This window comes from Balaenoptera ricei, chromosome 13, assembly GCF_028023285.1.
Source record: "Balaenoptera ricei isolate mBalRic1 chromosome 13, mBalRic1.hap2, whole genome shotgun sequence".
In the NCBI taxonomy this organism is placed as follows: Eukaryota; Metazoa; Chordata; class Mammalia; order Artiodactyla; family Balaenopteridae; genus Balaenoptera; species Balaenoptera ricei.
Window position 1 is genome coordinate 90158047 of NC_082651.1, and position 72089 is coordinate 90230135.

General features: G+C 36.5%; 1 protein-coding gene across 1 annotated transcript; it reads left to right on the forward strand.

The window, feature by feature from the left end:
- Window positions 1–2911: 2911 nt before the first annotated feature.
- RAD51AP2 (RAD51 associated protein 2) lies at window positions 2912–37635 on the forward strand. Its single transcript, XM_059943498.1, has 4 exons — window positions 2912–6053; window positions 6409–6492; window positions 10373–10516; window positions 37503–37635. Exons 1-3 carry the CDS (start codon window positions 2912–2914, stop codon window positions 10489–10491), a joined length of 3345 nt encoding a protein of 1114 aa, XP_059799481.1. The 3' UTR covers window positions 10492–10516; window positions 37503–37635.
- The last annotated feature ends 34454 nt before the right edge of the window (window positions 37636–72089 follow it).

Below are 72089 nucleotides of genomic sequence, written 5' to 3' on the forward strand. Positions count from 1 at the left end.
ATGATCTCAAGCAAGTCTCCATTTTAACATATAAAATCAAAACCAAAACAAGAAGCTTAAAACACACTTAAGACACCACAAAATCCATTTGGATTGGTAAAGGTATAGTAACAGTAACACTATTACATTTTTTCTCATTAACTGAAGTTAACTGAGGCGCTGGGGATGTAAAAATGAATAGATCTTTGCCCCGATTAACACAGAGTCTGGTAGAGGGGATGTAAACAACTCAATACAATGTTGTAAGTGTTATAGTATAGTTGAAAATTAAGTTCTTCAGGAACACAGATGAGGATACAAATAATTTGGCTGCGGTTTGGATAGGGCAGGGATGAGGCAGAGCTTTCACAGCGGAGGTAGCTTTTGGGTAGAACCCTTGTAGGCTGAATAGGAATTTGTCAGATGGAGAAAGAGAAGGGCATTGAGAACATGCATGAAAAGACAAGAAAATAACATGAAAGAGAAGGACATTGAGAACATGGATGAAAAGACAAGAAAATAACAAACAGTCTCGTGTAGGCAGCACAGGGCAAATTGTAAAAAGAGATGAAGCCAAAAAAGTTAAGGTAGGATCTAGTTGTGAAGATCTGCCATACCGTGCTAAGGATATTGGACTTCAGGCATCCTGTGGTACTGAGTGAATTTCTGACTTAACTCTAACAGGAGCTTTTGTCATATTTTAAGTATGAGGTTTATCTCATTCTTTCATTCCTTCAGAGCTGAACTGTAATAGGACACCAAGCTGAAAGGAATGACAGGTGCTGGCCTTAAAGCTCAGTTTACTGTTTTTTAAGGAGGTAGGAGTTTTCTAAGGAAGGGCAGGTAAAGTGCTATAGAAAAATGTGACATTTGAAATGGGCCTTGAAGAGTAGGGAAGATTTGGACGTCTCATTTATATTTTGATTAAGATGAGTTGAAGATACAATTTCTTGCATTTCTCGTAACTATTTGCAAGGTAGCATTTTAAAAATAAAGGAAAAACACGTAGTAGTTTCAATAGGCATTGATTAAAATGACAGTGGTCATTAATGTGGTGTTGAAATAAGTAAGTGCAAGAAAAGACTTCTTTTCCAGTCTTCATTGCTATGTTTCTTCAGGAAAAAAAAAAAAAACCCATACATTTCTGTACACTTAAGAGCATCTTAGACATAGTTCTCAAACAATTGTTGAATTAAACTGAAAACTTCTGGGTTTATTTGAATTCTAGTCCTTAAACAACACATAATTTTAAAATAATGGTGTAATATAGAGATTTAAAAAATAGTGTGTTCTGGGGAAAACTAGCAAGATGAGAAACAAACACCGAGTTACAGATCAATCTAGAATCACAAAGCTATGGCATTTCCTATACAGATAGAAAGCTTATTTCTAATGTTGTGTTAATGTACCAGTTACATCCACCTTGGCTATGCAAGTCAGTCTAGAGGCTGATTAAAGCATAGAACAGAGTGCATTCGAATGGAATGTAGAACTGCGGAAAATCTGGGATAAAAAAACAATGGAACTAAAGATATATAGAAGCAGCACTTCGAGAACTCCCTGAGGTATAATCTGAGCCACTGCCACATTCTTATTTACAGCATTGATGAAGTGCTTATACTGTAAGGCTTTCAACAAATTTAAGTAAACATTTCTCTGGAGGAATTCACAGCCAAAGTAATGCCTAGAATTGGAATCACAGCATCTCTAAGTATTTACAAGACAGGAGGCTGATGAACAGTTTATGACCTAAAGTATTATGCCAGTCATATTTTGCCATTTATACGCCTATGGGTTATGAAATTAGGATTCCTGCTGCACATTATTGCAGTCCTTATAATTTTTTTTTTTTTTTAACCAGGGAACATGCAACTTATCAACTTTGAAACAATCATCAAGGGGACTGATGTTTTTGATTACTGAGCAGTAATTGCAAGTTTCTTAATAAACATTGTGAAAATCATTTTCTTCTTTAGAAGTACAACATTCACAAAACTCAGAATTGACTGAAGATAATAAATAAATTGTTCTCAAAGCAGAGGAAAAAGAAAAACAACATTTACAAAATTTATTATGTGTGACTCAGAACTGTATGATTATTCATGCCTACAATAAACAGAATAGCTGAAACATATAATTTTTATCTTTAAGTAGTGGCAGTCACAATATTGGGAAAGACAACTCCACAGCGCATATGAAAACTTTGTTTTTCTACAGTCTTAAAATGAAGATTAATAATTTATCTGGATAATAGTTTCTACACACTTTTTTTTCCTGAAATATTCAGATCATTAAGTACCAGTGCCGTCCTTTCCCAAAACACACTTCATGAGTGAAGTGGAAACCTGATTTTTCAATGCCACTGGGGTCATTAAGAGCATTTTGGGAAGTTTTTCCGCACACGGAGAGCTTTGGTTTGGTGTTTACAGAACTACACGGTTTTACTGGACAAGACGCTCGGGAGAAACTGTGGAGAAGTCGCTTCTGAGGAAAACACAGAGTTTTAGAATTAAAAAAATAAAGTTGTTTCCGTTCACAAATTTAAAAAAAGAGATTCTGACTTTTCTCATTAATTCTACCACAGGGAAGACAAAGTTTCGATCAGCTGCAACACTGGCAATAGCAAAGGGCGCTAAAAAGAGACAAAGTAACGGTCCCAGGCGCTCGGTGCTTTGAGGGAGAGCGACTACTTGGGACTCGCGGGAGTGCGGTGGCTGGGGGCGTGGCCTAGGCCTGGGCCATGGGGGCGGGAGCGGGGCGTGGTCTAGGTGGGCTAGCCCTGAGGCTAGGGCCGAGGCCAGGCCTCAAGGGGCGTGTCAGGGGCGTGACCGAGGCGGGCTCGGGGGGGGCGCGGTGGGGCGGAGCCACCTTGCGCCTGCTAAGAGACCCGAGTCTGGCCGGAGCCTCTGACAGATTCCCTCAGATCGCTGTCATGTCGTTCACGCAGCGCGCGCCTCAGGTTGTGGAGCTCGGGGAGCCTGCTTCCCCTTTACCGCCTCCTGACGACCCTGATTCCCCACCACCCCGTAGTAAGCGGCCCCGTCTTGAGGAGCCCGGTGGTGTTTCTGAGGCGGGGTGGAGGCTGCCTTTGGTGCCTCGCTTGTCTGAGGCGGAAAAAGTCTGGGAGTCGTCGGCCAGACCCTTCAAGGCGCTCCTGGTTTCAGCTAAGGAGATTTTTGATAACTCCACAGACTCGCGTGTGGAGAAGTCTGTCGGTGAGAGGCAGATGTGTAATCTGGGATGCCGAAATAGCAGGTTTGAGATGAAGAGTTGTTCGCGGTCTCTCCCCTCACAAAGTTTAGATTGTGGTTTGAAGGCTTCTGGAACGTCTTGTGAACCAGGGCTGTATGACAGAGAGTCCTTCGGTGTGCATTGCAGTGATAGATCTGCAACAGAGGCTGGTCAGCTGCCCAACGCCTCTATACATGATGGACAGGCAATTAAAAACGAGGATGGAAAACGATATTTACTCCAGGGGAGAGACAATAGCCAGGAGGACAACAATTGCGCAAAACAGACAGAAAATTCATTTTTAGATGTTACCTTTTACAAGGAAACCAAATCAACGTTTCATGATATTAAGAGCAGATGTAAAGCTGACAGCGTTATGCCATCAAATAAAAAAGAAAATAGCATTTCAGCATCCACACTAAAAATATCAAAATCTCAAACCCAGCCCAGCATGGAAATTGGCAAACCCAGCTATTTTAGAGATTGCAGCACGATAAGTATCCCTGAGTTTCCAACTGATTTAAATAGCAAAATGTCTTCTGTCTATTTAAAGGAAATAATGAAGAAAAATGACAAAAATGAGGCATGTGTGAGGGATTTCACAAACATTCACTGGTCTCAAAATAGACCTGATGTTAAGAAGCAAAAGTTACAGGATGATAAAAAAACTGTGGATGCAGAAAATATTTTTTCTGAATGTTATGGAAGTAACCACCAGTCACTCAGCAACCGAAGTGTTTGTGTGAGAAAAAAAGACTTGATCAGTTTACACTACTATAATCACTGTAGTATCAAGTCTGATGCAATGGACTCTGCAAAGAATTTCACTATAAAACTAGAAAATGCAAATTGGGAAGAGGCAGAAAAATGCCTGGACAGCTACATATCTACCAGATTGGAAAAATTGAAAAGCTGGGACCGTAACATTATTTTGAGAAAAAATAGGAAAAATTGTTGGATTATGGATAGTTACAAAACTAAATGTGAAAATATGAAAACAACTGGAGAAATATTGAATTTGCAACAATTATTAGAAACAGATCTTTTAAGCAAAGAAAATTATCACAATACAGAAGTCATGAAAACACATGAAGGAAAATCAGAGCCTCTCATGATAGAAACACTGGGTAGTCAAAAAGCTTTAATAAAAATTTTTTGGTTAAAAGGTAAAGGAGAAAACGATAATATGCTACAGTTGAGATGTTACACTACACAAAAAGACTTTCATTTAAGCAGTATTTTTGAAAATTTCATTACAGGAATTTTTTATTTCCTTAAAAGTATTTCAGGAAATCAAAAAGATAATAATATCTTAACCTGGTATGGAATTTTGAAGTGTAAAAATCAAATTGATGTTCAAAATCTAATAACTAGGAATATGAATGTCAATAGAAATAATGATATTTTAAGCATATATTTACAAACCAGTGTTTTAGACCTTCTAAATACTATATTGAAAACCAACATAACATCTTTGCTCAATAACTTTGACTCTTTAACAATAATTGAAAATGATTCTAAATTAGAAGAGGGATGCATTTTCAAATGGGTAATATATTTGAATTATCCAAAAAACGTTACAGTGAAAAAACTTATCAGTTCCTCCAGTATGACGATTAAAAACACACACTTTCCAATTTTTGAAACATATGAAAAAATTCCCCTTTTAATGGACTTTGATGACATCAATGAAATTTTTTTGACAAAAGAAATTAGTTACAAGAATAGGAGTTGTCCTGAACGACTCATGAGTGTGGGAAACTGGGTGCACTGTAGTCCTAAAACTGTTAAAACACATGTTAAGTCTTGTCCTCAATTTATACAGATCCAGAAATATATTAATAAAAAAACTTATGAAATAAATATGCAGAACCAAGATTTATATTCTGAAGGAAAACAAAAGCATAATAAGATCAACAGATTTAATTTTAAATGCATATTTGAAGATTTCTTCAATATTAGGCAACAGGCTATACAGGCAAGCCACGACAAAAAACACAATGAACAAACCGATCTGACGACTATAACCCCGGTGCTAACTTTTGGGGACTTGATAAGTGAAGTTGAAGAAAAAAAATATGACTTAATTTTGAAGGAGGAAGTAAAAGTCACAGCACAAAGTTTAACAAACAGTTGCCAAGTTCATGAAGATATTAAGATAGAAAAGGAAGAGAAAAAGAGTTTTTATTCAAAGGAAGGCATATTTTTTGTGCAACCAGTTTCATTAATGAGTAAGAAAGTAGGTGTGGAAGAAACTAAATATGTTAATCGAAATAATGTAGCTGACAGAAATGAATCTGAGAATATTTTTCAAGAAAGTGAGTTAGCTAAATCAAAGCATTTTCATCCAAAGAATGACTCTTCAGAATGTTTTAATCTTCAATTTGAAACTCATTTGAGTGTAGGGAACAATGAATGTTTTCAGGACTTATCTGCCAAGTGTTTATCAAGAGATGCTCTGACAATAGTAAATGATTTTGAGATGAAGAGTAAATTTGATTTAGTACTTGAAGAACTTCATATGTTTCATGAAATTAGTACGGAAAATGAAATTCTAAGCACTGTGGAAACCAACAATGGGCAAGAAAATTACTTTGTAGAAAATAATGATGTTGAGGAGGTAAAAACGGAGATTAAAAAAGGTTTGAAAATGGGTACAGAAAACAAAATATGTTCATCTTCTTTGCTCTGTGATACGATAGCAGGTCCTAATACGCATAAAAAACACCAAAATTTGTTTAAATGGAAAAAAGTACCCAAAAATGGAGAACAGGAAGTTCCTAATGAATATTGCTGTCTAAGAACATCAGAGGAAGAATTACTCTATTCTACTTCTAAGGAAGGTATGAAATTAGTTTTAAAATATACTTTCTGAGTTAAAAGAAAATGCTTTTTTTTTTTTTTTTCTGTGTGGGCCAAATATAGAATTTTGGCAAAAAAGAAGATAAGGTATAAGACAATGTTTATTGATGCATTATTATTTTTCTATAAAGGGTTGTTCAAACATTAAATAATATACTGAAGTTGATGGGAACAAGTGATGAAATTTTTAAAAGGAGCTTTGAAATATCCTGTTTTACTTACCTAAATATTCGGAGCCAATGGGAGGAAATATTCCTGAAAAAGTAATTTTTTTATAGTATTAACATTTTATATAAAAGTTACTTTTTGCTATAACACATTGATCTTTATTTTTAGGTTGTGAAAAACCTTCACCTGAAAGACCAGCTTTTTTCTCTGATGAATTTAAGGAAGAAAAATGTAATTATTTAGTGAAGGGAGGTAAGATTTTTAGTTATTTTCTATAATACTTTCTAAGATGACTATTGCGTTTTTGTACTTTTAGCCTGAGGAAAATATACTTAGGGTGTTAACAAATAAATACAAAGATTTAATACTTTTGTAAACATTAATAATTTACTGATGCAAATTCCTATAGTTAAAAATTGGCTAAAAATTAAAATATCATTTAGAATGTAATTAGAAAATGCACTCTAAAACTGTTTAAATATTTGCAGTGATGCATTGCAATAACTATATGATAAGATAGGTGTTTTATATATACCTAATATACACATCTAATGTATGTAACATTAATTAGCAAAAATGAAAAAGGCATTTATCTAAGTTGGATTTATGTTGATGTTACTCCCAATTATAAATTTATTATCATTGTTTTCTATTCTTGAAAGATTATGAAGCTCTTTATATGTACATTTTATGTAGTGATTTTGAAAGAAATTAGCATCATTTACATATATTAACATGATTTAGGACTATGGCATTTAAACTTTTGCTTACTATAAAAAATCAAACTGAAGAAAAGTTAAACAACTAACCTTATCCTTTGCCTAAGAGGTGTTTAATAACAGAATAAGACACACTAAGTCTAACACCTGTTCTAACTTGTAGTACCAATGGGGGTGAGGTAAGAGTTGGATTAAAATTAGGGAATTATTTTCTGAATAACTACGTTTTCATTTGGTCAGAAATTGCTGGTATTACACAATAAGACTAGATCTAGAAATAATAATCATGTAGGTGAAGTATATTTACCAAAATACCTTCAGTCATGCATCATTTCTCAAAGCATTTCTCCTGGCTTCTCATCAGTAGAATTGCTGTCCCTGGTACTTTTATTCAGTCACTTCAGAATTGCATAATTTCCTCTTTTCTTAGCTTACAATGAAATACTCTTAAAAATTAATCCAAGTCCTTGGAAGATCAAAAGCCCATGGGAAATTTCTTCTCCCACGAATAAAGGAAATAATTAAAGGAACAATACTCTCTAAGACTAAAAGCGGGATGGTGGAATTGGCCTGAAAAGGATAGGGGTTGTTTCTTCTAGGACAGGAAGAAAGGAAGAAATTGGGTTTAGGAACATATTCTCTGATAGAATAAAGGAAGATTAGGGAGCACAAACCCATATTGTCATCATGATGTTAATTGTGATAATAAAAAGGATATTTGAGGCAGATTAAAGTATGTGCCTAAATGGGGAAAGAAATGTTACACTTGTTGGAAATATCTGAACCCATGATACTCTATTGTGGCTTCACAAGGAAAAGTTCCTCCTTGTCATGAAATATGAAAAATAACGTGTGAGGTCAGCCAGAGTTATTTAATACTATGTTAGGATCGTTGTCTTGCATCCACTTTCAAAGTGCATAAAAATGGAATGATCTTCCTGAGGCTTGTTAAAATCCATAATGTAAGGGAAAAGTTGGGAGATACTGTGAAGTGGGGATAATGATGGACTAACTGCCTAGGGAGAGTGGGTGCCTGCTTATGTAGGGTGATTTTAAAGGTATTGGAAAACTTCTGATTGTACAGAAATGTTATTGATACCTACCCACTTGTCATCATGATGCCTCCAATTAAAGTTTCTACTACTAATATTTCCAGGGTATCCTATCTCCCCTTGTCTCTCTCTTCTCTCTTTGTGGTATGGAGAAGGCAAGTACTTTGAGCGTGTTAAATGCCAGCTAGCCAGTGTGCCAGGTGCTTTATATATCATTTAGCACCAATACTTCTCTAATGTTAATGTGGATATATGTCAGGCAAAGAATGTCACTAGTCACCCAACTCTACAAGGATTGAGTCATTAGCCACCGCACTTGCTGACCTGTAGCGCACCCTGAAAAGAGTTCAGGGCAGAGATCAGGAATGAGGCATTCTGTGCTCTGGAAAAACTGGCAGAACAGGCCTTCAGATAGATATTTTCAGGAGAAAATTGTGTGAATCCAATTTCTTGCATCTTCCCATACTTAGAAAAGCACTAAAATAATTAACTAAGATATCTGTTCCTCCTGACTAGCAGTAACCTTCTACCAAGATGTGTGTCTGATTGCAGGTACCTCTTCTCCAAAATCACATATATGCTGACCTCCTCCCTTACCTCTTCAGAGCTATCTGAGAGGCTGTATCTTGGGGTATGGGCCACAGTAAGTCCCCAGATAAAACTGAAACTCACAGCTCTCAACTGAGTTTTTATTTCATCTGACATACGAATCACCTGGGTGTCTTATTAAATGATTCTGATTTTGTTGTGTGGTAGGCTCTAAGATTCTGCATTCCTGTCAAGCTCCTAGCAGATGGAGATGCTGCTAGACTTTGAGTTGAGCTGGAACTTTGAGTTACAAGGATTTAGAAAACAACTGACTTGGCATTATTTCTAAAAGACCACTAACAACCTTCATGACTTTTTTCTTTAACTTTGCTTTCTAAAATGAGCAATTTCTGGTATTATGCTTGGATGTTTAGAATTGTTACACAATACAAAGCAGTAAGTTAATCTAGTATATAGCAATAATAAAAGGGATCATTATTTATTTTTTAAAAATGGTAGGAAATCCAAGGAGACAAAGAAGCATATTCTTATAGCCACAATTTAATGACTGTTTAAGGTCATGTGCTTTGCAAAAGACCTGCTGTTGATACGAATTGGTTCAGTGATTTCCCATTTCCCATCCATTGCAAAATTACCAGAAGTATCTATTGTATTAGAATGTGAAAGAGGAAAGCTATACTTTGAAAAAGTAATCAAATAGACTAATCATAGCTTTTTTCTGAAACAATAATTTCATAATAAAGAAGTACACTTAGCATAAATTGCTGAAATTACCTAATTTATAACCAAATCTAGTGTATCAGACATGGTCCAACAATTTTATTTTAGACCATCCTTTTTCATTTAAAAACATGCAAAAATCTAGCAATACATTTTTCCTCTTATTTTTATAATTAACTTTATAATTTTAATGTTGAATAAAATATCATAAACTGATTTATAACTATTTTTGTGTTTTCTCTCTATTTACATATAGCTAAATTTTGTATTTTATTTCATTACTGTTTACATAGATACACAGATTCTATTTGATTCAGCTTAGTAGAAATCATGCTGTTTACCTTTAATCATATTTAACGTTAGGTTGATTACACTGTTTTTAGCATAATGTGCTGTTATGTTAAGGTCACACTAATTCATTAAAGCTTGATACATTTTTAGCTTTACATATGTACCCTACTGTTTATTTTTTAAAAAGTACTCAAAGTAAGAGGTATTTTGTTAATGAGAGATACTCATTATCAAGAGTAATTGATTCTACTTGTTTGGTTAACTGATTTAGTAACATATATACCTCCATGAAATGTTTTGAGCTTTTTAGAAAATGTTAGTGTGATGTTAAATAAAAACTTCAAAATTAGAGCCCTCCATTGATACATAACAGATGAAATACATTTGTGCTCTATTATTGATAATAATCTCTATTAGAAGCCAAATGTAATTATTAACAGTATAGTCTAGTAACTTCTAATAGAAAAACAACATGGTCTTTACAACCACTACATCAAGTTAACTTTAAAACCTATATAGTTGTTTTTTTGTTGTTAAGTCAGATTTCCTGACTGGAACGCTGATTTTATTTAGCTGCTATTTTATTGTATGTTTGGCAAGTTACTTAAATTTTTTGTGCTGAGTTTTCCACTTTTAAAAAATGGAGATTGGAGTAAGTAAAGTAATGCATTCAAAGCACTTAGCTCAGTGACTCAGTAAATGTTGCTAGTATCATGATTAGAAGTTAGTAAAAAATTTTAAGCATAGAAACTATGAGTGATTTTTACTCCCTTATGTACTTTTATTGTCTTATACTTTTAGGTGGCAACTTTTCATATGGAATTTCAAGAGTACTACCTCTTAAGACATGCAGTCGACCAATCAGAATTGGTTTGTCAAGAAAAGCTAAGCTTAAACGACTTCATCCCTATCTGCAATAAATATGTTACGAGAACTTAGAAGAAGGTATTGGACTTTAATACTTCAAAACATTTCACATCTATAAATCTTCTGTTTCTTTCTTTGGATAAATGCTTCCTTCCAGCTTAGGAGTTTTGGGCTTTCTTTATTATAAAATATGGAGAGGGTTTTGTGTGTATGTATCTAATGTGTGTATCTACCTTTAAATGTTATAAAATATTTCTTTAGTGTTTCATATTGCATTAACAATATTCACATTAAAAAAGCAATGTTCACATTAAAGGCTTTTCATAATCTTATAAAATATGTCAACTTATTTTTCATGATACATGTATATAAAGCTTTTGTGGAGAACATTGCTAGTGTTTATTGGTTTCTCAAGAGGATCTATGACTCACAAAAAGGTAACGAACCACTGTTCAAATCCACTCTCCCTATTTTTAAAGTGAAAAAAAAAAACAGAAGTGCAAAGAGGATGGGTAAGTTTTTCAAGATCACTTAGTCAGGATTGGGATAGAGGCACTCTCCTCTGTAGCAATTTTTTCACCTTTCTTTGTATTCACTTTCTAGTTTTAGTTTCTCCCTCCAGAGTCTATCTTTGGCCCCAGAGCAGAATTATGATCATGTAGTTAATACCTACTATTAATTTGTTTATTCATAAAACAAAAATATTTTGATACTCCTGCTACTGTATTAGGCTCAGTAATAGCATACGTAAGAAGACATGTATAAGACTGGCCTTGTGGAGCTTAGTTTCTGTACATAGAGGAAATAAATGATATACATAATTTAAAGGTAACCATTAGTAGAGTAATACTTTTCAAAACACTTGGCAGAGAAATAACAATAAAGTGGGCTACTTAGCAAAAAGTAAGGAAAGAAGGAAGCATCAAAAAAGATAAAAATCAGAAAGCATACATTGACAGAAGGAACACTGACGTATCAATTCACAAAATAAATATGACTGGATTAAATTATCGTATTACAAGCCAAGGTTCTCAGACACATTAAAAACCATTTCAGACTCAGCTCTATACATTAACTTTGATCCCCCACCAGGTACTTTCTAACTTCAATATCCTGCTCTAATTTCTTGTTTTCCACCCCCCAGAACTCAGCACCTTCTCACACACTATATAATTTATATCTTGCTGGAATACAAGCTCCTTGAAGGCAGGTTTCTTTCCCCTCCCCCCACTAATATATCCCAAGTGCCTAGAATAGTACCTGCCCCTTGTAAGTACCCATAAAATATTATTTGAGTATACGAATGAATAAATTTCTACACCTGCTCATAATAGCTATGTCTTTTTGAATTCTTAATAGCTTTATGATCTTGGGAAAGTCTTTATATCTAAAAAGGGGATAATAACATCTCATGGGATCATTGTGATGATTAAATGAGCTAATACATGTGATATCTTTATAACAGCTCTGACAGAACTCCTCAGTAATGAATAACAATATACTGATACATAGTAAATACTCAATAATTAATAACTATTTAGAACGTTTGACTTGTTCTTTAATTTTTTTCCTGTATCCTGAATTAGGTTATCTTTAGGAGTATGCCTATTCCTTTGAGTCTGATGAAGATATTCCTTTAACATTTTTTCTACATGGGTCCTCATCTTCCTTTTCCTTCTTTTTATTATTATTATAAGTCCCATGTTGGATTTTTCTTTTATCTTTATACAAGGCAGATCTCATCACAATCAAGGTTTGTCTTCACAAACCAAGGTTTGTCCTTTTCCCTATTCCTTGTTGCTGTGTGTGAACACTGAATTTTGTTCTCATATAAGTTTCTCTAGGGCAAATTTTTGTGCTTCCAGTCTTATTCCTAATTTTAGGAGGTTTTATATATGCTTTCATTCTTTCTCTAATAAATAGTATATAAATTTACAACCACTATTGGTTCTTTCACACTCTGAACTACGTGATAAGTTTAAATTCCTAGCACATACTGCTGCTGTGGTTTTCCATGCCACTACCCCACTACTACTTTGGTTTGTAGAGCTTTTCTCATTAAAATTTTGAGGAAGATTACACCTCCTCAAATGGGAAATTTGCTCGTGCTAGTGTCATTACTCAAGTACACCTTCCCCCAGTACCACCTACCCAAACACACATATGCACACAGAAACAGACCCCACCTTCCCTCTTCTCCCTAGTTCTGTGAATTCTTGTCTCTGGAATTAGAAAGTTGGAGGATAGGAGAGAGGTAACATTTTGGCTCTTTTGCTTTTGTCTTCATAGCCAGGTTTGAAGAGTCTGCATTGAGGGCTATGGTAGAAGACATTTAAAATTGAAATCCACCCTCTCTCCACATTGTTCTTTTTATGTTTGTTCCTAAAATGTAAAAGTTGAATGCTTTCAGATCAGAAGAAAAATATTCAAAGGATGAAAGCCACTTCAAAAAATACTTGCTTTTATTCAACCTTAGAATAAATCTCTGTGTTACTTCAGTTTAAAGTAACAAGCTTTTGGATGCATTAACAGTGAGCATGAGAAGAGAAGCAGAGCCTTCCACTAAATCAACTTGAAAAAGTTATGTTGATAGTCAGTGCCTTAAGTATGCAAACCTCCGAGTTAATGTCATCCATTTAACATTATTTAGTTAATCAAAATAGAAAACAAAATACGTAGTAAAGTTGATCTTTAGTTCCATCTAAATGGCCACATGAAAGGATATTTGTAGAGTTAGCCATAGTTTGGGAAATTTTTCTAATAACACAGACATTATACATATTTACATAGAAATACAGTAGTTTGTGACAGAATTTATACTACTAAAAATTATCTTTTGTGCTACGGGGACTAGGATATAAAGATATCAGAAGGGTTCTAAATTATATTTTTTCCATATAGTTGTAAAATATATCACTGAAGCTATCCTTCAAATATTCACATTTCATGTTTTTGTTGCTGTTGTTTTTGTTTGTAAGCACGGGCACATGCTATAACAGCAAACTGAGAAGAAATAGTCATTAAACTATTTTACCTATTGGGGGTACGGGCAAAAGAATAAACTCATAATCTAAAAGTCTCTACAATTATGTTTCTGTAATTTAATTTTATAATTTTGAGCACATGTAATTAAAAAAAAAAAAAGAAGAAGAAGAAGAAACCTTGGGCTTCCCTGGTGGCGCAGTGGTTAAGGATCCGCCTGCCAATGCAGGGAACACGGGTTCAAACCCTGGTCCGGGAAGATCCCACATGCCGCAGAGCAGCTGAGCCCGCGAGCCACAACTACTGAAGCCTGTGCGCTTAGAGCCTGTGCTCCACGACGGGAGAAGCCACCACAATGAGAAGCCTGCACACCTCAACGAAGAGTAGCCCCTGCTCTCTGCAAGTACAGAAAGCCCGCGCGCAGCAACGAAGACCCAATGCAGCCAAAAATAATAAATAAATAAATAAATAAAAATTAAAAAAAAAAAAGAAGAAGAAGCCTTGAGGACCTCCTCCCTTAACTTCACTCATAACTCTTTACTCAGCATCTCTACTGTGATGTCTAATAGGCATCTCAAACCTAACATGTCCTGAACTGAGCTCCTGATATTTCCCCGCAAACCCCTCCTCTCACAGGCTTTCTCATTTCAGTGGGTGGTAACTTCATTCTTTCAGTTACTCAGGTTAGAGATCTTGGAGTCATTTTTGACACTTTTTTCTCACTACGCACAGCTGGCCCACTGCCAAATCCTCTTGGCTTTAGCTTTTCTTGCCAGGATGATTGCAGTAGAGTCCCAGTTGGTCTCCTTGCTTTTAGTATTTGCTCCCCTTCAATCTATTCTGAACACATTAGCCAGAATGATTCTTTAAGATATGTCATAGCACATCACAACTCTGCTCAAAACTTTCCGAAGGCTTTCCGACTGACTCAGAGAAAACGCCGAAATTCTTACTTTCATGTACAAGGGTATGTGATGATTTGACGCTCTCAATTCCCTAAACTCCTCTCTACTATTTTCCCCTTCTTCATTCTACTGAAACCACACTGACCTTGTTCGTTGGATACACTAGGAGTGTCGCTGCCTCAGGGCTTCTTCACTTGCTTTCTTTTCCTGGAATGCTTGTTCCTAAAATAGCTGTATAGCTTGCCTTGCACTCCCTTCCTTAGAACTTCATTCAAATGTCACTTTCTCAATGTGGCTTTTTCTTTCTGTTAACATTCATATGTCCCTTCCGTGCTTTTATTTTTTCCTCCTTAATACTTTGCCATCAACAGACTATGTATTTTACTTATTTATCTTGTTTATTGTCAGCCTTTCTCACTAAATTTTAAACTCTGGGAGGGCAAAAGTTTTTCTTACTTATCACTGTGTTTCCAGTGCCTAGGAACGGTGCTTGACACAATAAGTATTCAGTAAGTGTTAGCTGAATGCAAGAATCAACAAAGTAAACAAGAATAGTTATGTCTTAAATGTATCACTTTGAGTAAACTTTTCTTCTCTAGGCACATAGTTCTGCAAGTCCTGGCATTTAAAGTTCTCTTCCCTCTTCTTTGCTATTCTTTGTTGCATTTTCTCCTTGAGCCAAAGATGTCAAAACAAAGCTTGAATCTAGATCGCTTACTGTGTATCTTTCTTCAGAAATTATCTTTCTTCAGCTGCTTAGCTTGTCAGAATTTTAAATGTCTTCCACTTTTTTTTATGAAGAGAAAAATAAGGTAGAACAAAGTAAAAGCATATATAATTTCTAAATAATTTTGAAAACTAAATTATAAAAATACTTCTCAAAATTCAATGTCCTATCTCTTATCCCATTTAAAATTTTTATAAAATCAGTTTAATACATTTAAATTTTCTAATTACGTATTCCCTTTGCATTAGTAAACAAAAAACCCAGCTATTAGAACAAGTTTTTATTTATTTTTGCCTTTTTACTTTTATGTTTTCCTTTAAATAGTCTTTTAAATTTTATTTGTTTTTGAAATGTTAATATCTAGACATGGTACAAAATGCAAAGGATAGAGAAAAAAAAGAAACAGTGAATATAAGTCCTTCTCTTACTTTTTGACATTCAGCGATCCGATTTTTCTTGATGGAGGAAACAACTGTTAACAGTTCCTTGCCCCTACATATTTCTATGAAACAATAACTTTTTATTATTAATAAGCACATAAAGTATTTTTAGTAGTTATCTGTTCTGTAACTATACTTTTTTTTACAGAATACTTAATAAATTCAATAATGTATGTATTTCAACATGTTAAAAATTTGAGGTTAAGAGGAGAAAAAACTTAATGCTAAAGAAACTGAAACATAAAAAGTCAAATGGGTTTAGTGTATCTGACATTTTGACTAAAATAAAAATTTTTAAAGCAACTATAGTAATTCTGATTTAACTTTTAAAAATAGCCTTAATACCACTTTAACATTATATTCATATTTCAATAAACATAATTTTATTGACATACTTAATTACATAATCCATATGTCTCCTTCTTCTTAAAAAATCTTTGTGATTGATTCTGCTGCCTGGCTAATTGCCATTGCATTTTCTTTCCCTTATGTCATTGCTCTACATTCAGTAGCTCTAATTCCTACTCATTTATTTTGTAATCTTCCATATATATATATACATATCCCTTCTCTTCTCAGAGTTTTTATTTCTCTTTGCCCTTCCCTGCCTCCTTTCACTAGAAAAAACACTCTTAAGAGTCACTGAGGACTTTGGCCATTTTTCAGTGTGCCTTTTCTCTTATTTCTTTGCATTGCTAGCTGCCTAGCACCTATGATACCTTTGCTTTGTGATAATACACTACCTCTTATTTTCCTGACCATACTATTTTTTTTAATTCTCTGATTTTTAGATATAAGCAAACTCCAAAGTTTAGCCCATGGACTTTTGCTTTTTACTTCTGTATTGTATTCCTTAGAAATTTCCTCAATTTGATGGGATCATTTACCATACCAAATTTATGGTTTAGGTGCCAAATTATATCTTTCTCAAATTCTAATTTCAATTGTATAACAATAATAAAGAAACCTAATATCCATTAGATGTATGCTATGAGTCAGGAGCTATTCTAAATCTTTCCATATATTAAATCATTTAATCCTTAAATAACCTCACAGATTTCTATCTCTGTTTTACATTGTGAGTTTAAATAACTGGTCTAAGTTCAAAAAGTGTTAACTGGCAAAATTAGAATTTAAACCCAGGCAGCCTGCTTCAGGGCCAAGGTGCCTAACTGCTACCGTATACTGCTCTAATTTCCACATTGCTACAGGTCAATAACTTCAACTCATATCTAAAATCCTATCAGTCATCATTCACTCTTCCACCTGACATTTATATCGTGCTATCAAATCCTGTTGCTTTCTTTTCCTAAGGAGTTCTCTGACCTATTCATCCTTTTCCATTCTTTTTATAATGTGACTTGACCTAATGTAACTTTCTGGGTGATCACCCCACAGCTTCCCTATAACTAACTAGTCTGTTAACGCTTCACTTTCTCCAACTAATATTTTCCCATTTTACTAATGTTCTTTCCGCTCTTAAAGTGCTCTCCTCTCTTACCTATTTAAATCTTATCCAGCCTCACATTACAATCTCTATAATGCTGTCTCCAGCTATTTGAATGTGTTATAATTACTATGAACCATAAATAACATTAGTGCTTTCTTTAAAAATTCACTCATAAAACATTTATTACACCTGTCATACGATTTATCTCTTCACCTATCTAAGCTTGTGCATAGGCATCATATTAGGAACTTCTTTTTAGTCTCTAAAGCACTTTATCAGTGTCTTGTATTCAAAAACGTTTATTGATTATATGCTGAATATTAATATAGCATTTATTTCATGATTTTGTATGCTTGGCTTTGTATATTTATTGATAAATCTACTAAGTTTGTAGCCTTTTTAGTTTGCAGAAGAGAATATAGCTAAATCCAATGGGGCTTTTTGACATTTTTGTCTTTGGCTCTTTCTTGCTTACTCTGTCTCTCTCAGAATTTAGGCCAGCTTCAAAGCAGAACCCAACTTTTTCCTCACAAGGCTTGTATAAATGCCTTTAAAAACAAACAACACCTACTTAAATTGATTTACACACTTGTTGTTTATTTTTTTTCATTAATTAATTTATTTATTTTTGGCTGCATTGGGTCTTCGTTGCTGCACGCCGGCTTTCTCTAGTTGCGGCGAGTACGGGGCTACTCTTTGTTGCGGTGCGCGGGCTTCTCATTGCGGTGGCTTCTCTTGTTGTGGAGCACGGGCTCTAGGCACATGGGCTTCAGTAATTGTGGCACGCGGGCTCAGTAGTTGTGGTGCATGGCTTAGTTGCTCCGCAGAATGTGGGATCTTCCCGGACCAGGACTCGAACCTGCGTCCCCTGCATTGGCAGGCGGATTCTTAACCACTGCGTCACCAGGGAAGCCCCTTATTGTTTATCCTTGATAACACTGATTTTCAACAAAACTTTATGAAATTTTTATGTACTTTCACCTATAGGCAAAAATCAATGTTTTATAAAATTATATTTTGTGTCTTTTAAAGTTTGTTTCACAAAACAATACCACACAAATCGACCACTATTCTAAATGCTGCACGTGGAATGATTATCCTCAGCATTACTGTTATTGTCATTATCAGCCATCAAGTACCTTTATGAGTAGGACAACTTGCTATAGGACAAATGGACTTCGTGTGAATAACCAAAATTTAGAGGCAGCTTATTGTAATGGGGCAGAACAAAGGGTTCTTTCATCGCCTGCTGGGTGGATCAGAGTCTTCAGCTGCTACTTCATTTTCTAATCACTTTAGTAGCATTTTGTTCAAACATTTTATATACTTTCACAAAATTTCTCTACACGTCTAAATCTCCTCCTTTTTTGGGAGTGACAAACTTATGGATAGAAAATTTTAATTTGCATGTTGCAGAGTGGTATAGAAATTAGCTCAATGTATACTTCTGTGTACATACTGATTTATTTCTCTAAAACAGACTTAAATCACATATATTTTTTAAACTTTTATTTAATAATTAAAACTTTTTTTTGACAGGAAAGAAATTTCTTTAAGTGAACATATTTTGATTAGAATGCCACAAAGTTGGACTTGCATCTAGGAATATTTTCGAAACTGCTGTATACACAGAAAGTGTAATAGCACCCACGATTCATAAATATACAATGTTATAAAGTTGTATGGAGCTGAACATGTGTTTATCTGAAGAGATATAACACTCTCGTGCTAGATTAAAACTCTTGTTAAGAAATGAGAGAGTGTAGTTTTATAACCATTAACATTTTTATAATACTAACTTAAAAAATTAATAGACTTATTTCTTAAAGTAGTTTTAGATTTACAGAAAAATTAAATAGAAAGTACAGAGTTTTTGTATACTACTACCCACTCCTCCTCCCCAGTTTCCCTGTAACATTTTGTGTTGCTGTGGTACATATGTTATAATTGTTGAACCAAAATTGATACATTAGTATTAACTAAAATTTACAATTTGCATTAGAGTTCATACTTTGTGTTGTACAGTTCTGTGAGTTTTGTCAAATGCATAAAACCATGTATTCACTGTTACAATACCATACAGAATAGGTTCACTGCCCTAAAAATCCTCTCTGCTCCACTTATTCATCCCTCTTCACTCCCCCACGCCCACAACTTCTGACAGCCACTCATCTTTTTACTGTATTTATAGGTTTGCCTTTTCGATAATATCATATAGTTGGAGTCATGTTTTACATATTTGCACCCTGACTTCTTTCACTTAGCAGTATTTATTTAAGATTCCTATAATCTTAGTTTTTCTAGCCAGGGATCTTATATGAGAAGACTTAGGTTTCAAATATTTTAGGCCCTCACCTTCTATCAATACAGTTTCTTTTAGGGAAAAAGGGACTAATTATAGTTCATTTTAAATTGTGGCTGTGTCTACCTATAAACTTCTGAAAGTGTTTCTCTCATAGATTTTCTTTTTGGGGATTCTTTAAAGGAATTACACTATCAACATTAACAAAAGCTTTTCTTTTTGAACAGAGACATTTCAAAGCATTTTAAGCCATGATAAAATTGCTCCAAAGGAAGTTTTATCTTCTATTTTGTTAGCAAGAGTTGCACTTAGGAGCCAAAATGCACCAGAGACTAAATGGTCAACATTAAGATGGAGCTGTAAAAGTCTATGCTAGGCCTGGAAAGTTTCTACTAAGTGGAAATCAAAACCACTAACCAATATAAGGGAATATTTTAATGTGTTATTTTTGTGATGTATAATGAATGAATGCCCTATGATGTGCTGCATGGACAACCAAATACTATTAGTAATTCCAGTTCTGTGACTATATGAATGTTAATAACCATCAAGTATGTATTTAGACCCAGTAAATGTCCAGCAGTTTGCCAACTACTGTGTGGAATATTCATGTATATATCATGGTTCCAGATTAAGAGAGTATACAAATTTAGCTAATAAAATCTAAGAGGCAGGTATAGCCATTATTTTGTAATAACTTTAAATGGAGTATAACCTATAAAAATATTGAATCCCTATGTTGTACACCTAAAACTAATATAATATTGTAAATCAATTATACTTCAATAAAAAAAATACACCCACCCCCCCAAAAAAAATCTAACAGGCAAAATCCATTAAACAACTAATATAATAGGATATTTGAGATTTCATTCTGACTCTCTCTGCATGACCTTGAATATGTCATGTAGCCTCATTTGGCTTTCAAATGTTTCTTCATTTGGTATATTGTAATCACTAAAATAACTTCTGTCATTCTGTTGTTCTGCAAATGAAACACCCTGTGGGTTACTAATTGAAAATAAAAGGAGAAATACCAAGAGGGAAAGATATTGAATGTAGATAACAAAGAATGTGTAATATTTTTAGGTACTTTAGCAACTTTTAATTGCTATTAAAGGATGATGGAAAAGAAAAAGAATAAAGATTTAGGGTAGTGATCATCATTATCTCTCATGTATCTCAAGTAGGAAGTATATGATCTGTTTCCTAACTCATTCATTTATTCCTGCTCTCAACAAACATTTACTGAGGGCATATGATGAGTTTGGAACTGAATAAATGACCTCATTTCTATAAATCCTCTCATTTGTAAAACTCAGATCGTATTACTCATCATTCTTTCTATACGGGAACCATCCTTTTAAGGGAACCTACCCATGGAATGGTTTGGGCCTGACTTGTAAGGAACTCCCTCTTAAATTAATTCCTATTCTATATCATAAGAATGATTGCTTGGATTTTCTGACGTCTTTTATAAAGACAATACTATGGAAGTGATCTGTTTTCCACACCTGAAAAAAGAAGTTTCAGTAGCTCTAAAGTTTGTGATTATGGGGACTAGTGGAGTGAAGTAAGGGTTATGTGATCGATTTTCAGGGACTAACATTAGAGATAATATACATGAAATGTCTAGCACAGCTCCTGGTACACAGCAAGCATGTAATTACTAATAGTTATTATTATTAATATTTTAGAAAGGAGTTTTATCATCACTTATAGGTTATAAATAAAAAGTTACTAATAGGGTATCCTGCCTTAAAGGATTCCACATATGAAGCATAGGCTGAGGAATATTTACCCTTATGCTTTGAAGTCTGCTGTTTGTTTTGAATATTTACTTTCCAGGACACTTTCTTTATTAAGGCACAATTCAACCATTATACATGTTTGGCCAATTTACTTTAACATGTGTAATGTTCTGTGCCAGGTCCCATGGAAATCCTTTTACTATAAAACAAATTTAAAAAGGATATAGCAGTTTTTTTATTGCAGTAAAATATGCATAATACAAATTTACCATTTTAATCATTTTTAGGTATACATTTCAGTGACATTAAGTACATTCATGGAGTTATATATAGCACTTTTGAACTTCTCTTTATTTAAAAATATTTTGCTTAGTTTTCCTTTCTTATCACATGAGTGACATAATAATTTCATAACAACAGAAGGGAAAAAACTCTCATTTTTACAACTCTTTCTAGTTTTTGACTCAAACTGATTTTATGGTAGAATTCTTAGCTATGGCTAACACATTCCTATGTGTCTTTGAAAACTGCTTGGGAATTTGTTAGAACTTGGATGTAAAGTTCCTTTGCTTAACAGCTTTTTCTTACAAAGACAGTACATCAAGGTGATAAGTTTTAAATTGAGATAGAATTATGAAAGTAATTGAGATTATACTTGAAATTAAATTAGCAAAATACTTAGTAATTTTTAGGCATAAAAATACTGCATATTGGTAAATTTGAAAGAAAGCATGAAACATTATTAGATTAAAATAGATAAAACACATTATTTAGTTGAATAAACATTCCTTGAGTATTTGATGTATACAAAACACTTGGCAAGTACTGTGGTATTTATAGAGATAGACAAGGTATGGAGTTTTAATCTAATTGAAGGGAAAAACATATTGACAGATAATACAGAACAGAGTGAACAATCTTTGTGCTGTAGAGGTGTAGCAATCTGAAAGATTGAACCTGGCTGGGGAGTGAGAATTTATATGAAACATGTAGAATTTAAACTAAATCTTAAGATTTTAAAAAATTATACATTAGGGGTAGGACAGAGAAGATTCTATTCAGAATAGCCTGAAGATGAGCAATTTAGTTTAACTGGAGATTTATACATTTGTTAATGATATATTTTTCATTTTATGATTTTTATATAAAATCATGGGGATTATAGACTAAAAAGAAAATATATTGAAGGACTTAATCCTCTTCTTATAGTGAAAAATTGTTCCTTATTTTATTTTTTGAAATTCCTTTTAATTTGAGAAATTGATTTGTGTTCAATAAATCGGAAGATTAAAAGAGGTTTTCTGGGATAGGAAGCATGTACTGAAATTCCAGGATTTAGAACAAATTAATTTTTAATATTTCACACATTATACCTCCAATAAAGAATAATGAATGCTCTAATTTTCTAGTGATTCCTATGCCTTTGGAAAATTCTTTCTCTAAACCAGAAGTGCAGAATTGTAGCTAGTTTATCATTATCGTCCTTATGTGTATTTGTATAGTTTTTGAAAAGTTTATAGTGCATTCTATATTTTGCATCATTAAATCTTCTTACCAATCCATTTTCATCCCCATTCCAGCTAATGAAACTAATGTTTAGTTTAAGAGACTTTTTCAAGTAAGCAGATTATAAGACTTTAGATCCTAACACAGTACCTGTCACATAGTAAATGCTGTTGAACTGAAATGAAGGCTAATGCTCTTTCCATTAACTTTATAACTGCTATCTGCTTTAATGTTGCTTTTCTTCTTTTCTTCCTTTTATTCTCCTTTCTTTTGAGTGCTACAGTATGCAAGACATCAGGATAACTCCTGGATATACAATGAATATCAAACTTGGTTGCTCTCATGAGGCTGACAACCTAGTTGGGAAGATATAGGAGTCATACATTTAAAAGTTAAAAAAAAATAAAGTCAATTCTCTTTTTTTTCTTAAATCTCACAGACTAAGTAGAAAGGAAGAAATCCAAAAAAGTAGAGTTATGTATCTAATCATAGTGCATAGTATCTTAATCTTTAAATGTTAAAACATTTCTACATGTTTACAATTCTATTTATGAATATCTATTTTGAGTATTCATAATTTAGGGCATTGGCTAAAATTTAATGAAAATGTTAAATTTAATTTCCTCAATTAAAAAATATTTTTATATTAAACATTAAAGTCATGGCATGACATTAAATGATGGTAAGGTTTATGGGCTCTTGATGAATTCTGAATATCTTGTCTCCATTACTCATTAGTTAAATGTTAGCACCTTGCCAGTGCTGGGTTTTAAAAAGAAGATTGCAAATAAATGAGACATTAATAAATCTATCAATACATGAATATTTAACTCAGACATATAAGATTATGTAATAGTTTAAATGTTGCACAAAATAATCCATTTATGTTCATGTCCACATTTCTTATCACTTTAAACATATATGTATGTATTTTAACCATAGTTTTATTTATGCTGAAGCCTAGCTTGACAAACAGGTGGAAAAGCTTCTAAATTCATTACATTGAACATATAATTTAAAAAATTAAAACATGACCTTATTAAAATTTTTTTCAAGCTGTCATTGGACAAAATAGAATAATGTCATATTTGACAATGTTCTTATATGTGAGAAAGGATTTTATTTAACATTAGTTAGTCCCTAAAAATGAGTTTATGATGAATTGATTATTACCTCATCCCATTCCTAATTGCAGATTTATAAGAGGTAAAATTTATTTAGTGATAGGAGTTAAAAAAACATTTTAAAAGGATTGTTGAATAGATAGATTCAATATTCTTTAAGTTTTTAAATTTTTAACATTCCTCGACCTTCAGCCATGAAAGTCTTTTCAGTTTTGGAAATTCTGACAAAATATGCCTGCCTTAACTTTCTATTCTGAAGCAAAATGGAGAAAAAAAAATATTTCTCCAGATAACTATGTGCTAATTTTCAGTTTCACTGTTGTTTGAGTCTATGTTGAAAGTTCTTCTTTCTGATCTAATACTTAGTTCTTTAAATATTTCCCTCTGACTTGAGTACTATGGGAAACGTGGACCTCTTTCTCTGACATATGGAGACATAATCACCAGATTGGGTTTTGGTTTTTCGGTAGAAAAGGAGTCGGGCAAGAGATGAAAATAAATGCAACGTTATGACTTTTGGTTACATCATACCCTGCATTTCCAAAAAGGGTGTGAAACAAATAAACTGAAAGCAGAAGCAGCATATTGTAGCAGAAAGAAGCATGGGGTTTTGAAGATAGATAGATCTGGCTACAACCCATTATAATTTCTTAGATTCTCTGTTTCTTCATCTCCAAATTGTTGAGAGTAAGGCCTAACTTTCAAGGTTTTTATCAGAATTATAAAGTTTGTAAGCTGTCCAACAGAGTGCCTGGTACATGGTAGGCATTTAATAAATGATGACAATTAATATTTAACTAAGCACTGTCATGAACAGTTGCTCAAATACTTATTATTATTCATTAATATAAGAATAGAATTAACTTACTAATTCATCCAAAATATTTATTGGGTACTTGCTATGTATAAGGCACTGTTCTAGGCACTCAGAATATGTCAGTGAACAAAATAGACAGAATTTACTGCTCTTATAGATCCTAAATGCTAATCAAGGCAGACATAATATAAACAATAGACATTACAATTAAGTAAATTATATAATATGTTAGAAGATGTTAAATAAAAGCAGAATGGGGTAAGGGAGAGGGGCAATGTATGTGGAGGAGGAGGTTTTAATATTAAATAGGGTGGTCTGGGTAGGGGTCATTGAAAAATTAAGACTGAAACAAAGACTTGCAGGAAATGAGAGAGTAAGATCTGACTTGTGATTAAAAGGATCACTCTGATTGTTGGGAAATAGATGGTGGAGAGGAAAGAACAAGATAAAGATCTGTTAGGAGCTGAAATGGAACAGAAGCTTGGCCCAAGGTGGTAAGAGAGTTGGTGAGAACTGACTTTATTTTGGATACATTTTGAAGGTAGAAGCAAAAGAATTTTCTGACATTGGATGTGTGATGTGAGGAAAAAAAGTCAAGGATAACTCCAAGATGTTTGGCTCCAGTAACTTAAAGAATGCTGGTGCTATCAAATTAGGGGTAGTAGGCTGAGGATGGAGAAGGCTTGAGGGGTTGGTGCTGTAAGCTTAATTGTATCCCCCTGAATTCATGTAAAAGACTAACCCCCAGTGTGATGGTATTTGGAGCTGGGGCCTTGGGAGGTAATTAGGCTTAGATAAAGTTGTAAAAAAGTGAGGCCCTCATAATGGACTTAGTGTCCTTATAATAAAAGAAACCGGAGCGCTTGCTTCCTTTCTCTCCCCCACCGCCTTCTCTCGTTCTTCCTCTCCCTGCACACACTGAGGAAAGGCCATGTGAGGACACGCAGAAAAGGTGGCCATCTGCAACCCACGGAGAGACCTCTCACCAGACACTGACCCTGCTGGCACCCTTATCTTGGACTTCCATTCTCCAGAACTGTGAGAAATAAATTCCTGTTGTGTAAGCCCAGTCTGTGGTTTTTTATTATGGCAGCCTGAGCTGACTAACGTAGTTGGTATCAGGAGTTGGTTTTAGACATACTGAATCTGAGATGTTTATTAGATATCTAAGTGGAAATGTTAAGGGTAGGATAGGCTAGTCTGGAGTTTTGAAGCAACACCTGTTTTAGAGATTTAAATCTGGTAGTCAACAGTTTATTGAAGGTATTTAAAACTGTGGAAATGGATGTGATAACCAAGAGAATGAACATAGACAGAGGAGAGGACTAAAGATTTAACGTTGGGACACTCCAATATTAAAAGATCAATAAAAAGAAGAGAAAATATCAAAGGAGAAAAGAGAAATGAGTGAGCTAATAGAAAAAACAAGGGAGTGTGATATATGGAAAGCCAAGTGAAGAAAGTGTATCACTCCTTTCTTAATGAAGAAAACAGACGTGTGGACACAGTGGGGGAAGGGGGGGTGGGACGAACTGGGAGATTAGGATTGACATATATACACTACCATGTGTAAAATTAATAGCTAGTGGGAACCTGCTGTGTAGCACAGGGAGCTCGGCTCAGTGCTCTGTGATGACCTAGATGGGTGGGAGGGAGGTCCAAGAGGGAGGGGATATATGTATACATATAGCTGATTCACTTTGTTGTACAGCAGAAACTAACACACCATTGTAAAGCAACTACAGTCCAATAAAAAAATGTACTGCAAAAAAAAAAAAAAAAGATTGACAATTGAGCTTAGCAATGTGGAGATCACTGATGATGTTGAGTGGAATGGTTTCAGTGCAGCAATGGGGCAAAGCTTGATTGGCATGAGTTTAAGAAAGAGTGGGAGAGAAATAGGCCACAGTGAATACCAACGGCTTTTAAAGGAGTTTTGCTGGAAAGGGGAGCAGAGAAATGGGGGTAGTAGTTATAGGGAAAGAGTGAAAAGAGGATTTTTTTAAACATGGGAGAAATGATAGTTTCTTTGTATGCTGATGGAGAATAAGTAAAGAGCATAAAATTGATGTAGAAGAGAAAGGGAAGAATTGCTAGAAACTTGTCTACGAGTAGGCAAAAAGAGATGGTATCTAGTGAACTTGTGGAAGATTGGCTTTAGATAGGAGCTTGAAAGTTTATTACTTCTGCTAACAGGTGAGAAGGCAGGTGTGTGTAGATGTGATGGTGAAAGTCTCTGGATGTTCCCTTTTGATTATTTCAAATCCTTCATAATATAGGAAACTGATTATATGCTGAGACTGATGTTTATAAAGGAGGTGTTCGTAGGATTTCCAAAGAGAGAAGAACATCTGAAATAGTTGTCTAGGAGAGTAGGAGAATCAGTAGACCAAGATCTATGGTTTTTCTGTCTGGCAATATTAGGGTCCCATTTGAGGTTCATGGTTGAATTTTAAAGTGAGAGCAGTCATGTGTGGAATTGCATTTTTCTCCAGTCACGCTCAGCTTCATGTGTTCAGACTTAGAATTGGTAGAGGATTGGATATAACCAGTGGCATAAATTTCACCAAGCAAATTCAAATCAGTGAGAGAAGGGCAAGGAATATAACAAGGATTAATTATCAGGATTAACTATGTAATTTAAACTGGGTGAGGAGAAGAGTAAGGACATCAAAAGGAATGAGGGACAGTGAAAGAGTGGTAGCATTAATGGCTTGGAAGTCCCAGTGGAATCAAAGGATTATTGGGTTTGGAAGACTATAGGAAATGAGCTTGCAAGATAGGAGATTGTGGCAGGGAATAAGATGTATGAAATTGAGATTATGGAGAGATTGCTGTGTCTAGGTTCTGGCAATGGGAAAGAGTGACTGAGGTAGTATGAGAAGATTATTATTATAGGAAAACATTCAAGTAACTAACAGGTTGGAGTGCCAGGAGAATTTATTTAAATGTATACTGAAATTACCACAAATATGAAAGGAGTAGTATTAGAGAGTGACGGTGAGCCAGCCTAAAATTGTTCAGAAGTGAGGAGTATGACCTAGGGACTTCAGATGACAGCAATAATGATGGTTTAGAGGGTGAATTTGATAACCTGGTTCCAAAGCTATGGATTTTTAGGAAGGAGGTAGGGCAAATTCTTGAAAGCTGCAATGAAAACATGAAGGACATTTACCCTACTTCAGAATCAGTGGTAGAAGTGCCATGGGAGAAACACCAGCCTCCTTTTGAGAAGGCTACAGGGGAAGCAATGTTTTTAGGGGAGAGCCAAGTTTCCCTCAGTCCAGTAAGGTAGAGAAGGTTCAACAAGAGACTGACACGTTTGAGAAGAGATTCATGGAGCAGAAATAAAAAGACTGATGCTGGCTGGAAGTTGATTGGAGTTATTGGAGACTGTGAGATAACTGAGCATGCAGAGGAGGAAGAGTGGACGGGGGAGAAACTGAGGCCAGTTTACCTGTGCTTAGCACTCTCAACAGTTTCATGGAATGTGTCCCAGACTGTGCCTTCCATCTCATGTCTGCTCCTATTCTGTCTTGTACTTTAAGCCACCCAGTGAATTTATAAATAAATTAACTATCATTTTCCCACTAAAAATGACACGCTTAGAATAATGGACATTCTCAGAAAGACCTGCAATCCTTCCCGGTTTTCCTTGAGTGAAATTTGTGTCAGAGTCCCCTACCTATTCTTTCCATTAGCTTTAGGTGAAGAGCATCCATACCTTCCCCTTCCCCAGCAGGAGAGAGACCCTCCATGCTCAAGAGTTTCTTGTTCTGTCTCATATTTATCCCATATTCACATCCCCTTCTTTCAGATCACCCCATTATGATCAAGAATAAGGGGTCAGCGCCCTGGACTCCTTATGAAAGGCTAGAAGGGAGAATCCCCACAGCAGTGTTGCAGGTTGTTACTGAGTCTCCAAGCTTGGCAAGAGGTTAATGACATTCCTGTTTTGTTACTTTCTATATTTATTGCTTTATGGATAGACCATGTGGCCTATACTATTTCTACATTTTGTAGTGTATTGAGATTTTCTTCGTGGCCTAGTACATGATTAATTTTTATAAATATGCCATAAACATTTAAAAATAATGTATATATTTTAGATGTTAGGTACAAAGTTCAATATCGAAAAAGTCTAGCATTGTCATTATAGAATTACAATTCTTTTTTAGTGTGTGTACTTCTTTCAGCTTCTGAGAGGTGTATGTTAAAAGTTTTCATGATTTAATTTTTGTTGAATCTCCTTGGATCTAACTTTTTTTCCATTATATAATTTGTTATTGTGTTGTTTCGTGAATAAAAGTTTAAATTCTTTTGAGGTATTTTATATTTTCTCAATATAAAATTTCCCTTTTTGTCACATTGATTTTTGCCCTACCTCTGCTTAGATATTAACAATGCCATTCTTGATTTAAATTTGGTATCATTTGACAGGAATATCTTGATATTTCCATTCTTTTCAATTTCTTTGTGTCATTCCTTTAAAATATTAAAAAAATATTTTAAATATTAAAATAATATATTTTTTGATTAAAAATAAAATAAAACTGAATTTTGCATTTTGCTTTTTTTTAAAACCTCATGTGACAGCCTTCTTAGAATATGGGAATGCAATGCATTTCTACTTACTGTAATTACTTACATGTTTTCTCTTTTCTGCCATCTTCTTTTGTCTCTTCCTTTTATTATGCTTTCTTATTTGCCCATATTTAACTCACTTTGTGACTTGTCCTGGTTTGATAATTTTTCCCATGTTTTTCCCCTTCTAGTGCTTTAAAAATTTGAGAGCACTATTTTCGTGCTACCTTTAAAATTTCAACATATATGTATTTAAACATACGTTTTCCTATTAACATAGATAACTGAACAATACATATAAAACTTTCTCCCTCTTATCCATTTAAATAAGATGAGATTTTTAGGATACCTTTTCTTTGCTCTTGAGCACTTCCTTCCCCCTACACAATGATCTTGAATCATCTGCAATTTTTCAGTTTTTTAAATGCCTATTATGTTTTTATAACTCCTTTCTTAACAATTATATATGTAATGTATATAAAATACATAATTACCTAATAATATACATGTATATCTTAACTGTATTTTACTTCATAAGCATATTATCAACAATTATTTGGATAGAAATATACATTTTGCTTGTTTCTCTGCTTGCTCGTGCCTTTTTCTTTCTGTGAATTTTTATTCTTCTTTTCTTTTTGTTTGTTTGTTTTGCAGAATTATGATTTCCAGAATTTTTTTTCAGAAAGGATAAATAGGTGGCATAGTGCATTACTGCTGTTTTAGCTGCCTACTATGTCTCCTACCTTCTTATGGCAATAACATGCTTTTCTTTAGAAATTTGCTCCTCTAGCGCTAGCCATTTGATGTGACCCTTGTGGCGCTGTAAGTCACTATACTCTATGTCTGTGACCACAGACATGGGTATCAGGTCGATGTGTAGCCCATCATAGTACAAGATCACCTGGAGCACAGGGATTTTTTTTAAAGAGGTGGCTCAAGTCTGATCAGTCTTTCCAGGGGATTTATATATACTGATGCAGTTTTGATTTGTTTTTACTAGTGGGATGATGTAAAATCAGACTAGTTCCAACCATGTTTTCTTCTTTTCCCACAATTTGGAGGAGGGATATATTCAGTAGGAGAGAGAATGATGCCACAGACTGAAAAACAAACAAACAGATCGAGGAGAAAAAGAGAGAGAGAGGAAGAGTTGATAATAATAGTTGAGACTCTGGGCACAGTCAGACCTGCATGACCCCCTTTCTTCCCAGTTGTTTGAGCCAATAGAGTCCCTCTTCTTTTTTTAAGATTTATTTATTATTTATTTTTGGCTGCATTGGGTCTTAGTTGTGGCATGTGGGATCATTCGTTGCGGCGCGTGGGTTTTCTCTTCAGTTGTGGTGCGCAGGCTCCAGGGCGCGTGGGCTCTGTAGTTGTGGCACGTGGGTCCCAGAGCGCATGGACTCTGTAGTTTGTGGTGCGCAGGCTCTCTAGCTGAGGTGCCTGAGCTCAGTAGTTGGGGCGCGCAGGCTTAGTTGGCCCCCAGCATGTGGGATCTTAGTTCCCTGACCAGGGATCGAACCCGCATCCCCTGCATTGTAAGGCAGATTCTTTACCACTGGACTACCAGGGAAGTCCCCCTTTTTTTTTTTTTAATTTTATTTATTTATTTATTTAGGCTGCACTGGGTCTTAGTTGCAAATAGAGTCCCTCTTCTGTTTAAACTTATTTGAATTAGATTTATTTCATTTGCACCTGAAATAATCCTAACCAATGCAGGTAGAAAACTTTCTGAGTTCTTGCATGTTGAAAAATGTCTTTATTTTGTCCTCATACTTGAATGATAGTTAATCTGGGCAAAGAATTTTACCTTTTCCTTTAGCCCCCTGTAGACATTTCTCCATTCCTCTCCAGTTTTATTCTTCTCCAAAGACTTATTGCTATCTTAAAGATTATTGTGTTTAGTTACTTATTATGTATGTTGTTTCTAATGTTTAGCGAGGACAAACCAAATAAGCATCACCCTTTACAGATTTTTGCTTTAACAAAACATTTCTACCTGGCTATACATGAAATAGGTTCACTTATTTATTTTTCACCAGCTAAGGTGATTTAAAGTAAATATTTTCAAGCCTATATTCAGGTTTTAGTTCTGAATGCTTTATAAATATGTCACATATTTCTTGGATTTTGGGACTTCAGAATTAGATCCAGTGTTTGAGAATCTGACTGATCCTGAATATCATGGGAAGATTATTTTATAATTCTTAAATCCTATACTTATGAATATCAGTTGTGCTTCCTTTAAAAAACAACTGATATTTTGTTGATTCTTATTCAGCTTTTTATCTTCTGTGATTTCTTGGTCTTGTTCTATTATTCTCACACAGAGTGTCCTTTTCTATGTGTTAATCCACAACAAAAAGTGACACTTGATGGTTTCTGCTTTTCCAATATTAGCTAAGCATTTTATAAGCCTGAGAAGCTATAAAACACTGATATAGAAAGTTTTGATCTACCTCCTAATACTTTGGTGAAAATTTAAGAAAAGAAAGTAAAGTGAATCTTCTTTCGGTTTTATGTTGGTTTAGGGAATATTATAATGTAATAAGGAAAAATGATATTTTAAATGAAGCTAGGTCTTATTCCATTCAGCTTTTGGTAGCTTATAATTGAATTCATTTGTAAAAGATTGCTGATCCAAAATATTTCATGCAATTGATGAACTACAGTATTAGACTTTGGGCTTTGGGAACTCTGGGAAGGCTATAGTGAATGCAGGGACCAGGGCTTATGGACCTTAATTGCTTTTTTCTAATTACTGAGAAAAAGAACTTCTTTTACTAGGCAGAGTAGGTCAATGTTACTCGAATAGTCACTAGCTCTTAGTAGTCATGGGCTTTTTTTTAGCAGCAGGCTTCATGGTAGTCGTAGCCTAGACCCCTGATATTGGCACTTGAGTACACAAAAGAATTATCTAAACTTGTTGAAAATGTATAATTCTGAATCTTAACTTCAGAGATACTTACTCATTAGGTTTGGGGAAGATACCAGGAATGTGTGTGTGTGTGTGTGTGTGTGTGTGTGTGTGTGTGTGTATTTATGTGTGTTTTTGACAAATATCTTTTTTTTCTTTTTCTTAAATTGAAGTATAGTTGATTTACAATGTTGTGCCCATCTCTGCTGTGCAGCAAAGTGACTCAGTTATACACATAGAGACATTCTTTTTTTTTTTTTTTTTAGGCGAACACTGAATTCCGTGCCCTTTTTTTTTTTTTTTTTTTTTAATTTATTTCTTTATTTTTGGCTGTGTTGGGTCTTCGTTTCTGTGCGAGGGTTTTCTCTAGTTGTGGCAAGCGGGGGCCACTCTTCATCGCGGTGCGCGGGCCTCTCACTGCCGCGGCCTCTCTTGTTGCGGAGCACAGGCTCCAGACGCGCAGGCTCAGTAGTTGTGGCTCACGGGCCCAGCCGCTCCGCGGCATGTGGGATCCTCCCAGACCAGGGCTCGAACCCGTGTCCCCTGCATTGGCAGGCAGATTCTCAACCACTGCGCCACCTGGGAAGCCCCCGAGACATTCTTTTTTAATATTTTTTTTCCATTATGGTTTATCACAGGATATTGAATATATAGTTCCCTGTGCTATACATTAGGACCTTGTTGTTTATCCATTCTAAATGTAACAGTTTACATCTACCAACTCCAAACTCCCAGTCCATCCCTCTCCCCCCCCCATTGGCAACCACAAGTCTGTTCTCTATGTCTTTGAGTCAGTTTATGCTTTGTAGATAGGTTCATTTGTGCCATATTTTAGATTCCACATATAAATGATATCATATGGTATTTATCTTCCTGACTTACTTCACTTAGTATGATAATCTCTAGTTGCATCCATGTTGCTGCAAATGGTGTTATTTAGTTCTTTTTTATGGCTGAGTAGTATTCCACTGTATATATATATATATGTATATATATATATTATATATATATATAAAATATATATATACCACATCTTCTTTATCCATTCATCTGTTGATGGGCATTTAGGTTGTTTCCATGTTTTGGCTATTGTGAACAGTGCTGCTATGAACATAAGGGTGCATGTATCTTTTTGAATTATAGTTTTGTCTGGATATATTTCCAGGAGTGGGATTGCTGGATCATATGGTAATTCTATTTTTAGTTTTCTGAGGAACCTCCATACTGTTTTCCATAGTGACTTTACCAACTTACATTCCCACCAACAGTGTAGGAGAGTTCCCTTTTCTCCACACCCTCTCCTGCATTTGTTATTTGTTGACTTTTTCATGATGGCCATTCTGACTGGTGTGAGGTGGTACCTCACTGTAGTTTTGATTTGCATTTCTCTAATAATTAGTGATGTTGAGCATCTTTTCATATGCCTACTGGCCACCTGTATGTCTGCTTTGGAGAAATGTCTATAAGGTCTTCTGCCCATTTTTCGATTGGGTTTTTTTTTTGTTGTTGTTGTTGTTGAGTTTGTATATTTTGGAGATTATCTCGCCCTTGTGGGTCACAACATTTTCAAATATTTTCTCCCATTCTGTAGGTTGTCTTTTCGTTTTATTTTTTTTTTTTTTATGGTTTTCTTTGCAGTGCAAATCTTATAAGTTTGATTAGGTCCCATTTGTTTATTTCTGTTTTTATTTCTATTGCCTTGGGAGACTGACCTAAGAAAACATTGGTACAATTTATGTCAGAGAGTGTTTTGCCTATGCTCTCTTCTAGGAGTTTTATGGTGTCATTTGACAAATATCTTAAGTATCAATAGTTCTGATACTGGTTTTAAAAAGACCAGTTTGAAACCTGGCTAGATGTTAGCACTAGGTGGATTTTCCCATGCACCAAAAAACCTTCCTGCCTGTCTGTAATAATAAGCTTCAAATACCAGCTGGTGTTCAAGGACAATTCTGACTCCAATGGCTTCCATATTTTTTTTTTTTTAAACATCTTTATTGAAGTATAATTGCCTTACAGTGGTGTGTTAGCTTCTGCTTTATAACAAAGTGAATCAGTTATACATATACAATATGTTCCCATTTCTCTTCCCTCTTGCATCTCCCTCCCTCCCATCCTCCCCATCCCACCCTTCTAGGTGGTCACAAAGCACCGAGCTGATCTCCCTGTGCTATGCGGCTGCTTCCCACTAGTTATCTATTTTACATTTGGTAGTGTATATATGTCCATGACACTCTCTCACCCTGTCACATCTCACCCCACCCCCTCCCCATATCCTCAAGTCCATTCTCTAGTAGGTCTGTGTCTTTATTCCCGTCTTGCCACTAGGTTCTTCATGGCCTTTTTTTTTTTTTTTCCCTTAGATTCCGTATATATGTGTTAGCATACTGTATTTGTTTTTCTCTTTCTGACTTCACTCTGTATGACAGACTCTAACTCCATCCACCTCATTACAAATACCTCCATTTCATTTCTTTTTATGGCTGAGTAATATTCCATTGTATATATGTGCCACATCTTCTTTATCCATTCATCTGTCGATGGACATTTAGGTTGCTTCCATGTCCTGGCTATTGTAAATAGAGCTGCAATGAACATTTTGGTACATGACTCTTTTTGACCTATGGTTTTCTCAGGGTATATGCCCAGTATTGGGATTGCTGGGTCGTATGGTAGTTCTATTTGTAGTTTTTTAAGGAACCTCCATACTGTTCTCCATAGTGGCTGTATCAATTTACATTCCCACCAACAGTGCAAGAGTGTTCCCTTTCCTCCACACCCTCTCCAGCATTTATTGTTTCTAGATTTTTTGATGATGGCCATTCTGACCGGTGTGAGATGATATCTCATTGTAGTTTTGATTTGCATTTCTCTAATGATTAATGATGTTGAGCATTCTTTCATGTGTCTGTAGGCCATCTGTATATGGCTTCCATATTGTACTACTAACTTCAATTCTTATCTCTGACACCTCTAGACTTGGTGTCCGTATATGCTTTTACCAGAATTTGGATTTTGGCCTCTTCTCTAGTGACTGTGGCTTGACTTATCCAGTAATCTAAGTGTCTTCTGTTCCCTCAAGTACTTTGTACTTCACAGAACCAGCGACCTACCCTGGCCACTGGGCTGGGCTTAGTTTCCCTTAGAGAATGGTGAGTCAGACAGCAATAATGTCATTATAAATTCTGGTGAGATTATAGACGATTATTATCTACATTTTCACACTTGCACTTTCCTAATGAACATGTATTACTTCTATGAAAATTCTAACACAACAAAAAAATGAGAAAAATGTTCACATCCTGAAATATCACAGGTAATTCTAGCCAGAGGAGGACCATGTGAGAAGAACTGTAACAGTTTTGGTACAACTGGTTAGGTCATTTTTCCAATGTAGCTTCTCTCTTCTGAGCATTTCCTATCTTTCAGTGCCATATAAGATTTCTTAGGGCACATAATGGACTCATTATAGCAGTTTATTTCTCCTTGCTTAATTTCTTTTGACCTTTTATTTTTATTTGTTTATTATTTATTATTTTTGGCTGTGTTGGGTCTTCGTTTCTGTGCGAGGGCTTTCTCTAGTTGCGGCAAGCAGGGGCCACTCTTCATCGCGGTGCGCGGGCCTCTCACTGTCGCGGCCTCTCCCGTTGCGGAGCACAGGCTCCAGACGCGCAGGCTCAGTAGTTGTGGCTCACGGGCCCAGTTGCTCCGCGGCATGTGGGATCTTCCCGGACCGGGGCACGAACCCGTGTCCCCTGCATTGGCAGGCGGATTCCTAACCACTGCGCCACCAGGGAAGCCCTCTTTTGACCTTTAAAGTGAGTCTTTTTCTCCCTTATCAGCTCTCCTCTTGAATCCTAGGACCATGACATTGACCTTTATAGCTTATGCTACAGTTTTGTGGTGTCAGTTTGATCATGTCACTTCCCACCTCTACCCTCTCGTCGAATCCTCAGTTTAAACTGCTTCAGTGGTGTCCTATTTTTCTTAGAGACTGAAGTCTGTAACATGGTCTTAAACGTGTATTCTCATCTTTATTTACTTCTCCGGCCTTCGTTTTGCACTCCCACCATTTTCTTCCTTCTCAGCAGAGGTTGCACAGGCTCTTTCTTTTGCTTGGAACTTGGCCCCCCTCTCCTCCCTTCTTCGCTTATTTAATTCCTACTCATCTCTTCAGTTCTCACTCACATCTTGGGCAAATGTTCCCTGACTTCTGAACAAGGAAAACCTTCCTATTTCAATTCTCATGTTAGCCTGGATGCCTCCTTCCTGAAACTATAATTTTATATTTATTTGTGTGATTATTTTACTGGTGTCCACCAATCCACCTAGAAGTTTAAGATCCGTGAGAACCGTGATTATCTGCTTTTCTCAATATTGAATCCCAGCTTCTAGCACCATGCCTGCTACACAGCAGGTACTCTTCTGTATCTGTTGAGGGAATGATTATACTTTCTGAATTAAATAATTAAATTGAATTAAAGAGTATACATACCAATTATGATAAACACATTAGCATGGCTAGAGTAGCATTCAGAAAAGGGGTTGCCTTCCTGCCTCTGCCCCATAGGTCCCAGACTTGCTTGTTATGATTAGATAGACTGTACAGACCACTAGACCAGATACTTAACTATAACTAAAGAAGCTTTTAAACTCAGACCTCATAAAGGTGACCAGTTGATTTGTATAGAATGTCAACCTGGAATTAACGCTATTTACAGTTTACATATATGTAGTTAAGTATGAACATTTGTCCACCAATTCTAGGATATGAAAATTATCACATTAATTAGTTTTTTTTGAATCAAGCTAAACCGTCCTCACTGCTGCCCACCTTGGCTGGCAGGAAGTCTGATCTCAGTCAAGCTTAGACTGCTCGCTCTTCCAGAGACCCATGCCCTTGTTCTCAAGGCTGCCGTGTGTCTTATTGCGATCTCCATATTCCTAGTGTCTCTGCTAAGCAGGCAAGGCTGTCTTGCATTTGGGAAGATCAGATATTCCCTTTTTCCTCCTTAGTCTCCTTGGTCTGGCTTCCTCTTTTCAGTGCCACCAGAAGCCTCTCTCTCCCTTTACTCTAGACCCATTAGCACACTCCCTAAAAGGGACTATTGAAACACAAAACTGTTTGCTTTCTGCTGGAGGTGAGGAGATAAGGATCCCTTAGGATCTTAGCAACATAATATCGACTTCTCTTTCCTTGCCTAGAAAGGAGAAAGGAGATATTAATACCACTTACTTACTTTAGTAATAACTCATTTTGTACATATGTGCATATATAAAGACTAATAAAGGTTCTGATATCAGATTCTTTTTTTTTTTATTACCAAGGTGATAAGAACCAATTACTATGGGTTCCTAGGAAGTAATTCTGATCTAGTCTGAACACCCCACTCATTTCCTGTATTGTCAGGAGTGTGCTGGGATGTCTGTGTCTGACATCAGTATTCTTACTACTAACTCTGTGTCCCTACCTTTGCATTTACTCAGACATAATCTTAAGAACAGATTTGTTTTTAACCATCTGATTTCTATAATGCTTTGATTCCCTTAAAACAGATGGCTGGGGCTTCCCTGGTGGCGCAGTGGTTGAGAGTCCGCCTGTCGATGCAGGGGACACGGGTTCGTGCCCCGGTCCAGGAGGATCCCACATGCCGAGGAGCGGCTGGGCCCGTGGGCCACAATTACTGAGCCTGCACGTCTGGAGCCTGTGCTCCGCGACGGGAGAGGCCGCGGCAGTGAGAGGCCCACGCACTGCGATGAAGGGTGGCCCCCGCTTGCCGCAACTGGAGAAAGCCCTCGCACAGAAACGAAGACCCAACACAGCCATAAATAAATAAATAAATTTATTTAAAAAAAAACAGATGGCTGGGTTAATCTGTGACAGTTAAAGGGACACTTCTGTGCTTCAAATGAAGTGTGGAGTCGGTCCTTTCTGCATTCAAATTGCAATTATGTTGCTTATTGCAATTATGTTGCTTATTGCAATTTTGACTTTCTGCTAGTGGTTCTTAAATGGGGGTGATTTTTGCCTGTCAGGGGACATCCAGCAGAGGGTTTGATTCTCATGACCCTAGGGGTGCTACTGGCATCTAGGGGGTAAAGACCGAAGATGCTGTGAAACATCCTACGGTGCTCAGGACAGCCTCCCTGCATTCCCATTAAAAAAAATCTGACCCAGTAGGTCTGTGTCTTTATTCCCGTCTTGCCCCTAGGTTCTTCATGACCATTTTTTAATTTTATTTTTTTATTATTTTATTATTTTTTAGATTCCATATATATGTGTTAGCATACAGTATTTGTTTTTCTCTTTCTGACTTACTTCACTCTGTATGACAGGAATAAAGACACAGACCTACTAGAGCATGAACTTGAGGATATGGGGAGGGGGAAGGGTAAGCTGGGACAAAGTGAGAGAGTGGCATGGACATATACACACTACCAAATGTAAAACTGATAGCTAGTGGGAAGCAGCCGCACAGCGCAAGGAGATCAGCTCGGTGGTTTGTGACCACCTATAGGGGTGGGATAGGGAGGTTGGGAGGGAGGGAGGTGCAAGAGGAAAGAGATATGGGGACATATGTATATGTATAACTGATTCGCTTTGTTATGAAGCAGAAACTAACACACCATTGTAAAGCAATTATACTCCGATAAAGATGTTTACATAAAAAAAAAAAAAATCTGACCCAGAGTGTCTGTCAAAAGTATTGAATGTTGAGGAAACTTGTCTTATGAAAATTACTTAACCTTTCTAGAGACTTAGTTTCCTCATCTATGAAATAGAGATAACAATATCTACTTACAGGTCTGTTGTGCAGCAAAAATTAGATAATACTGTAAACAGTGAAACTAAATAGATGGTAGTTATAAATATTAATGTTAAATAATATAAGAGCTGAAGGTTTCTGAGAGCACGTTGACCACTGTTTCAAATGCACCTGGCTTTCCTTACGCTGGTTATTCCTCAGGTGACCACTTCTGTGCAGGATTTCAGCTGCTTCCCTTCAGTGTAACCTGAGAGCACTTTGTTTCAGGCTTCTCTTCACCCCTCTCATGTCCTGAGCAGGGCTTCTCTGACAGCTCTGAGTGGACAGGTGGGGCCCTGTTCTACACTCATGCAAGTGCAAACCTGAAACGTGGGGCCTTTAGCACTCTTAGGGCCACCCTTGATTGCTGAGGTACTGAGTTGGTGAATAATGCTTCCTTCCCCTTTTCGTCCCCTTGGTGGACTGCTCTGAGGCTGCTCATTTCATGAAGCTCCCAGATGGTTCTGAGCACCAGTCACCCAAAACAGTGGCCAACTTGACACCATACAGATCCTTCTATTGGCTTCTCCTCCTCCTCTGTTTCCCTCCTCTTGCTGAGATCATTTCCCAAATAAACTGCTTGCATGTAGGCTTTTTTTTTTTTTTTTTTTTGGCCCAGGTTCTGTACTAGGCACTGGTCATATACAGCTGAAAACAAGACAGACATGATCACTATCGTCATTGGATTTATATTAAAATCCAAGAGGATTTGGTTTGGTGGGGGGGAGATGAACTCAATTTTAAATATTTTGAGTTTGAGCCTGCATGTAGGCTTTTTTTCTAGACTCTGTTTTCAGGAAGCCCTATTGGTGACACTGCTCATCCAAGAGATAGGGAAATGGAGACCCACAAGGGTGAGGTAACTTGTCAAAGGTCGTACAGTTAGTGCTAAAGTCAACATTAGAAACAATACACCCTTATACTTTTATAGCGTTCTTGCCACCGCACCATAATTTCTCTCCACATAATAGTTTGGCTCAGCTTATCAATGCTATTTATGTGCTAACTGTTTTGGTTATTATTAGGGATCGTTAAAATATGACAGGGAGGCATATGCTAATAAAATGCGTGGGTTTCTAGAATGCCAGCAAACACTGTTTGTGCCATGGTTTAAAAATTATTTAAAGATTTTTAGGTGTTCAACCATCTGGAATGTCTACAAAAATATAAAAATATATCACAAGTTTACATGATACTTAAATATACATATAATTGTACTTCTATAAGGTTTGAATAACAAGAGGTATTGTTAAAAACATTCACCAAATATCTATGTTATTTGATATTTCACAAAAGCTGTGGGTCATTTTAAGACATGAAGAAGGCATTGACTCTGGCAAAAATGAAATCACACTGAAGAGTGCTCAAAATTGTTGATCAAATGTGTTGTAAAAAAAGGATTTAGAGGTAGTTCTTAAAGCATCTATAACAAATCTGACAAGTTAAGAGAAGGCAAAAATATATTGTTACTTTATGTGGTATTTACCTTGGCCTGTCTGCAGCATTACATTTTCCAGGAGTTGGAAAGAGCATGGTGTTCTTCTGCATAGACGGATCTTCTGTCGCAATCTAATTCACAGTTGCTCTTCACGAACTGTAAACTCATGCCAAGTGAGAGTTGATGCATTAATCCATGTTAATATTTGTGAAAATGCATGTGAACACATTGAGTGAGTCATCCTAGAGTCTGGATTACTGTGCTGAAGAACAAAAATATCAGCAGAGTTTCTCCATTTGTGAGCTCAGAAAAGCATTAAGCCTCAGCTTAACTACCTCAGGAAGCACTGGATTTATACCAGTCATGCTGGATCAGGGCTTATTTTCTGTCAAAGTGGTGGTTCTGTTCTAAAGGGAGAAGAGAAATAGAGATGGTTTTGGAGACAGACAACAGGATAACCAGTTCTGAGGCATAGGTACTGGACTGCCATATGTTAGAAAACATTCATGTTTTCCACCCAAATAGCCCAAGCAGGAGCAATTAATTGTATGTTTTTGTTGGTTTTGTTTTGTTTTTCACAGACTTGGAAAGTTAAGAGATGCTAGGTTGAAAACTTGCCTCAGAATGGAGATTTTCTTGCTGGTGCTGGCCCATCCATGATCTCCAGGCTATTTACCTTGTCCTAAAGGCCCACTTAATATGTGACAAGAGCTTGTGTGTCATCCTAAGTAACCTGGACTCTGTCTTAAGAAAACTGGCTAGACAATGGCAGTTTTTAAGCAGCAGAATGACTTCAGATATTTATATTACCAGTGATCAAGGGTTGGGGGAAACTGGTGCTGGAAAGACAATTTTGATGCTATTGTTGTAATATAACTAAGAGATGATGAAAGATTCCACTTAGAAAGTGTAGGTGGGGCAGTGAGCACTCATTCAATTTGGGAGTAAGAAGAAATTACTTATTTCACTTGTTGACTGTATACTTTTACAATACATATTTTGTGCATTCTTTCCATCACTGTTGGCTTTTTCTCAGATAGCTTTTGTGCTTTTAACATTTATTGGCATTCATTCATTCATTCACTTAGCTATTTATGGACATCAAACATAGGCTAGATTCTATACACAGCAAGAGGAAAGAAAAAATAAAGGTTACATGAAAACTGACCTGAGTATAGTGACAGATCCAGAGCTTGATTCCCGCTTAAAGGCAGTTGTAATCTACTGGAGGGGGCCTAAACTTTCTTTTAAAAATGGTTATATTTATTGCTTCATAGAGAAAAATGAGCACTAAAGAGCCAAGAGACGTGAATTCTATTTTTGCCACTAAATTCTGAATCACCTTAGATAAATCACTTCTCTAGTTGTCAGTCTACTAATTTGTAAAATAAAGAGCTTGCAACTTTAAAATGCTAGGAGCTGCTCAACATCATTAATTATTAGAGAAATAAATGTAAATCCAAACCACAAAGATATCACTTCACACCCAGCAGAATGGCTATAATAAATAAGATAAGCAATAACAAATGTTATTGAAGATGTGGAAAATGTGAATCCTCATACATTGCTGATGCAGTCACTTGGAAAATAGTTTGGCAGCTTTTAGAAAAGTTAAACATAAAACTACCATGTGATCCAGCAATCCTACTCTAGGTTTTACCCAAGAGAAACTAAAACATATGTCCATACAAAGACTTGTGAGTGAACGTTTACAGCAGCATTATTCTTATAGCCCCAAACTGGAAACAGTCTTAATGTCCATCAAGTGAGTGGGTAGACAAAACGTGGTAGATCCATATGATGGAATACTATTCAGCGATAAAAAGGAATGAACTACTGACATATGCTACTTCATGAATGGACCTCAAAAACATTATTCAAAGTATCCATACAATATCCAGACATACTGTATGATTCCATTTATATAACATGTCCAGAAAAGGCAAATTTACAGAGACAGAAGGTAGATTGGCGGTTACTTGGGCCTGTGGTTAGGATGTGTTTAAATGGGCACGAGGGATCTTATTGGGGAATGAAATGTTCCAAAACTGACTTATGATCATGGTTGCACCATTCAGCAAAGTTATTAAGAATCATTGAATTGTAAACTCAAAATGGATGAATTCTATAATTTGTGAAATATATCTCAGTAAAGCTGTGTGAAATATGCTAAAAACCATGGAAATGGCCTCTGATTCCAGTATCCTTTGAGAGACATGCAGACAAGAGACATACTATGGTCAGAGTCAGCACATTTTCTGAATGTGATTTCTATATTCTTGCATAGAACCATTACTGGAATTTTTACAATACTCTTCCTTCAGTGCTTCTCCTAATGTGATTTGATTTGTTTTGTCTCAGACTTTAATATTTCACATCCATCAAGCATTTGCCCGGGGGGAACCATATCTTCTTTTGTTTCCTCAGAAGGATAAAGGTGGTCTGGGGTATAAGAGTTGGCCTAGAGTACATTATGGGGATGACTCTACCTTGAGCAAGAGCTTCACACTATTTAACAAAAGCTGACTGATTAATAGCTAAGGAAATGCAAACATAAAGAGCTAGCACCTTCAGAGACACCCAGGGATTTGTGCAAATTGTCTTTAGATGTTATTCTCTATAAACTGATTAATAAGTTTCATAGATATGTTTTCATTTTAGTTCTGCTTCCTAGCCACTTTTTCTTTTAAAATTTTTTTAAAAAATTAATTTCTCTTCATTCACTAACTGAATTACATGTTAACCCTTCTTTTTAAGTATTCTTATTCTTTTCCATTTTATCTATTCTCTTTTTTTTTAACATCTTTATTGGAGTATAATTGCTTTACAATGGTGTGTTAGTTTCTGCTTTATAGCAAAGTGAATCAGTTATACATATACATATGTTCCCATATCTCTTCCCTCTTGTGTCTCCCTCCCTCCCACCCTCCCTATCCCACCCCTCTAGGTGGTCACAAACCACCGAGATGATCTCCCTGCGCTGTGCAGCTGCGTCCCACTAGCTATCTCTTTTACATTTGGTAGTGTATATATGTCCATGCCACTCTCTCACTTTGTTCCAGCTTACCCTTCCCCCTCACCATATCCTCAAGTCCATACTCTAGTAGGTCTGTGTCTTTATTCCCGTCTTACCCCTAGGTTCTTCATGACCTTTTTTTTTTTTTTTCTTAGTTCCATATATATGTGTTAGCATACTGTATTTGTTTTTCTCTTTCTGACTTACTTCACTCTGTATGACAGACTCTAACTCCATCCACCTCACTACAAATAACTCCATTTCGTTTCTTTTTATGGCTGAGTAATATTCCATTGTATATATGTGCCACATATTCTTTATCCATTCATCCAATGATGGACACTTAGGTTGCTTCCATGTCCTGGCTAATGTAAATAGACCTGTAATGAACATCTTGGTATATGACTCTTTTTGAATTATGGTTTTCTCAGGGTATATGCCCAGCAGTGGGATTGCTGGGTCATATGGTAGTTCTATTTTTAGTTTTTTAAGGAACCTCCATACTGTTCTCCATAGTGGCTGTACCAATTTATGTTCCCACCAACAGTGCAAGAGTGTTCCCTTTTCTCCACACCCTCTCCAGCATTTATTGTTTCTAGATTTTTTGACGATGGCCATTCTGACCGGTGTGAGATGATATCTCATTGTAGTTTTGATTTGCATTTCTCTAATGATTAATGATGTTGGGCTTTCTTTCATGTGTTTGTTGGCAATCTGTATATCTTCTTTGGAGAAATGTCTATTTAGGTCTTCTGCCCATTTTTGGATTGGTTTGTTTGTTTTTTTGATATTGAGCTGCATGAGCTGCTTGTAAATTTTGGAGATTAATCCTTTGTCAGTTGCTTCATTTGCAAATATTTTCTCCCATTCTGAGGGTTGTCTTTTGGTCTTGTTTATGGTTTCCCTTTGCTGTGCAAAAACTTTTCAGTTTCATTAGGTCCCATTTGTTGATTTTTGTTTTTATTTCCATTTCTCTTGGAGGTGTGTCAAAAAGGATCTTGCTGTGATTTATGTCATAGAGTGTTCTGCCTATGTTTTCCTCTAAGAGTTTGATAGCGTCTGGCCTTACATTTAGGTCTTTAAGCCATTTTGAGTTTATTTTTGGTTATGGTGTTAGGGAGTGTTCTAATTTCATTCTTTTACATGTAGCTGTCCAGTTTTCCCAGCACCACTTATTGAAGAGGCTGTTTTTTCTCCACTGTATATTCTTGCCTCCTTTATCAAAGATAAGGTGACCATATGTGCATGGGTTTATCTCTGGGCTTTCTATCCTGTTCTGTTGATCTATATTTCTCTTTTTGTGCCAGTACTGTACTGTCTTGATTACTGTAGCTTTGTAGTATAGTCGGAAGTCAGGGAGCCTGATTCCTCCAGCTCTATTTTTCGTTCTCAAGATTGCTTTGGCTATTCGGGGTCTTTCGTGTTTCCATACAAATTGTGAAATTTTTTGCTCTAGTTCTGTGAAAAATGCCAGTGGTGGTTTGATAGGGATTGCATTAAATCTGTAGATTGCTTTGGGTAGTGGAGTCATTTTCACAGTGTTGATTCTTCCACTCCAAGAACATGGTATATCTCTCCATCTATTTGTATCATCTTTAATTTCTTTCATCAGTGTCTTATAATTTTCTGCATACAGTTCTTTTGTCTCCTTAGGTAGGTTTATTCCTAGATATTTTATTCTTTTCGTTGCAATGGTAAATGGGAGTGTTTCCTTAATTTCACTTTCAGATTTTTCATCATTAGTATATAGGAATGCAAGAGATTTCTGTGCATTAATTTTGTATCCTGCTACTTTACCAAATTCATTGATTAGCTCTAGTAGTTTTCTTGTAGCATCTTTAGGATTCTCTATCTATAGTATCATGTCATCTGCAAACAGTGACAGCTTTACTTCTTCTTTTCCGATTTGGATTCCTTTTATTTCTTTTTCTTCTCTGATTGCTGTGGCTAAAACTTCCAAAACTATGTTGAATAATAGTGGTGAGAGTGGGCAACCTTGTCTTGTTCCTGATCTTAGTGGAAATGGTTTCAGTTTTTCATCATTGAGGACGATGTTGTCTGTGGGTTTGTCATATATGGCCTTTATTATGTTGAGGAAAGTTCCCTCTATGCCTACTTTCTGCAGGGTTTTTATCATAAATGGGTGTTGAATTTTGTCAGAAGCTTTCTCTGCATCTATTGAGATGATCATATGGTTTTTCTCCTTCAATTTGTTAATATGGTGTATCACATTGATTGATTTGTGTATATTGAAGAATCCTTGCATTCCTGGAATAAACCCCACTTGATCAAGGTGTATGATCCTTTTAATGTGCTGTTGGATTCTGTTTGCTAGTATTTTGCTGAGGATTTTTGCATCTATGTTCATCAGTGATATTGGTCTGTAGTTTTCTTTCTTTGTGACATCTTTGTCTGGTTTTGGTATCAGGGTGATGGTGGCCTCGTAGAATGAGTTTGGGAGTATTCCTCCCTCTGCTATATTTTGGACGAGTTTGAGAAGGATAGGTGTTAGCTCTTCTCTAAATGTTTGATAGAATTCGCCTGTGAAGCCATCTGGTCCTGGGCTTTTGTTTGTTGGAAGATTTTTAATCACAGTTTCAATTTCAGTGCTTGTGATTGGTCTGTTCATATATTCTATTTCCTCATGGTTCAGTCTCAGCAGGTTGTGCATTTCTAAGAATTTGTCCATTTCTTCCAGGTTGTCCATTTTATTGGCATAGAGTTGCTTGTAGTAATTTCTCATGATCATTTGTATTTCTGCAGTGTCAGTTGTTACTTCTTTTTCATTTCTAATTCTATTGATTTGAGTCTTCTCCCTTTTTTTCTTGATGAGTCTGACTAATTTTTTATCAATTTTGTTTATCTTCTCAAAGAACCAGCTTTTAGTTTTATTGATCTTTGCTATCGTTTCCTTCATTTCTTTTTCATTTATTTCTGATCTGATCTTTATGATTTCTTTCCTTTTGCTAACTTTGGGTTTTTTTTTTTTCTTCTTTCTCTAATTGCAAGGTTAGGTTGTTTATTTGAGATGTTTCCTCTTTCTTAAGGTAGGATTGTATTGCTATAAACTTCCCTCTTAGAACTGTTTTTGCTGCATCCCATAGGTTTTGGGTCATCGTGTCTCCATTGTCATTTGTTTCTAGGTATTTTTTGACTTCCTCCTTGATTTCTTCAGTGATCACTTGGTTATTAAGTAGTGTATTGTTTAGCCTCCATGTGTTTGTATTTTTTACAGATCTTTTCCTGTAATTGTTATCTAGTCTCATAGCGTTCTGGATGGAAAAGATACTTGATACAATTTCAATTTTCTTAAATTTGCCAAGACTTGAATTGTGACCCAAGATATGATCTATCCTGGAGTATGTTCCATGAGCACTTGAGAAGAATGTGTATTCTGTTGTTTTTGGATGGAATGTCCTATAAATATCAATTAAGTCCATCTTGTTTAATGTATCATTTAAAGCTTGTGTTTCCTTATTTATTTTCATTTTGGATGATCTGTCCATTGCTGAAAGTGGGGTGTTAAAGTCCCCTACTATGCATGTGTTACTGTCGATTTCCCCTTTTATGGCTGTTAGTATTTGCCTTATGTATTGAGGTGGTCTTATGTTGGGTGTATAAATATTTACAATTGTTATATCTTCTTCTTGGATTGATCCCTTGATCTTTATGTAGTGTCCTTCTTTGTCTCTTGTAATAGTCTTTATTTTAAAGTCTATTTTGTCTGATATGAGAATTGCTACTCCAGCTTTCTTTTGATTTCCATTTGCATGGAATATCTTTTTCCATCCCTTCACTTTCAGTCTGTATGTATCCCTAGGTCTGAATTGGGTCTCTTGTAGACAGCATATATATGGGTCTTGTTTTTGTATCCATTCAGCGAGTCTGTGTCTTTTGGTGGGAGCATTTAATCCATTTACATTTAAGGTAATTATCAATATGTATGTTCCTATTCCCATTTTCTTAATTGTTTTGGGTTTGTTATTGTAGGTCTTTTCCTTCTCTTGTGTTTCCTGCCTAGAGAAGTTCCTTTAGCATTTGTTGTAAAGCTGGTTTGGTGGTGCTGAATTCTCTCAGCTTTTGCTTGTCTGTGAAGGTTGTAATTTCTCCATCAAATCTGAATGAGATCCTTGCTGGGTAGAGTAATCTTGGTTGTAGGTTTTTCTCCTTCATCACTTTAAATACGTCCTGCCACTCCCTTCTCGCTTGCCGAGTTTCTGCTGAAAGATCAGCTGTTAACCTTATGGGGATTCTCTTGTGTGTTATTTGTTGTTTTTCTCTTGCTGCTTTTAATATGTTTTCTTTAATATATTTAATTTTTGACAGCTTGATTAATATGTGTCTTGGCATGTTTCTACTTGGATTTATCCTGTATGCGACTCTCTGTGCTTCCTGGACTTGATTAACTATTTCCTTTTCCATATTAGGGAAGTTTTCAACTATAATCTCTTCAAATATTTTCTCAGTCCCTTTCTTCTTCTCTTCTTCTTCTGGGACCCCTATAATTCGAATGTTGGTGCATTTAATGTTGTCCCAGAGGTCTCTGAGACTGTCCTCAGTTCTTTTCATTCTGTTTTCTTTATTCTGCTTTGCAGTAGTTATTTCCACTATTTTATCTTCCAGGTCACTTATCCGTTCTTTTTCCTCAGTATTCTGCTATTGATCCCTTCTAGAGAATTTTAAATTTCATTTATTGTGTTCTTCATCATTGTTTGTTTGCTCTTTAGTTCTTCTAGGTCCTTGTTAAACGTTTCTTGTATTTCGTCTATTTTATTTCCAAGATTTTGGATCATCTTTACTATCATTATTCTGAATTGTTTTTCAGGTAGACTGCCTATTTCCTCTTCATTTATTAGGTCTGGTGGGTTTTTACCTTGCTCCTTCATCTGCTATGTGTTTTTCTGTCTTCTCATTTTGCTTAACTTACTGTGTTTGGGGTCTCCTTTTCACAGGCTGCAGGTTCGCAGTTCCCGTTGTTTTTGGTGTCTGTCCCAAGTGGCTAAGGTTGGTTCAGTGGGTTGTGTAGGCTTCCTGGTGGAGGGGACTAGTGCCTGTGTTCTGGTGGATGAGGCTGGATCTTGTCTTTCTGGTGGGCACGTCCATGTCCGGTGGTGTGTTTTGGGGTGTCTGTGGGCTTATTATGATTTTAGGCAGCCTCTCTGCTAATGGATGGGGCTGTGTTCCTGTCTTGCTAGTTGTTTGGCATAGGGTGTCCAGCACTGTAGCTTGCTGGTTGTTGAGTGAAGCTGGGTCTTGGTGTTGAGATGGAGATCTCTGGGAGATTTTCACCGTTTGATATTACCTGGAGCTGGGAGGTCTCTGGTGGACCAGTGTCCTGAAGTCGGCTCTCCCACCTCAGAGGCACAGCCCTGATGCCTGGCTGTAGCACCAAGAGCCTTTCATCCACACAGCTCAGAATAAAAGGGAGAAAAAATAGAAAGAAAGAAAGAAAGAAAGAAAGAAAAGAAAGAAAGAAATAAAGAAAGGGGATAAAATAAAATAAAATAAACTTATTAAAATAAAAATAATTATTACGAAAAAAATTTTAAAAAGTAAAAAAAAAAACAACAAAAAAACGGATGGACAGACCCCTAGGACAAATGGTGAAAGCAAACCTATACAGACAAAATCACACACAGAAGCATATACATATGCACTCACAAAAAGAGAAAAAGGGGAAAAAGTAATATATCTTTGCTACCAAAGTCCACCTCCTCAATTTGGTATGATTTGTTGTCTATTCAGGTATTCCACAGGTGCAGGGTACATCAAGTTGACTGTGGAGATTTAATCTGCTGCTCCTGAGGCCGCTGGGAGAGATTTTTCTTTCTCTTCTTTGTTCGCACAGCTCCTGGGGTTCAGCTTTGGATTTGGACCCGCCTCTGCGTGTAGGTCGCCTGAGGGCGTCTGTTCCCCGCCCAGACAGGACGGGGTTAAAGGAGCAGCTGCTTCGGGGGCTCTGGCTCACTCAGGCCGCGGGGAGGGAGCGGTACGGAGGAGGCGGGGCGAGCCTGCGGCGGCAGAGGCCGGCGTGACTTTGCAGCAGCCCGAGGCGCGCCGTGCGTTCTCCCGGGGAAGCTGTCCCCGGATCACGGGACCCTGGCAGTGGCGGGCTGCACCGGCTCCTGGGAGGGGCGGTGTGGAGAGTGACCTGTGCTCGCACACAGGCTTCTTGGTGGCGGCAGCAGCAGCCTTAGCGTCTCATGCCCATCTCTGGGGTCCGCGCTGATGGCCGCGGCTCACGCCTGTCTGTGGGGCTCCTTTAAGAGGCGGTCTTAATCCCCTCTCCTCGCGCACCAGGAAACAAAGAGGCAAGAAAAAGTCTCTTGCCTCTTCGGCAGCAGCAGACTTTTCCCGGACTCCCTCCCTGCTAGCTGTGGCGCACTAACCCCTTCAGGCTGTGTTCATGCTGCCAACCCCAGTCCTCTCCCTGCGATCCGACCGAAGCCCGAGCCTCAGCTCCCAGCCCCGCCCGCCCCGGCGGGGGAGCAGACAAGCCTCTCGGGCTGGTGAGTGCTGCTCGGCACCAAGCCTCTGTGTGGGAGTCTCTCCGCTTTGCCCTCCGCACCCCTGTGGCTGCGCTCTCCTCCGTGGCTCCGAAGCTTCCCCCCTCCGCCACCTGCAGTCTCCGCCCGCGAAGGGGCTCCTAGTGTGTGGAAACCTTTCCTCCTTCACAGCTCCCTCCCAGAGGTGTAAGTACTGTCCCTATTCTTTTGTCTCTGTTATTTCTTTTTTCTTTTGCCCTACCCAGGTAAGTGGGGAGTTTCTTGCCTTTTGGGAGGTCTGAGGTCTTCTGCCAGCGTTCAGTAGGTGTTCTACAGGAGCAGTTCCACCTGTAGATGTATTTCTGATGTATCTGTGGGGAGGAAAGTAATCTCTGCATCTTACTCTTCCGCCATCTTGAAGCTGCCTATCTCTATTCTCTTTTGATTTTTTTTCCTTTTTGGAACTTTCGATTCCTTATTTTTGAGAGTAGTATTTGACTATGAAAATCCTTGCAAAATGTAAACTCTACTAGGGAAAAATATTATGAAGGGAAATAGAATCTCAGGAAATCAATTTGCTTTTTTTTCTCAAGTGTTTATTGATGTAAGACTCAAATAAAATCAAAACACTGCAAAGATTTTAGCAAATCACTTCTTGAATGCTTTTCCTATGAAGGTATTTGCTCACTTAGGTGAAACAATTAAACCTTTTTACAGTGTGAAATCCCATTTAGCAATTCCTCATATCCTAGAACTCTAGGACTGTTAAAGAGGTAATTATCTTGGACTCACCAAAAACATTTTGCATTAGTTTGTCTAGGCAAGTCTAGTGTCATAATTAAAAGAATAACAAACTGGACTTTAAGGGAAACAAACCTACCCTACAAACAGCAGAGGCTTATTAAGGCATACCTGATCAAAGTCTGAATTTTACTTAACAGCACAAGAAAAGTAGAGCCTTGATGATAATAGCAAATACTTATTAAGTGTGTACTATGTGCCAGAACATCAGGGAATAACTCATTTAATTTTCTGAATATTATAGATGAGGAAACTGAAACAAAGATATGTAAAGCAATTTGCCCAAGCTCACAGGTTAGAAAGGGGCAAAGCTGGGTTTTGAACCCAGGTAGGCTGGCTCCAGTCTATCTGCTTAACTGTAACACTATACTGCCTTGCTAAGTAGATGAGATTCTGCACATGGTGCACAACAAGTGTTCAGTAGATACTTAAAGAATAAAAAAACACCATACCAAATAATATGGAAGTATACTAGTGCTACTGGAGGTAGACTACTGGAAGTATACTATTACAAACTGGGGATAGAAAGACAGAGAACAATGCCTTCAAGAATCTGATGGAAAATAATTTATTACTTAGAATCCTATAACAAGCCAAACTTTTAATCAAATAAAAACAATTTTGATAAGAAATACTCAGAAAATTTACCTTCCAAGCATTTTTATTAGAAAGCTACTGGAGTGTAGATGCTAAATTTTAAAAAGCAGTATTATGGGATAGAGGAAATCATGGATCTATCATGGAATTTTCCAGAAGTGATCAGGATGAAGGGAAAAGGAAGACCCAAGAGAACAGCTCTGTCACAGGCCTGGAGAGCAACCAGTCCAGAGCAGAGTAGGAGTGCTCTGGAGAGAGATTATCAGGAAAAAAGGACTTGATATGTTTTGAAATCCTTGAACATTTGAAAATTATAAGTAAGTATATGGCATATCTAATGGGACATTTGGGTATAATAAAGGAAAATAATCAGAAAATTAAGCAAGAGAATAACTGGCAGTTATTATAATAAATCCATGTGGAAATGGAGCCATGTACAAATGGCTTATATGATTTTTTGTATCTGTGCGAATCATTATGCCATAAAAAGATAAATAAAAGTGATTGGAAAAAACAAATACAATGCTCTAGCAGTTGCAAGGAAGAAGAGAGCACTTCCGGCTATGGTGGTTGAAAAAGTCTCCTGAAGGGGTGGCCTTTGAGCTGTGATGAGCTTTGTAAAATGAATAGGATTCCTATAAGGTGAGATGTGAGACAGGCTTTTGGGTAGGGAGAAAGGAGTAAATAAAAACTCAGATTGGGAAAACCTGTAGTGTGTTTAGAAAATGGTAGTAGTCCAAATATGGTTACTTCCAATTGCCTTTGATGGAGTGGTGGAGGCAAAAGCTGGAAAGATAGATTAGGAGCGTGAGGAACATAAGTGACAACTTGTGATAAGTACTATATGTTCCTGACTCACAACAGCCATCTTGTAAATACTTTTTGAATAAACACATTCCCTATTAGGTGGTATACAATTGACTTAGTACCTAGATTGATCTGAATTTTCCCCTTGAGCAAGGAACGTTGTCATATATTTCAGCCCACCACTGATGCATAAGCAAGCACCTGCAGAAAAGAGAAAGGACGAAATTTAAAATCCATCAGCAGCTCTTTATGCAAAGGACAATTAAAACTGGGAAGCCTTCAAAATGGTACATGTTAACTCCTTTCGCAAATTTTTTCATAAAATTTGAAATGTTTATATGTTACATCACAAGTCAGGAAGTGAGATAACTTGGACATGGAGAAGAAAATCAGTGAATATTGAAATTAGAAACATCTGCTTAAATAGGAGAGAGAAAGGTTTTGGTTAAAAGTTGGATGGAATAAATTGGAAGTGAAGAATTAAGAGTGAAATGGGAATTAGTGAGTGACTCGTTGGACAAGAAAGTGCATATCAACTGTTTGGAAAAAGAAAATAGTTTAGAGTTGGATTTTGGATTTTGGATCTTGGTCATCAGGATTTGGGCAAGACACTTAACCTTACTGAACTTCAGTTACACTCAGGTCATAAGGCGGTTGGTTATAATGAGACATTGGATATCAAATATCTATCACTGTGTGCCTGTTATGTTGTAGTTCTCAATAAATGATAGTAACCTTCCACCATTCCTCCACTTTCCCTGCCCCCCCATAACAGAATAATTGCTTAGCTTCCACACTAAAGTTCAGTTAGTAAAATGCTGAAAATTTCTATTCACAAAGTCAGACAGAATTTACTTGCTAGATATCTACCCTGGTGCTGGATGTCTTTTCATATTTGATCTGACTAGACACCAAATTCCATCTGGAGTTTATAAAACATCTCTCACTTATAATTTTCAAACAGATTTTTCTGCATGTGTCTGCTGGATGGTTTCAAAGCTCTAAAGAGGAATAAAATGGTGTGAAAGAATTCCAGGGTAGTATGTAGATTTCCCCATTATAACAAATAGTTTTTTTTTTTCCAACATCTTTATTGGAGTATAATTGCTTTACAATGTTGTGTTAGTTTTTGCTGTATAACAAAGTGAATCAGCTATATGTATACATATATCCCCATATCCCCTCCCTCTTACGTCTCCCTCCCACGCTCCCTATCCCACCCCTCTAGGTGATCACAAAGCACTGAGCTGATCTCCCTGTGCTATGCAGCTGTTTCCCACTAGCTATCTATTTTACGTTTGGTAGTGTATATATGTCCATGCCACTCTCTCACTTCGTCCCAGCTTACCCTTCCCCCTCCCCGTGTCCTCAAGTCCATTCTCTACGTCTGCATCTTTATTCCTGTCCTGCCCCTAGGTTCTTCAGAACCATTTTTTTTTTTTTTTTTAGATTCCATATATATGTGTTAGCACACGATATTTGTTTTTCTCTTTCTGACTTACTTCACTCTGTATGACAGACTCTAGGTCCATCCACTTCACTACAAATAACTCAATTTCATTTCTTTTTATGGCTGAATAGTATTCCATTGTATATATGTGCCACATCTTCTTTATCCATTCCTCTGTCGATGGACACTTAGGTTGCTTCCATGTCCTGGCTATTGTAAATAGAGCTGCAGTGAACATTGTGGTACATGACTCTTTTAGAATTATGGTTTTCCCAGGACGTATGCCCAGCAGTGGGATTGCTGGGCCATATGATAGTTCTATTTTTAGTTTTTTAAGGAACCTCCATACTGTTCTCTATAGTGGCTGTATCAATTTATGTTCCCACCAACACTGCATAGAGTTCCCTCTATGCCTACATTCCCTTTTCTCCACACGCTCTCCAGCATTTATTGTTTGTAGATTTTTTGATGACGGCCATTGTGACTGGTGTGAGGTGATACCTCATTGTAGTTTTGATTTGCATTTCTCTAATGATTAGTGATGTTGAGAATTCTTTCATGTGTTTGCTGGCAATCTGTATATCTTCTTTGGAGAAATGTCTATTTAGGTCTTCTGCCCATTTTTGGATTGGTTTGTTTGTTTTTTTGATATTGAGCTGCATGAGCTGCTTGTAAATTTTGGAGATTAATCCTTTGTCAGTTGCTTCATTTGCAAATATTTTCTCCCATTCTGAGGGCTATCTTTTCATCTTGTTTATGTTTTCCTTTGCTGTGCAAAAGCTTTTAAGTTTCATTAGGTACCATTTGTTTATTTTTGTTGTTATATCCATTTCTCTAAGAGATGTGTCAAAAAGGATCTGGCTGTGATTTCTGTCATAGAGTGTTCTGCCCATGTTTTCCTCTAAGAGTTTTAGAGTGTCTGGCGTTACATTTAGGTCTTTAAGCCATTTTGAGTTTATTTTTGTGTATGGTGTTAGGGAATGTTCTAATTTCTTTCTTTTACATGTAGCTGTCCAGTTTTCCCAGCACCACTTATTGAAGAGGCTGTCTTTTCTCCATTGTATATTCTTGCCTCTTTATCAAAAACAAGGTGACCATATGTGCATGGGTTTATCTCTGGGCTTTCTATCCTGTTCCATTGATCTCTATTTCTGTTTTTGTGCCAGTACCATACTGTCTTGATTACTGTAGCTTTGTAGTATAGTCTGAAGTCCAGGAACCTGATTCCTCCAGCTCTGTTTTTCTTTCTCAAGATTGCTTTGGCTATTCGGGGTCTTTTGTGTTTCCATACAAATTGTGAAATTTTTTGTTCTACTTCTGTGAAAAATGTCATTGGTAATTTGATAGGGATTGCACTGAATCTGTAGATTGCTTTGTGTAGTATAGTCATTTTCACAATGTTGATTCTTCCAATCCAAGAACGTGGTATATCTCTCTATCTGTTTGTATCATCTTTAATTTCTTTCATCAGTGTCTTATAATTTTCTGCATACAGGTCTTTTGTCTCCTTAAGTAGGTTTATTCCTAGGTATTTTACTCCTTTTGTTGCAATGGTAAATGGGAGTGTTTCCTTAATTTCACTTTCAGATTTTTCATCATTAGTGTATAGGAATGCAAGAGATTTCTGTGCATTAATTTTGTATCCTGCTACTTTACCAAATTCATTGATTAGCTCTAGTAGTTTTCTGGTAACACCTTTAGGATTCTTTATGTATAGTATCATGTCATCTGCAAACAGTGACAGCTTTACTTCTTCTTTTCGGATTTGGATTCCTTTTATTTCTTTTTCTTCTCTGATTGCTGTGGCTAAAACTTCCAAAACCATGTTGAATAATAGTGGTGAGAGTGGACAACCTTGTCTTGTTCCTGATCTTAGTGGAAATGGTTTCAGTTTTTCACCATTAAGAATGATGTTGGCTGTGGGTCTGTCATATATGGCCTTTATTATGTTGAGGTAAGTTCCCTCTATGCCTACATTCTGGAAGGTTTTATCATAAATAGGTGTTGAATTTTGTCAAAAGTTTTTTCTGCATCTATTGAGATGGTCATATGGTTTTTCTCCTTCAATTTGTTAATATGGTTTCTCACATTGATTTGCGTATACTGAAGAATCCTTGCATTCCTGGGATAAACCCCACTTGATCATGGTGTATGATCCTTTTAATGTGCTGTTGGATTCTGTTTGCTAGTATTTTGCTGAGGATTTTTGCATCTATGTTCATCAGTGATATTGGTCTGTAGTTTTTTTTTTTGTGACATCTTTGTCTGGTTTTGGTATCAGGGTCATGGTGCCCTCATAGCATGAGTTTGGGAGTGTTCCTCCCTCTGCTATATTTTGGAAGAGTTTGAGAAGGAAAAGTGTTAGCTGTTCTCTAAATGTTTGATAGAATTCCCCTGTGCAGCCATCTGGTCCTGGGCTTTTGTTTGCTGGAAGATTTTTAATCACAGCCTCAATTTCAGTGCTTGTGATTGGTCTGTTTATATTTTCTATTTCTTCGTGGCTCAGTCTCAGAAGGTTGTGCTTTTCTAAGAATTTGTCCATTTCTTCCAGGTTGTCCAATTTATTAGCATATAGTTGCTTGTAGTAATCTCTCATGATCCTTTGTATTTCTGCATTGTCAGTTGTTACTTCTCCTTTTTCATTTCCAATTCTATTGATTTGAGTCCTCTCCCTTTTTTTTTTTTCTTGATGAGTCTGGCTAATTTTTATCAATTTTGTTTATCTTCTCAAGGAACCTGCTTTTAGTTTTATTGATCTTTGCTGTTGTTTCCTTCATTTCTTTTTCATTTATTTCTGATCTGATCTTTATAATTTCTTTCCTTCTAACTTTGGGGGTTTTTTTTGGTTCTTCTTTCTCTAACTCTAATTGCCTTAGGTGTAAGGTTAGGATGTTTATTTGAGATGTTTCTTGTTTCTTGAGGTAGGATTGTATTGCTCTATACTTCCTTATAACTGCTTTTGCTGCATCCCATAGGTTTTGGGTCGTCATGTTTTCATTGTCATTTGTTCCTAGTTATTTTTTGATTTCCTCTTTGATTTCTTCAATGATCTCTTGGTTATTTAGTAGTGTATTGTTTAGCCTCCATGTGTTTGTATCTTTACAGTTTTTTTTCCTATAATTGATATCTAATCTCATAGCGTTGAGGTTGGAAAAGATACTTGATACGATTTCAATTTTCTTAAATTTACCAAGGTTTGATTTGTGACCCAAGATATGATGTAACCTGGAGAATATTCCATGAGCACTTGAGAAGAAAATGTATTCTGTTGTTTTTGGATGGAATTTCCTATAAATATCAATTAAGTCCATCTGGTCTAATGTGTCATTTAAAGCTTGTGTTTCCTTATTTATTTTCATTTTGGATGATCTGTCCATTGGTGAAAGTGGGGTGTTAAAATCCCCTACTATTATTGTGTTATTGTCCATTTCCCCTTTTACTGCTGTTATTGTCTTATGTATTGAGGTGGTCCTATGTTGGGTGCATAAATATTTACAATTGTTATATCTTCTTCTTGGATTGATCCCTTGATCTTTATGTAGTGTCCTTCTTTGTCTCTTGTAATAGTCTTTGTTTTAAAGTCTATTCTGTCTGATATGAGAACTGCTACTCCAGCTTTCTTTTGATTTCCGTTTGCATGGAATATCTTTTTCCATCCCCTCACTTTCAATTTGTATGTGCCCCTAGGTCTGAAGTGGGTCTCTTGTAGACAGCATATATATGGGTCTTGTTTTTGTATCCATTCAGCCAGTCTATGTCTTTTGGGTGGAGCATTTAACCCATTTACATTTAAGGTAGTTATCAATATGTATGTTCCTATTACCATTTTCTTAATTGTTTTGGGTTTGTTTTCGTAGGTCTTTTCCTTCTCTTGTGTTTCCTGCCTAGAGAAGTTCCTTTAGCATTTATTGTAAAGCTGGTTTGGTGATGCTGAATTATCTTAACTTTTGCTTGTCTGTAAAGTTTTTAATTTCTCTTTCGAATCTGAATGAGATCCTTGCTGGTCAGAGTAATCTTGGTTGTAGGTTTTCCCCTCTCAGCACTTTAAATATGTCCTGCCACTCCCTCCTGGCTTGCAGAGTTTCTGCTGAAAGATCAGCTGTTAAGCTTATGGGGATTCCCTTATATGTTATTTGTTGCTTTTCCCTTGCTGCTTTTAATATTTTTTCTTTGTATTTAATTTTTGATAGTTTGATTCATATGTGTCTTGGTGTGTTTCTCCTTGGATTTATCCTATATGGGACTCTCTGTGATTCCTGGACTTGATTGACTATTTCCTTTCCCATGTTAGGGAAGTTTTCAAGTATGATCTCTTCAAATATTTTCTCAGACCCTTACTTTTCTCTTCTTCTTCTGGGACCCCTATAATTCGAATGTTGGTGTGTTTAATGTTGTCCCAGAGGTCTCTGAGACTGTCCTCAATTCTTTTCATTCTTTTTTCTTTATTCTGCTCTGTGGCAGTTATTTCCACTATGTTATCTTCCAGGCCACTTATCCGTTTTTGCCTTAGTTATTCTGCTATTGATTCCTTCTAGAGAATTTTAAATTTCATTTATTGTGTTGTTCATCATTGTTTGTTTGCTCTTTAGTTCTTCTAGGTCCTTGTTAAATGTTTCTTGTATTTTCTCCATTCTATTTACAAGATTTTGGATCATCTTTACTAGGCATGCGGGCTTCAGTAGTTGTGGCTTGTGGGCTCTAGAGCGCAGGCTCAGTAGTTGTGGCGCACCGGCTTAGTTGCTCTGCGGCATGTGGGATCTTCCTGGGCCAGGGCTCGAACCCGGGTCCCCTGCATTAGCAGACGGATTCTTAACCACTGCACCACCAGGGAACTCTGGGAAGACAGACTCTTGAATAGCAATGTTAACAATGAATCTTAACATTTGCTTTACATTATATTTACCTGGGAGATTTTAAAAACCACTGAGAACCATACCTCTTCCCTGCCCACTACCTATTAAACCAGAATCTTAGGGGGCGGGGTCTGGGCTTGCATGTTTTAGGAGCTTCCCAGGTGATTTAAATGTGCATTGAAGATTGAGAGCCCTTGCATTAAACCAACAGGAAGACATAGCAATGACTTTAATTATTATTAACTACCATGTGAGATCTATAATAGTTTCCCATCATTACCATGAGAAATTACAAGAACAGGGTGGCTTGAAACAGAAAAAATTCACTTACAGTTCTGGAGGCCAGACTTCTGAAATGAAGGTGTAAGGAGGGCTACACTCCCTCTGGAGGCTCTAGGGTAAAATCCTTCTTGGCTTCTTCTAGCTTCTGGTGGCCTAAGGAATTCCTTGGTGTCCTTGACTTGCGGCCACATCACTCCAATCTCTGCCTCCCTCTTCACAACTGTTTATCAGTGTCCTATTTCTCTTATAAGGGCACTTGTCATTGCATTTAGTGGCCACCTAGATAATCCAGGATGATCTCTTCATCTCAAGATTCTTGGCAAAAATCTGTAAAGACCTTTTTTCCAAATAAAGTAACATTCACAGATTAAAGGAATTAGGGCATGGACATGTCTCTTGAGGGGCCACCTTTCAACCCACTGCAAGAACCTACTGTGTATTAAGCACCAAAATCGCTTTCATGTGTTTATTCTTTTTTAATTCTAATACTAGATCCATGAGGTAACAATATCCACATTTTACAGATGTCAAAATACAGATTACTTTGTCCCTTTGATAGAAGGCAACTACTCTGATATTGCTCTTGGGTCCAATTTTTGGCTTTAAAAATTATATCTGTGATTAAAAAATCAATAGTGTTATTCACGGAAATGTAGTATAACATGCTGAGAAAAGACCAGCCTAAAAAATGATTTTTTCTGGCATAGTCATACAACCATTCAAAGTGGGAAGTCTGGATGCATTTGTGGGGGTCATTGGCAAGGTTGGAGACCTAATTAACCTAATTAATGCAATTAATTTACCTTTACTTGTTGACATATTCTAGGTATTCCTCTTTTGATTAAGCATATGAAATATGTTTCTTTTCAGCTCATGACTATTTTTACTTCTGAAAAAGCAAGTTAAAAGATCACTGCTTAGTGTTTCTCTTATAGCTTGAGAGAATGATTGTTCCTGTAGTTTCACAGTGCCTAGTCCCTTCAATATTTAAGACAGGTTGAAAAACAACTGTTTTCATGGCTTAATTAGTCTCCTTATGATTTCTTACAAGCAGCAAAAACTATTTCACATTATATGCCCCCAAATGTGTGGAAACTTGTTGATGTGGTATATTCTCATTTTACTTTCTAAATTTTAATTTCTAATGATGCTAGTTGATATTTCAGAAGGAACAAGAGTTTTCGAATCAGATAGGTCTTATGTATGGTTTAATTCCAGTCCAGGCACCTTCTCAAGAGGGGAAAATAATACCTACATTGTAGGAATGCCATGAGAAGCAAGTGGGACAATATGCTTTCAAGAAACTCCACTGGTTATTAATTTTAAAAAAGTAATTCCTAAGCTTTCAGAATAATGGTGAAGATCTATGAAACTTTAACCCAAGCAACTATCCATAGGTAAAACACCTAGAAAAAATGATAGTTTATTATGCTCACAAATTCAATTCCTTAGAAAATCTTTCTCTCTTAGAAAATTGTGTGTATTTATCTGTACACAATAGATGATATGGGTTTATTATTTTGGAGAAAAATCAGAATGGGTGGAAACTAATTAAAGAGTCAGGTCTTTAACATCATAAACACCCGCACATACCCAAGAGCATACAAAAGAATGAAAATAAAAGCTCAGTACCTAATTAAAACTCATACTATCTAATTATGCTTTAACAGAGCAGAATTAAAACATGCATACACTTAGTAGGCTACTTTCTTAAAGTGAAATGTATTTCAGATAGGAAGTAAATAAAGACTTGTTGGGCTGTTTTACAAAAGAGACTGCACCAAGTCTAAAACTTTTTAGTAATTAAAGTGCATTCAATTGGATTTTAAGAGTACATATCAAAAGATATATAAGATATGTCCTTTTTTAGTTTAAAAAGACCATGCAAAGCTAGAACTTCCCTCTGGATCCGTTTATGAGATGTTTTGAATGGATGGACCCTTTGGATCTATGTTCTACGGTGAATCCTCCACTGATTTAATGACAATGCCACCCAGCGACGAGAGGCCTCTTTCTCTCTGAAGTTGGGTCTTGTATATGCCTTCAGTGACAATTTACCTAGGTGCCCCATAATGTCCTAGGAGAGGACTGGTCTTAAGAGGAATGCGAAATACATATTAAGTTCTTGTTTTGTCATCTTCCTTTTTTATGCCCTTTCTTCGAGTACACTTTTCTTTTCCTCAGGTGCTTCATGCTCTACTGCCATCCTAGTCCTTCTATTCACTATGAGAAATGGTTTACTAAGCTAGAGGGTTTTAACTGAGTTCCTCTGAATGCTTCAGGGATCCCTTCAAGGGACAAGGGGGTTGCTGATAAGGATGGGCTTCTAGTTCATCAACCTGCTCCAGTCAGAACAGCTCAGCTGTTGTCTGCTTTACTTCCTGTGCCTCCTTGCCAGATTTGTTTGAAAAAGGTTATAGCTGTTAAAGAGAAAGTTTGTAAGGTATATTAATAAGACTTTGACTTCCACTGTAAAAATTTTTTTGACACAGAAAAGCTGAAAGAATAATACAGTCAACCTCCACATACCCTCCTTTGAGATTCAAGAGTTAACCTTTTAGCCTCTTTGCAGAATAATTTCAGAGAAAGTCACCCACCTAAACAGTTAAGCCTGTGTCTTGTAAAGATAAGGACATTCTCTCACACAGGCAAAATACTATTATCGCACCTAGAAAATTCACAACAATTCTCATGTATTATCCAAAGCTAGATATTTAAAACCTTTCCAGCTATTCACAAATGGCTATTATAACTGACTTTTTTGAACCTGGAATCTATCAAATTTCATGTTAAATTTTGGGTTATGCCACTTTAGTGTAATATCACCCCCTCTCAATTTTATTTTTCGTGACATTGAATTATTGAAGAGACCAGATCAATTGCCTAGTAGAATGTCTACATTTTGGGTTTGTCTCTCTGCTTCCTATGATGTCATTTGTTTCTCTACCCCCTGTATTTCCTATAACAGTAGATTATGTCTAAAGGCTTAGTTAGATTCCATTGATCATTTTTGGCAAAGAGTTCTTCAGAAGTATACTGTAGCACATCAAGAGCTATAAAATGTCACTATTTGCGATGCTAGGTCTGATTATGTGGTTGAGGTGGTAATCACAAGATCTTTCTATTATAAAAGTAAATTTTCCATTTTGCATTTAGCAGATAATCTGAAGGGAGAAACTTCAGTACAATGTGAATATCCTGTTCCCCATCAACCTTCCATCTAAATGGTTTTAGTATCCATTGATGATCCTTGACTGAACTATTTCTTTTAATTACATTTTAAGACTATCATTCCTTCTACATTTATTATTCATCATTCTTCTGTAAAAAAGAGGTTTCATTCATCAACTAGCAGTGAACTGTAGTTCATTTTTAAAAAGCAGGGTAAATGCTTAATTTTTTCCCTCCAATCGCCAATTTTCAGAGTAAGAAGTTAGGATAATAGTTACCTCCAATGGAAGCAAGTGAGTTTCTTTCTATCCCCCCTCCCTCCCTGCCTGCCTTCTTTCCTGTTCTCTCTTATTTTCTTTTTGAGTATCATTTGTTCTTATGGATTTTTATTTATTCAATGTATTACAATCAATTACAGTTACAAATTTTGATGCTCAAGTTATCCTAAATGTGGGCAATGGGAGCACATTTACACTGGCTCTTATGTCCATTTGCTACATTTAGTCTTTGGCTACTTCTTTGCTTTCTGACACTAGGTCATCCATGTTCTACTTGCACTTTCCCTGGCCCAGACTTGGAATCAGTCATTTCTCCAAGGAGAACTGATCCGCCCCCAGTTTTTAGCAACTATATGTTGATGGTGTTATACAGTTGTATTCTTATGTATCTGGAGCAGGACAGTCTTCATGGGCGTGGGCAGTGCAGTACATCAGGCCCCCTATCTTAAAATTCTTAATAATTCTATCTTTGAATTTATGTTTTGTAAGAATTCCGATGCGACAACTGAATATACCCTGAGGTTTGGAGCCTTGGTTCATGCTGAGTCTCACTTTGTGCTGCCTCTCTTAAATGAGATCTTAACTGCCCACTCCAGGGTCCCTGTTGTCCTGGCCACAGAGCCTCTCTCTCAGTGCCCTTTTCTGAGACCCGTGGTGTCCTCTGCTCACAGCAGGAGCCTTGGTGTGGACACATGGGGGGTCAGGGCCTGGTGTGCTTGCCTGCAGCCTCTTGGGACAGGGCATGGTGAGTCTTCCTCCTGCCCTGGCTGGAAGCACCATAATGCATTTGTTAGGCTGCCAGCTCGAAGCTTCATGTTTGTGGGGATAAGCCTTTCATTCACCCCTAGTCCAGACACTAAGCATGTTCTGGTGTAAAGGGTGAAATATCCTTAGGGGTTTCTTGTCTGCCTGGGTTGGGGTAGCAGTCTCTTGAGAAGGGGAACAGCCTGACTTCCTCATACTCTGTCCCAACATGGTGCATAATGTGTCAGTTCAGGGGCTTTAAGCCATCGAACCTGGCAGTGGTCAGGCTCAGGAGAGAACATGCCTGCTTCATGTTGCAGGGGGACCCCCTAGTACCCTCTGCGCTCACCCCATGACTATGCCTTTGACCAGGAGCTCTCTTTCAACAGGCTCTGTGCTTAGGATATACAATCTTTCTCCTTCCAACCTTTCAGAGTCTGGCTTGTGTTTTTCCTTTTTGGCCAGTTTGACACCCTCTGGGAATGAGCCATGAAATTTAAATTGTGTAACTCTGGTGATTCCACATCTGAGTTAAATGTTCTGATACTTGTACTTCAAACTGGCATTGAACAATACAAAGATGAACAGTAAACTTTGTGCCAATAATGAAAACTTTAAGAGTTCTTATGGTATCTTTTGAGGAACAGAATTTTTTTCAGTAACTAGACTGGGCAACAGCAGTGGATGAAAATTTCATTTTTATATGCTAGTCATTTAAGAAATTTGTACAGATGAATACAGATTGCTTTTTATTATTTAATCTACAGAGACAATTCTAATGTCATTTTAATGGACGATGGTTATCTAATCTGTTAATATGAGTTTTCCTAACTTAGATTATATAATAAATTGCACAGGCAGGTAAGGCTGAATTTATTTTAATTAAAATAAAGGTTTATGCAAGATAAATAATTTCTTTATCTAGTATCAATCCCATTCTTGATAAATAAATCTGGTCCACTCACACAGTTATCTATAGGAGCAGTGAAAGCCTTGTGTGGGTATTAATTTTCTTCAAAATTGATACAAACCATGGCTGGTTTTACTCTTTCTGAACCATGGTTTCCTATGCTTAACTTACTTGTTTTTTTGAAGCCTATTTAGTTCTGTATTTTGTATGCCAAATTTTAAGATCTTTCGGCTTTGATGATTCATCTGACAAACTTTTTGGCTCAGCCTTGGCACTTTCTCTCAGGCCCCGTTCAGTTATATATTTATTTTTTTATCTGCAAGCATTCATTCTAAGGTGAGACATAGGTCCATTCCTCACTCCAGCGTTGCCTGATTGAATGAACTCTCCTCTCCTGACTCACTCACATCTGCACATAGCATGGAAGCCAAAACATTGTATGCAGTAAATATTTTTGTAGCAACTTAAATGGAAAAAAATAAATTTGTTAATTATGAAAAATTTAAAAAATACTTGGACAAGTCTTGGAAGATAGTCAGAAACAATATTTTTTTCCTTCCTATCCCTGACAGTTCTGATGTGGTTTATATCAATAAAATTTTGTTTTTTTAAAAAATGTTAGGCCCAAACTCTATTTACTGAATCAGAGTGACCATTTTCCTGTTAGGATTAATTGTACCACATAATGTAAATAATGTTTTTACCTCAGTCCACTCCTTGATAGATTAAGAATAATATAAATATGCATCTTTCAGTAGAACTATCCACAAATATAATAGACTATAAGAAAAGACCATATTTTTTAAATGGGGAGAAAAGTAGCTTCAGCAATTCAATGGTGGTAAAAATGAACAAGTCATATTTCCATCTTGAAAGTGTTTAATAATGCCATCATTTCTTTTAGCCCCTTAATATTGGAAGTGTGGTAGGTAGACAAGCAGGATTGGCACCACCTAGGAGATTGTTAGAAATGCAAGTTTCACCCCCCAGGCCTACTGAGTCAGAATCTGCATTTTTACAAGTTGCCAGGTATTCCTATGCACATCAAAGTCAGCAAAGCACTCATCTGGGCAGTCTGGTGGATTAATTTCTTTTCCAGAGTTATAGACTGACTAGCGACTGGGAGTGATTATGTGGTAATACAAACTCCAAATGATGTGGAAGCCTTGCAGGGGCAGATTTTCTTAGAGAGAATCACATGCTTCTTAAATAAACCATTTGTATCCATAGAATATTAGTAATAGAGTTTGAGAACCATAAGTACTTGAGCTTAAATTCCTTTAAAATCCAGACCTTACTCAGAGACTAGAGAGAGAGAGAGTTCATTGCATGAAATATTTGAGGCCAGTAGAAAAGTTGGGATGTGCCTGAAAAGTTTCCATCGCTGAATGGTGTTTTTAATTTTTGTTTGTTTGTTTGTTTTTGCTGCGTTGGGTCTTTGTTGCTGTGTGCGGACTTTTTCTATTTGCGGCGAGCCGGGGCTACTCTTCGTTGAGGTGTATAGGCTTCTCATTGCAGTGGCTTCTCTTGTTGCAGAGCACGGGATCTAGGTGCACGGACTCAGTAGTTGTGGCACACGGGCTTAGTTGCTCTGTGTCATGTGGGATCTTCCCTGACCAGGGCTCGGACCCGTCCCCTGAATTGGCAGGCGGATTCTTAACCACTACGTCACCAGGGAAGCTCATGAATGGTGTTTTGATGATGAGAGTGAAGATATTTTTGCCAGTAAATCAACTAACATATATTACAGCTTATTACACATTACATATATGGATGGTTCTAGAAGGAAGGACACTTATGAAGGATTTTTATGGTGAAATTGTGGATGAGGGGAGAAGAACATTAAACATAAAAATAATGATGTTTTAATTTCGAAAGATATTCAGATAACATCTAGTTTAAACCTCTCATTTTAAAGGTACATCATATAACCACCCAGACAGGTTATATGATGTACCAAGTAAAAGAGCTAGAACTAGACTCCTAGACTGCTCTCCCAATCCTCCTGTTTCTAGTTTACTTCTTATGTCAATATAAGACAGTATTTAAGAAAAGTCAGTTGAATGATGCAGATTGTCAAGTAGTATTACAGTGGTTCATAGGATGCAACAATCACTATAGGTTGGAGAAGTTATGAAGGGCTTTACTGGAAGCCAAGGGCTTGAGCTGGATCAATTGCACCCCTCCCTCTTCCCATGTACTCCTGCTAGCACTTATTCTGGGCAACTTCCATAATCTTTGGCTTCTGGCATATAGTTTACATATTTATTAAATTTATGCTTTAATGTCTGTCTCCCCCTGATCTCACAAGAATATAAACTCCACAAGAGAAGGAATTTTTGTCTGTCATTTCACTGATGTATCCCGAGTGCCTAAAACTGTGCCCAATACATAGCGAGGGTTTAATGAACATTTATTGAATGAATAAACCAATGAATGAGCAAGTGAGGAAAATAGTTTCCTAGATTTAAAAATTTATTTATGTTGGAAAGTAACGAGAGACAAGAGAGGATGAAGAGATAGAAGCTGGAATTAGGAGAGCCTTAAATGCTAATGGAAAGAATTAGAAGCTTGTCCTATAAGCAGTGGGTGTCATGAAGACAAAATTTTGTCATTGGCTCCATGAACACACATGGGTTCACATTTATCAAATTATGATCTGCTTACTTTATTATAATAAATACTTTCCTCTGAGGTTCCAGGTGATATGGATATTTGTTTTAATCATAAGATATATTGGAAATACTATTTTGCTATACTGGATTGTTGGAATAGTAGAAAAATCTCTGGGAAAGAAGTTTTGTTTTGATTTTGTAGATGTATATACACCCATTTATAAATGGGCATTATGCATTTTGAATTAACAAACACTTAAAGCCAAAACACTGAGTCCTGTTGTTATCTAGAATATATTCTGCTATCAGCAAATGTTGTTTTCATGTCCCAGTGGGCCTCAGTCAAATCTAATTTGGCAATTAGAAATTGCCAAAATGTTTCAATAAGACTTTACCACATAGCAATTCATATTTTTAATTTTTTTCTCAGTAAAGATTGTTTTATATTGTATTTGGATGCAGAAGACCATCAGTTTTACTGAGTGATAAAAGCAGTCAACAAGGGCTTCCCTGGTGGCGCAGTGGTTGAGAATCTGCCTGCCAATGCAGGAGACAAGGGTTCGAGCCCTGGTCTGGGAAGATCCCACATGCCGCGGAGCAACTAGGCCCGTGAGCCACAGCTACTGAGTCTGCGCATCTGGAGCCTGTGCTCCGCAACAAGAGAGGCCGCGATAGTGAGAGGCCTGCGCACCGCGATGAAGAGTGGCCCCCGCTTGCCGCAACTAGAGAAAGCCCTCGCACAGAAACGAAGACCCAACACAGCCAAAAATAAATAAATAAAGGAGTTCCTTAAAAAAAAAAAAAAAAAAAAGCAGTCAACAAGCAAATGCAAATACACGGGAACATTTGGAGAATTATAATTATTTGTCTTTAAACCTACAATCTCTTTTTTCCCCCATCTGGGAAACTGTTAATATCCCTCTTCTTTTTTTTTTTTTAATATCCCTCTTTTAATTTAACCATATCTAGAAATAGTAAGTTACAAAAGATTTTTGGCTGATCTTACATAGAACCCAGATGCCAGAGTTGTACACATTTTAAAATAACCAATTCTGAGATTTTTCTGAGACTTCTAAAGCAATTATAACTAGCATGAAGAAGGAAGAAAGACCCATTTAAAAGACCAGTGGATGATTCATAGTTCAAGTTCAAGATGGCAGACTGAGCATACATGCTTTCTTCCTCTAAGGTCCTGTTTTGTACAGTCTCACGAAAAGCAAAACCAACATAATATGAATGGTGTCTCCTTGACTTAGCCAAGATGTTGGTCTTATTCAGGCTCCTCCGAAGATCCAGGTCCCTCCTAAAATCCTCTGGTCCTGTTGAAATTGTGTGTATGTGCACGTGGGTGTGTGTGTTCTCTAACAGTGTTGAAAAGCAAGAAAGTAGTCCATATCCATTTGGAAATCTGTATTTCATATTTCAGATATTTTGCATAATTTTTGATTTATGGAAAGCAGGTAGGGTCAGATTGACAAAGGAAATTATAACCTGAAAAGACATAGACATGGAGAGAAGTAACCAGCTGCAAAGGTGAAAACTGTTTTTACCAGAGGGATCCTGAAGAAATACTCAACTCAGGATCAAGTATAAGTCAAAAAGGTGCTTGGGGCAATACCAGGGTAATTGATTGAATGATTAATTGCAGAGGAGAGCCATCTTTATACACAGCAGCTAGTGGCTAGGGTTTCCTCCAGGTAAAAATCCTGAGAACTTCTCTTGGAATAATGGGCAGGACAGAGGACTCCTAATATGTTAGGGCCAAAGAATAAAACAGTGAAGTCTAATAATAGATCCAGTCCTACATAATTGTGTTTGTTTATTTTATACAATATGACATCAGAATCATCTTTGAAGTTTAGTTTTCAACTCCATAACTTTAGGAATAAAGTTCAGTCTACTAGTTTCGTTTCTCAACATTGATTGTATGTAGGAAATTGTGCAAGATTATCCTTGCTATGTATTTTCCAAAGATCCAGTTGTGCTTGAAATAAGTAACTTGAAAAATACATTTGGGCAACTTCTTTTGGATACCCTGGAGTAGTAAACATATTAATACAGGTAGCCAAATAATAATGTTATGAAGACAGTCTTAGTTTTAATCCCATTAAGCTGCATGACTTGAGGTGGTTTTCTTTCTTACACTGCATTACATGAGGCAAATAAGCATATTTTATATCAACAGACTTCATGATCTACCCGTAAGATATAACAGACACAAACTTTTATTCATCAGGCAACATATAATTGAAATATAATACATTGTTAAATGTACTATGAAAAGGAGACCCAGACAGGTCTAATATACATATGGTTATAAAGCATCTGAATAAGAATTATTAAACTTGTTTAAATAAATATATATAGATGATATACATTCTCTTAAACACCTATGGAGCAGGTACAGAAGTTGAACGTATGTTAAGTCTCAGAAAAACCTCAATATATTTCAAAAATTAGAAATTGTTTAGGTCAAATTGTTTGATCACAAAAAAAACTAAACTAAAACTAAAAAGGGCAACCAAAGAAGAATTAGAAAGTTAAACTGATAAAAGAAAACAACAACAACAATTCTTCTTACTACTCCCAGTTAAAAGAAGAAACCCAATTGAATTGACAAACTTTTTAGGAATAAGTTATAGCAGAGAACAAACTACAGGAAATGCAGCCAAAAATGGTACTAAAAGGAAAACTTACTTTAGAATACTATATTAAAATGATAAAGGATGAAATTAGCAATATTGATTAATATAAGCCCAAACCTAATAAAGAAAAGAGCCCTCATACACAAAAACAAATAAAACTATTACTGTGAAAAGACCCATCCACCTTTCTCCACATAATAAAAAAAAATTTACAAACTTCTGGCAATTCCAGAAATGAAGAGAGAGAGCCTCCCCACTCTCTATTTCCTCTCTCCATTCAAATATACACACCAGGGAAGAAATCACTTGACCTGATGTCTATCAGCATAGGTTAGTTTTGCTTATTCTAGAATTTTATATAAATGGAATAATACAGCACATACTTTCTTGTGTCTAGATTTTCACTCAGCATAATGCTTTGGGATTCATCTGTTGTGTATATCAATCATTTGTTCTTTTCTATTGCTGGGTGGTGTTTCCCTGTATAAATATACCAAAGTTTGTTTACTCATGAATTAGATGATGGCTCTGATTAATAAAGCTACTATGAACATTTTTGTACATGGCCTTTGGTTGGTATATATTTCATTTTTCTTGAATAAATACCTGGAAGGGGGAATCACAGAATCATAGAGTAGATTTATGTTTAACTTTTTAAGAAACTGCAAAACAGTTTCCCAAAGAAGTTGTACTATTTTACGTTCCTACCAGCAACGTTTGTGAATTCCAGTTGCTTCACATCCTCTCCAACATTTGTTTTCGCTTTAGCCATTCTTAGGGTGTAATGGCAGCTCACTGTAGTTTTAATTTGCATTTTCTGATGACTGATGATTTTTAAGCCCTTTTTCATGTGCTTGTTTGTCCTTTGTAAACCTTTTTTGTGAAGTGCTTAAAAAGGTTTTGCATTTGTAACGATGGCAGATTTGGAAGAGAGAGCAGAATGTAAATTAATTTTTAAAAGCTCACCTTAATTAAAGAGCTCTCATTAATACTAACCTTACTGTCTGTCAGGCGGTTAGGTACTTTGTCCACATTCCTTCTTTTAAATTCCCTAAGAAGTAAATATTATCATCTTCATGACTAAGTAAACTGATTATGGTGACATACCTAGAGACTTTAAAACAAAAACATATTAAGACAAGCTTAACTTAATAAAACTGTGTCCTACTTAAGCAAATCAAATACAAGAAATATTTACTAGTACTATGTTTATGTTAATCTAAAAAATTTAAACTAAAATATTTTTATCTTCTGATTTTATTCATCTAGATTGGTCTTAGTTGTTAATATTTTCTGTAATTAATACAAATCACAAGATTGTATTGTATATAATAATTTTTTTTTTTATTTTGCTGATACAGAAATGATATTCCTGATTGAAGAGCCTATTTAACACTTTATTACCAATGAAGTTTTAAATATTTTCATGTTACCAATAATGTGAAAAAATAACAATCCTCTTGTAAAATTATATACAATTTATTGTAAAAAACATAAAAATGATGAAGCATAGAAAATAAAATGTTATAATTTAGGAAACATCTACTTTAAATTAAATGTATCAAAAGTCAGGGGCAACATTAAATACCAAGTGAAGAAGAATAAACAAAAAAGAAAAAAACGCTCTGAGTTCTTTAGAAACCTTTTAAAACCACATTTCCCACCCTCTCCACAAAAAAATTCTTCCATGACTAAGTCTATCATCACACTCTGTAAAACTCACCAAACCCTCAATGTTAGATAGCCTCTTCTAGTTGAATGCTTTCACCCTGTGAAGGTTATGGGATGGAGGATTTGTTTGGGAAACAATTAATGAACCAATATTGATGTGATTATCACCCCAAGTCCATAGGTTACATTACGATTTACTCTTAGTATTGTATATTCTGTGTTCAACAGATGTATAATGATATGTATCCACCATTATTGAAACATGCAGAAGAGTTTCACTGCCCTAAAAATCCCCTGTGCTCCACCTGTTTATCCTTCCCTCCTCCCAAAGTCCTGGCAACCACCGATCGTTTTACTATTTCCATAGTTTTTCAATATATACTTTTTGCATAGTATTCCGATGATCAATTGCTGTATTACAAACCATTCCAAAATTTAGTGACTTCTAGCAACGGTTTGTTATTATCTCTAACTTTCCTATGGGCTGACTCCGTTCAGCTGAGCCATTCTTGCTTGGACTCTCCCAGGGCCGCACTCAGGTAGTAACTGGCAATGCAGCCATCTAGAGATTCAACTAGGCTAGTAGTCCAAGACATCTCCTTCACTCATGCGTCTGGAGCATCAGCTGGGATGTTGGGAACCGCTTGGGCCTGGCCGGGCATCTCACTGTAAATGTGGCCGCTCCGCATGGGTAACTCAGGCTTCCTCACAGTATGGCAGGGCCGTTGGAGTTCTTACATGGCAGCTGGCTTTCCTCTGAGGGAGCATACTGTGACGGAGGCTGAAGAAGCTGCTGTTCCTCTTAAAGGCTAGGTCCCAAACTGACACAATATTATATCAGTTGTATTCTACTAGTCAAAATACTCACGGTCTCAGCCCAGATTTAAGGGAGTAGATAAATAGATCCCACCTCTTGGTAGGGGAATGACAAAGAATTTGAGTCTTTAACCCACTACAGATGAATAGAAAGATGGATGACATAGCATTTGAGTTAAGTCTGGAATGAGAGATTGATAATTACGACAGACAAAAGTAAAATTTAAAAAGGACATTTTAGACAGAGGAAATGGTAAAATTGTATACAGGGGGAGAAAATTCAAGAATATTCTGGTTTTCTGGAGTGTAGTAAGTAGAAAGTGACTTGCTGAAACATAAAATTAGAAATATAGGTTAAAGCCAGACAATAGAGGTTTTGATAGAGGAGTTTCTGCCTGAGTCAGCAGGCTGTAACTGTAAAAGAATATACAGTTTAACCATCCAACTTTGTTAAATCTTGATGAGAGGAGAGCTTACTACTTGTGCCACAATGCCTAGTTTTATAAGTAATTTTTCTATTAACCTATTCATCACAGCAAGGGATAATTTGGGCAAGGTGGTAGAAAACATTATCACCTTGAAGCCTTTTCTCACCCTTGCCTCATTACCCCCAAACAAAAATACTGTTTTCCTCCTCTATGTTCCTGTAGTATTTTCTTCAATGATAGCACTATTTCCAGTCACAGAACCTTTTATCATGATTATTTCTGTCTGTGTCTGTTGTTTCAGCTCCTAGACACACGCCACAAGGGCCTTTC

What these genes read in the sequence shown, in the direction of transcription:
- RAD51AP2 (XM_059943498.1), top strand. Translation starts at nt 2,912, where the DNA reads ATGTCGTTCACGCAGCGCGCGCCTCAGGTTGTGGAGCTCGGGGAGCCT. An exon ending in CTATTCTACTTCTAAGGAAG is followed by an intron (nt 6,054 to 6,408) that starts GTATGAAATTAG and finishes CTTTATTTTTAG; the next exon opens with GTTGTGAAAAACCTTCACCT. An exon ending in TAATTATTTAGTGAAGGGAG is followed by an intron (nt 6,493 to 10,372) that starts GTAAGATTTTTA and finishes TTATACTTTTAG; the next exon opens with GTGGCAACTTTTCATATGGA.